A 72,089-nucleotide genomic window follows, 5' to 3' on the forward strand; every position below is an offset into this window, starting at 1 on the left:
CAATATATTATGAAGTCTATGCTCGGATGTTGACTAAAATTTCCTTTCACCTTGCACAAGAAAGGCTTTGTTCTGGTTCTTGCTTAAAAGTCATTTACAGTCGCATTGTCTCACCACTGCATCCCATAACGTTTTGTTTATTTACCCGACGAGTGCACACTTTCTAGTCCTGGCGGCACACTGCTTAGTTACAAATCTGACAGATTTTTCTCAAGATAGGCTCACCAAAACTCAACATCAAAATGCTGAGAAGCACTTATCTGAAACCAAATGAAAGCTGTAAGTGCTTTGTTGTGTTTTCTACATTGAATAAGGGATTTACCAGAACAAATTGGAGGTGTTAGTAACAGTGTGTTGCAAGTGTTCACTCAGACACACACACACACATAATGTACATGCTGAGGTCAGCTGATGACAAGTGTGAAAGGCTTCAGTCTACTCTGAGACTGCTCCGCTCCCAGCATCATTCACACGAGCTCAAGGGTGTTGCTACCCCTTTGTTCATGAAAGGGGAAAACTACAGTAGTCTCAGAAATAACTGGCATTATATCAGGGGTTTCAAACTGCGCTGGAGTCTGGGTTAGCATGGGCCGTATCACATATTCCACAAAAAAGTAGTTTAGTCAGTAATAATATTTTTTTAAATGTAAAAGTAATCAAGTCTTCTCAAAGTCTATGAATAACGGCTGAGAACATAAATGGTTCTTCAGAACATGAAGATTAAGCGACTGCCGCTAATGCAATTGGCTACCAAACCACTGAAAACCATTAATAGCCTAAGCTATGCTAGCTTGTTCTATAAGTGATAAAAAAAATTTTAAAAACAGGCGATACAAACACTCAATATAAAACATAACAAAAGATTTTTGACTGACTCCCCTCTCTAACCTTTTGAAAAAAATGTTTAAAACTATCATTAGCTTTAGCCATGCTAGGTTTTACTGTAAGTGATTTAAAGGGATACATGGATAGAAAGACTTGTACTTCTCAAACGATAAACGTTATTATGAGTTAAAATAATTTGATATTGAAACCCCACTTGATGTTTTTGTTTTATACAATTTGTAAAATAAGTTTCACTAGTAGGTCGCAAATTGTTGTTGACGTCGCAGGTCGGTGACATCACATGGTTACACTGCCAGACTTCCAGAGTATGACTCTAGCAACATAAACATGTCACCTGTTCAACCCTTTCAATTTGAACCCGAGAGGATCCTTAATGAGCATGACAGCACTGTCGATATTTTACAAAACGAGCAGAAAAAGCTAAATGAACAGGAAAAACGGGATGAGACGAGATGAGAGGGAAAAAAACTGATTTTCTGCTAAAATGTGCTACATACCCCAATCGTCCATTGCAGGGATAAAAACATGGTGCCCTTCATAGGTCAAAACATGTACTAAGTATGATAGATTTTTAAATCAATGGCAATATTTTATGTGCTTCTAATAACATATTTTAGTAAAAGAGAACAATTGTGCTGAGGGTCCCTTTAAAAAAAAAACAAAAAAACAACAACAACAACCTAGGGTAATGACACACCGGTCGCGCCAAAATTAGCAAGTTTGAGACCTCTAAATTTTCATCTCTTCACCCTTCTGCATTAAATTAAATGATTTTAACACTAGTTTATCAGTGGTAGACATCCAATCTAGTTGAACTGGGAAGGTGGCAGCGAAAGAACAAATCTTCATTGAGAATGCTACCCTCCTACTTCAAGTGGATTAGACGTCTAGCGCCGCCAATGGCGGCCAATGAGTTAAAAAGTAACGTGTTGAAAAGTAGAAAAATGTTGCAATGAGTTTATCCCTCATAGACGTTCAATCCACTTGGACTGGGAGGGTGGCAGCGAATGAACGATTCATTCCCTGCCAACCCTCCCACTTCAAGTGAATTGGACGTCTACTGCCGTCAATGGCAGAAAATAAGCGTTTCTTTAAATTAACTAATGAAAATCAAGCTAGTTTTATAATTTTCATATCAACAGTTTTCACACGTTTAATCGCTTCCTTCATATTTCACATTACTTTGCTGTTAACACTGTGCTATCAATAAACAAAGGAACACTAGTAGACAACACTATAGTGTTGCAATTTTCAAGACCACATTTTGAAGGTCTTGGTCTCATCTGTAGGGTTGGGCATCGTTTGAATTTGAACAATTTTAGTTCCGATTCCACGTTTCGATTCCGGTTCCAGACGATTCTCGATTCTTTTAATAGGCAGGTCAAAAAAACTGAGTAGTTCATTTTAATTTCTTAACTTCTCGATTATTGTTTTTATGAACAAATGAAATATGAACTTTCAGTTAACTATGAATTTCTCACAGGGCTATTTTTAACTTGTGTATAAATATCAGTCTTTTAACTTGAATATGATGAAGTTTCTTTCCACAGGAGTGCACTTTCACAAAGATGTTTATTTTTCAAAAGTTCATGGAGAAAACATTTACACATATTCTTTTGCCTATGTTTTATAGTGTCTTATGCTGCAGGAATTTTTACATGTTATTGAGCTCCCACTAATGGGCTAACCTGGTGCAGAATATCAAACAAAAAAAACAAAAAAACAATTTGTAAAACCCAGTCCAGATTAGCAGCAGGTCAGTATAAAATCAGAAACAGATTTTGTTGAGGAAAATGACCATACCTGCCTTCTCAGGCAGAAAGCGTGAGCGTTCTGGACAGATGGTGTCTCCTGCAGTGGAGAACAAATATTCACTGGGTGTAGATGAAGCTTGAACGCATAAATATGACAAAGCGAGAAAAAGTCGCAAATATTACGAAGCGGTAAGGTAGCTGTGAGCCGCTTCGCACTTTACATACAGCTGCCTTAGGTGGGACCTACGACGAAGCATTAGTATAAATTATTCTTTTGATTATAATTTGATGTAGATAAGGCAAAATAATAAGAATTTCCTTACTTGTAAAATCGATACTAAAACAAAAGATTCTTTTCATACTCTTGATTTTAACGGAGGTGGCAATGCGTTACGTAAAGTACATAGCTGCTTATATAGCTACATTAGCCCGATATAATAATATGACTTATTCTCGTACTATTCCATCTATCCATCCATCATCTACCGCTTTATCTGGGGTCGGGTCACGGGGGTAGCAGAAGACTGACATAATTTATTGTTTTATTTACCTGGTTCTGACTGGTTAGAGAACCGGCGCGTCGTGTCAAATACAGGTCACTCAGCTAAACACGGCTCGGCACTTGTATTCCATGAAGCCGGAGGTGTATAATCATATTGGTCGTGCAGCCACCTTTGCATGATATAGCTGTGTTGCAAATGTTGCACTGAGCTGAATGGTCATTTTTGTTTGTGAAGTTGAGCTAAACTTTTGAGCGTCGTCACACGCTATCCATGGTTGAAATCAAGTTGCAATGCACAAACACACACTTATTGTGGCTTCTTCTTCGTGGTGTTTGGCGGCTACTTTTTTTTTGATCGGTGGTCAGGGCACCGAAACATGGAATCGAATTTTTTAAATTCGAACGGCTCCGGCAGCATCGGAGTGTTAGTCCCGAATCCAATCGGTGCTCGATGCCCAATCCTTCTCATCTGGGTCTTCCAAAAATTTTGGTCCTGTATCAGCATAGGCTAGTTTCTGTAACAGCAAGACCTGTATCAAAACACAACAAATCCAGCAAGGTTATGCTGGATTTTCTTGAGTACACTACCGCACACTACTCCAACAAATGTTACACATGACACGTGCTTAACCCAAGGAGAGAAAGTGAATAAGCTCTTTTCCAAGGTGTGATAACAGGACTTAACTCTGAGTAAAAGCAGAGCAGATGGGTTTAGCAAAGCCTGTACTCTTAGTTTAATGTAGGAAGTCTTTGTTTTGTTTTTTTAAATGTGTCTTTTTACTTTCAGATTCACGTGTGAACCAACACAACAGAGGTATTGTCAGATTTTCCGAATGATGCATCAAGTTGATGTCAACTGGTGGTGATGTAGGGAGCGAGAAAAGACGAAGTAAGAGAGGGGGGCAAAAAGGAGAGAGGGAGGCTGCAAATGGCAGCTTCTGTGACACTGTGAGAGGGAGTGAGGGAGGGGGAAGAGAAAGGAGAGTGTGATAGAAAGAGAGAGAGAAGGGCGCTCCAACCAGATCAGATTGCAAAGATTGATAGAGAGAGGTGTTCACTTCATAAGCACTGAGGAACTCTTGGACAATTTTATGGGAAGTGGGAGAGATTGTCTTCACATCACAGAAGATGAGTGGATCGGACTGAAACGTGGATTTAAAAGTCAGTTTCCGAGTTGATTCGGAATTTCTAACCCGGCGAGGATGAAGAAATGTAAAGGCTACCCGTGCCTTCTGATGTTGAGGATGACGGTGTGCTTTATCTGGGAATCAGACTAAAACAAGAGGCAGAAGTGTTTGGTTCAGAGATGCCTCAGTTCGGCTGATGCGGACGGACGAGGGAAGAGAAGACAGCAAATTTCAGTCCTGGGAGAAGACAGGTATAAATCAAGGTAAGGACTGACCGAACTTTACGGTAAACCTGCTCTCACTGACTATAAAGTTAGATGTAAAAGATCCCAGTAAGAGATACAGTAAATGTCAGCCAAAACAAACAGTTGCTTGCAGTCGAAATCAGTCAGTATTGCTATAATGACTGTCGATAGGCCTCACCTTGGTATGTTCAACTAAACGTAGTGAAATAACATTATTTCTCAGACAATCAGTCAGTATTAAGCATTGTTAGCATTGCAATCGAAGAATAGTAGAGATCTTGTGTTAGATCTCAGACTGTAAGTTTGCAACCAACAGATGAACAACAACATATCTTCCAAGTTTGATAACAGAGACAAAAACAGACAGACATACGGAACTGAATATATAACCTTCGCCTACTGGCGGACGTAACAATAAATCCGCAGGTACTCATCGAACTGCGATGACTATTTCAAGTGATTAAGAAGAATTGAATGTGCATGCTCTCCTATCCCTGCATAAACAAAGCCTCGAGAGACTGGACGAAGCAGACGAACACATTAGCGCAGCCCGGCATGACAGCTCCATGACCTCATCCTGCGCTTTGTTCGCACCACTCATTTTTAGTGGCCACTTTTCGTGGGTTTAGAGCCCGCAGAGAGGTCGTTTTAATGGGTGATTCATTCGTTGGTCGTGAAAGATCTCGACCACTGAGTTCGCATCAGGAGTCGAATTTGCAGAACAGCTACAGGTGCTGCAACATGAGGTGATTTGGTTAAAAACTCCAGCGCAGGGGAGGAAGAGTCCTGCTCTTAAAATGGATTCACAGGCAGAAAAAAATGTCGGCTTTACATAAGGCCCGAACATGCAGATGTTGGTGTTGGTGTCCATAGGAAAATACCTGCTGGTCACTTGAGACCAAACAAGTTACACATGGTGAGCTATAGGAAAATCAAGCGACACCTGAGCCCAGGTTCTTCCTTCAACAATGGCCCTGGGAGGTGGGCAGCCGTCGTGGCGGCTCAGCTCAGTTTCCCGTGTGTTCGTCTTCGCGTCGAGTGCCCTCTCCCGCACCACTTCATTATCCTCCTGATAGCCGCCATTGTTGTGCGCATTCAATTATATATTCTGCTGGGCCTAATCAACGCTCTCAAACTCGCCTTCCGGACAGCCTTCACGAGGTCTCTTGAGAACAAACTCGCATGTACTGGCCATGCCGCTTGAAAGATTTGACAAGGCCTCCCTAATAAATCAGTAGGGCCACTGTCGTAGGTGCAAACGTGTGATGGTGTGAAGACAAACTTGCTTAAACGTTTTCTTACTAGATTGTGTCTTCAATGAAGTCAAATAAGACACCAAAATGTACAATTAATCTGTGTATACACCAATATGTCACGGCATCCTGTCAGTATCAGCTCTTTGTCCAATTAAACAGGTCTAGAATTCACATGGTATTGCCGAAATAAAATCTGTAAACACTGTTGTATTCTGTATTCAGATATAATATACCACAGATAAATTACCTGCTGCCTTCAGACATAACGTGACACGGTAAAGCACTGTACTTGTGACTAGGTCGCGCGCCAGTAAAGTTTCGGCTAATGTTCGGGTTAGCTTACAGTTCACACATGAGCGCGTACTGGATAAATATTGAAATTTTACCGGACTTCAGAGCATGTCTGCAACAGTACAAGTTGGCTCTGTACATCGGTAGTGATGAGAGGAGTACTTCGTACTGATGATTCCGATGTCTCTGGCAGGGTTTTTACTTTCATTGAACCAACGTACTTGACACCCGACACTTCACGACTATGATGGACTGCTCGCAAAGTGGAGGGCTGCTCGGGCCACATGTTAAGATGTCTCTGCTCGCATTGTCACCACATCCATTTTTGCCGCAATACCTGAAACCAGAATAAGTACGGTCCTCTTGAATGGGGTAATATGGCTCCATATTCGGGCAACCTCAGCCCTAGTGGGATTTAGGAATGCACATGAGTGATCTGTCAAGTCTTCAGAGCCCAAATCAGGCAGACAGGCACAGAGCGGCTGCGGCCAGGCGATAAAAGCTGTCTGTGCCCAAGGGGGGCTACAGTCCGGTGCCTCATGGGTAGAAGCCCTTGACCTGAGGCTCAAAATTCGGCATGATGTCCAGGTTATCATTCCAACACATAATGGAAGATGTTTTCTACCTGGTATGACTCTTAATAACTAAAGTTCCAGTATTTAATTACAACAAGTGTGCCATTCAGTTCGTAGAACAAAGCACCGCGGCAGGGTGATGTATATGTAACGCAGCCTCCCAAAAATGATTAATACAGTAAGTTGTACACAATGGGGTCAAACAAAACCCACTCCCTTCATCCCCGCATGCAGCATCTGGTACTGCGCGTCCACGGAATAAATGGCACACATAGAGGCCCACTGGGAGTTAGCGTAAGCAAGCACAGACACACAGCATCCCGACTCCCTGACAAAAGTACTCTGCCGAAAAGGACAATAGACAATTTGGGCCACAAAAGAGCAGAGGGAGGTTTGGCACATAGCTGATATGCTATAAATACATCTGAGACAAAGTGGAAACTAACAAATTGTAGAGTTGGCATTTACTTTTGATTAAGAAATGACAGCCTGTCATATTTTGTGACGCCGAACCAGACACTAGAGCTGGTAGTCAATTTTGTTGTTGATTTGATGTCCTTGGATTTTGAGCATTTAAGGGGAACCAGGGTGAGGATTGTACCGTTTAGGTAGCAGTTTAGTGACAAAATTGACATTGTTGTCTGTTTCGTTGGATTTCCTGGTTTGCCACTTTTTTCAGATCACAGCAGCTTGGACTTCTAGAAATGCTTGCTTGTCTATTCCGTTATGCATGTTAACTCCACTGACAATCCAGTCTTTCTCTTCCTTCTAGGTAGGATTCCAGCACAAGGATCCCTCGTAACCTCTGGGCTATGGCTGACTAAAATGCAACTTTCCAAGTGGTCAATCGCACGCTGGAACTCCGTGGTCAGCCTTTTCGCTATGATCCAGCAGGCGGAGGTGTCGGGACCATGAGCGTGGGGAGAATCAACCGCTACAGCATCGTGTCATCCGAGGAAGAGGGCCTCCGCCTGACGACCATGCATGGCATGAACGGTTTTGGCAATGGCAAGATCCACACGCGCCGCAAGTGCCGCAGCCGCTTCGTCAAAAAGAACGGCCAGTGCAACGTGCAGTTTGCCAACATGGATGACAAGTCCCAGCGCTACATGGCTGACATATTCACCACCTGTGTGGATATCCGCTGGCGGTGGATGCTGGTGGTCTTCACCCTGGTGTTCGTGGTTTCTTGGCTAGCTTTCGGTTTGGCCTTCTGGGTCATCGCCTTGCTACACGGGGATTTGGATAACCCAGCGGGTGATGACAACTTCACTCCATGCGTCCTGCAAGTCAACGGATTTGTGGCTGCCTTCCTATTCTCCATTGAAACGCAGTCCACTATTGGCTACGGCTACCGTTGTGTCACTGAGGAGTGCCCAGTCGCGGTTTTCATGGTGGTTTTCCAGTCTATCGTGGGTTGCATCATTGACTGCTTCATGATCGGCGCCATCATGGCCAAGATGGCGAGGCCTAAGAAACGAGCGCAAACGCTGCTGTTTAGCCACAATGCTGTCATTGCTATGCGGGACGGGAAACTATGTCTCATGTGGCGGGTGGGAAACCTTCGCAAGAGCCATATTGTCGAGGCCCACGTCAGGGCGCAGCTCATTAAGCCTCGGATCACCGACGAAGGGGAGTATATTCCTCTGGACCAAATAGACATCAACGTGGGTTTTGACAAAGGTCTGGACAGGATTTTCTTGGTTTCGCCTATAACGATTCTCCATGAAATAGACGAGGAGAGCCCCCTTTTTGGGATAGGCAAGCAGGACCTGGAGTCCTCTGATTTTGAGATCGTGGTCATCTTGGAAGGCATGGTGGAAGCAACAGCCATGACCACCCAGGCTCGCAGTTCGTACTTATCCTCTGAGATCCTTTGGGGGCACAGGTTCGAGCCTGTCCTGTTTGAGGAGAAGAACCTCTACAAGGTGGATTACGCCCACTTTCACAAAACCTACGAGGTGCCGTCCACCCCCCGCTGCAGTGCCAAGGACATGTTGGAGAACAAGTTCCTGGTTCCCACTTCTAACTCCTTCTGCTACGAAAACGAGCTGGCTTTCCTCAACCGCGACGAAGAGGAGGACGACGGAGGCGGAGGGAGTCGAGCGCTGGCAAACCTCAGTCCTGACCGGAATAGTCGACATGAGTTTGAACGCTTGCAGGCCACCAGAACTCTGGATCAAAGGTCTTATCGGAGAGAGTCGGAAATATGACCACAACCTTAGAGTCTGAGACAAAGTGCCATAGGAATATTTGACTCCTGGAAAAGGGTCTAACCTGGATTTTCAGCTTCCAAAATCATGGTTAACTCATTGGCTGCCATTGACCTTAACATACTTCCAATCCATTTGAAGTGGTTGGATTAGCAGCGAAATAACAAATGTTTTTTCAGTGCCAACCTTCCCAGCTCAAACTGACTGGACGTCTACTAGTGACAAACTAAATTCACAGCAGAAGGGTGAAAAGAGCTATATAATTGCACATCTATTAATCACTACAGATCTAGCTAGCATAGATCAGGCTAATGTCAGATTTTAGCAATGTTTGCCAATCTCGTAGCCAAAGTGAATTGTTAAGACAAAGTCGAATTGTATCGAGACTTAAAAATTGTCCAAATCCTCATTTTCGAGCCTATAAATATTTTCCTATTAGACCGCCGGGAGGGACGTCTCAAATTCTCGCTTACTTTGTTGTTCTTCTTCTTGGGGAGGACACCAACTAAAGTTGCTAATTCCTGGTTTGTCGCTAGTAGACGTCAAATTCACTGGAAGGGCTGGCAGCAAATGAGCCCTCCCAGCACAAATGGATTGTCATCTATTATTGCCGATGGCAGTCAATGAGTTAATTTAAAAAAACAAAACAAAAACACACATACATAGTATCAAGTGATCAACAGCAAAATACTGGCTGGAAATTGGAGACCCCTGGTATAGAGGAAGACCTTCCTTCATGGAAACTTGAATCTTTTTCACATGGTCACTTTGAGTGTTTTAACAATACTGCAGAGCTACGACAGATAGACATTGTATTTCAGATGTAAATACATTTTTTTTTTTGTTACGGTATAGTTTGTGTGCTGTCTCTTCTGAAAGTAGAAAGCTACGTCTACTTGTTCGTGAGCACAGTATTGTTTGCTAAATTTGCTGGACATGGAGTTCAGTGGCACAAAAAATTTAAATGCAATGAGCCATAATGAAACACCTCTTTCCCATCAAAATAAGCACCTTAACTTAAACAAATAATGTATATAATATTAGCCATTATATATATTTTTTCATTTGAAGTTTCACAACAACTAAAAGTACAGCTTTGTCGCTCCTCAACTATTACAGGGTTTCCCCCAGAAAAATTGCAAAGTCCAGAGAAGCCCACAACAGCCTACCATGTTTTTGGAAAAAGCAATCAATAAATAAAATAAATGGATTTTAAAAATCATGCCTATTATGCATCATTATAAGCCATTAATTAACAATACTTTGACAGAGTCTTAAAAATACCAGTCTTGAAAGAGATTTTTTAAAAAAAAAAGGTTTGTTCACATGACCATGAGATGTCGCCATTTAGCTTTCAACCGTATTAACAGACGTGGTTAAATGCGGTTAAATATGTATTGCTTACTATACTTTCTTTTGTAGCACCGTTTTAGCCCGGTGGCCCACTAGGCTTATAAAGCACTGGGGGAAGCCCTGAATTAATCTATGCATATTTTTCCACTTGGTCAGGCATTAGATACAATTACATTAAAAAAAAAAAAAAAAAAACAACAAAAAAAATTCTTTCGTAGTACAGTGATCCCTCGTTTTTCGCGGTTGATGGGGACCAGAATCCGCTGCGATAAGTGAAAAACCCGCGAAGTAGCGCATTTTGTGTGTTCACTGCATTTATTTAGATTTAGCATTGGAAAGAGATATAAATATGACATTTTTTCCCCTTTTCCCTAAAGTATATAAAGAAAAAAAAACTTTTATGTGTGTGTATATATATATATATATATATATACAGTGTTGTGCATGAACGCGTTCAATGAACGATCGTTCATGAACACGTTCATATTTTGGGCGAACGTGAATTGAACGCAACATATTTCTGTCTTATGAACGTTACTGTGAACGCGCTCATTCTAGCGGTTGTGAGCGGTGCTCATAACTTCGTTCATGAGTTCAACACATTTAGAGCCTTACCGACAAAACTGCATATAAAGCCATAGGCTAAAAACACACAATAATTTTTTTTACCTTAATAGCGGAACATTATCCAACCTGGCAACCCAAGCTGCCTGTCACGGCCGTATTGTTTAAGCAAATACGTCATCATAACAACAGCAGCATGGACACAGAAGCCGGCAGCTCTCGAAACCCGGCCCGCTCAGAGCAACTTTCTACACAGTACCAGCATTTAAAAGAGTTTTATGAAAAAGTCAGTACCGACCCGGATGGCAAAAATATAACGTTTACTTGTAAACTTTGTCCAACACCGTCCGTACGTCGGTAACGTCTTTAGCCAACCTTAAACGGCACATCGAAATAAAGCATGCGACAAGCCTTGCTAGGTATCTGCGACTGCGAGCATGTGCGATTAAATAAAGAGAAGGCAACGGTTGGCCAGAGCAGTACCTCTGCCACCCAAATACCGCTAACAGCATACCAGAGTGGCCCCGTTTTCTGTCTCTCCCAGCCGCAGCTAGACAATACATATAAATATACATATATATGGTGGAAAACACTCAGGTGACTTAAAGTTCCGCTCTGATACCCCCAATTTGGCCAAATTTCAAAATTGCCCTTTACGCATGTGTGATACATCACTGGAAAGCTTAAAATCTCAATTTTCTGGGGGAAGAAAATTTTTGAACAGGAGGGCATTTAAGAAAAAAAAAAAAAAAATTAAACCCCTAAACCCTAACTCGAGGTGAGAGCATGAGAGCATAATTAAAGACACCATGATTTCAAGTAGTTATTATTGCGTACTTACCTTATTTCGATCCAAAAACTCTATGTTGCACGTATCACCGATTGTCATAACACAGCTGTGAATGGCCACAGCCGGACTTTTTGGGGATTTTATGGGTGAAACACGGTAATATAACAAGGGTAGTGATATAGAAATTGCAAACACCAAGGAGTGGTCGAGATATTCTTTTTCAAATATTTACCCTTTTAAATGTTTTTTTTTTTTTCCAATTTTTCTTTGGTTCGATTATCTAAAATATCACGGAAAATGCAACATTTAAAAAAAAATAAAAAATACAATTAAGCGATAGTTATGAGGTAGATATCCGTGGCCTATTTACAGACACTTTTTTTTTTTCATTGTGACGTAATTTGTTTAAAAGTTTAAATATGCGAGTGAATAATTGTTTTAAGTCTTTTTTTAAAACTAAATATTAGACATCAATTAATGATTCTAAGCTAAAAATGACAGGCATTTCAAATAATATATATAATTACTTACCTTCTTTTTATGGCTGGATTGAAACAAAAGCGGTTGGGCGGTGTCTGTAAACGGGGGTCTCCAGGGTAAAGCAGACAGATTTAAAATAGTTCGGGGGTTTTATGCGCCATGAAACTGCTATGGCAGCATATAGACATATTACTCTATCAAACACAACAGTTCTTTTGGCTTTAAATACAGCAATTTATTTTAAAGAAGGGTGCAAGAGCAGAAACTGCTTTTTCAGCCTTGTCTGTGTTTATACATTTTCAATAACTTTATACATTTTAATAAATTATTTTTAAGCACTTCAAATGTAATAATTATGATACGTTTTAAACATGTTACTGTCCCACTAAATTATTTTTAAACAAGAATAAAGCAGAAAAATGCTTGGCTTTATTAAATGCTTCATTGAGTGAGTCCACTCAAATCCGCTCAAGCTGGTCACTTACACACAATGAGTTGCCACAGCAACTGTTTAACAAGTTAAAGATGATTGACGCATGTGGCGCTTTGAAGCTCTGCTCTGGCTACATCAAACATCAATGTCTGTCATCGTTGTTAACTTTAATAGGCAACTCCGGGGCACTCACTGCCTGACCAACAAAGAGCAGGAAAGGGAGGGAGAGTGAGACAATGCGATCGGCTCGGGACAGCTCATCTGTGTTTTGTTTTTTTTTTAATCGGAAAAAAAAAAATTGGCAATGGACTGAGGGCACGAAGTAACGAGGGATCACTGTAGAGTATTTCAAAAAACAACCAAATGGATTCTTTGGGGGGGAGGAGTCAGAGAGTAATTATACTACAAAATATTGTCTTTTATCATGACGCTAACATAATAAAAAATCTATGGAGTGGAAGCAGTAACCATACTTAAGTTTGTTTCCTCATAATGAATTAGTTTGGATGACATCTCACGTACTGTATTTCTAAATGAATTAATCACGGTTTAGCTACGGTTTACAATGAAGTATTCAATACAAATAACAACTTTAGTAGTTCGGCAACTACAAGCATAGTTTGGGAGTTTTTTCCCCTCATCCACACTAATATTTTCCCTTTTCCATCTTTATGTGTGTTGGGCAGGTTGCAACTAAAAAGTGGAATTTTCCCATTAAGGGACAAATAAAGTATACATTTCCATTATATTTTTTCATAATGCAAAAGGGAAAAAAATACTGTTATTGCAAAATTTAACTAGCATTTGACAGTAACTATTTTGTTCATTTGTTGGCTTATATTTGCGTGTACGGCAATAAGGTGAAAAATCTTTCCTAAGAATATATTTGATATGAGTTTGGAAGGAAATGACAATGATAGCTCAGGAAAGGACCATGAAAAGCTTGTAACGTTGGTCAGAATGTCCGCATTTTGATTTATTGTCATTTTTAAAATCTTCATCGACATGTGATGTTTATAGATTTTTTTTTTTTTTTCTGATTTCTAAGCATGAACTATGATCGAACGAGCAATTTTTGCCTTCTGGGAAGGATTTAAATGCTAATGCTTAATGTTATTTTTTTGGTTATATGTTGTCCACCTGTGGTCTTACAGTAAAGTTAAATGATTTGACAACTTTAACGACAATAATAGCTTAGAGAGATTACAAAACTGGCTTAAAAAAGAAATAAAGCATCTTATTTTTTTATACAAAATTCTTTTTCAATAGAATACAACGATCCATATTTATCTGTTTTTATGAGAATTCGACACTGAATCACTATTGAAACGTGTTCACTCTTTATCTTTTGATAGTATAAGATCATTTTAGCACATTTTCAAGTAATATTTCTCTTAAAGGGATGATTGGAAAAAAAAAAACTTTGACCTCTGTAGAAGTCTTCCTACACCCAGTAAATTATCTACTGGGAATCTGATTTTAAATCACAAGAATAATTCAAATAAAACAAAGTGAAAAAAATGATAAACTTTGTGTGTTTCTTTTGTTAACGGCGAGACCTAGGCCTAATGATTAATCAATTGGTCCAAGTGGTTGCTAAGGTAATACATCACCATGAAGGGTGCTTTAAGATGAGACCAAGATTCATGTCACCACAGCCAAATGACTGCATGGGCTCGAGCCAATTATTCAAGACGGTTCATCAATTAATCACGATGACACACAAGCGACAAGCGGGGGCGACGTCCTGTTGGCTGAAGCTGAATTCAACAAGAGCATGAACGGCAATAGACGGCCAGTCCAATTACTAGATATTTTTTATTGTTACGCAGTGTTATTTTCGTAAATGATGACGAAACAAAATTATTTCGTCAACAAACACTTTGTTGACGAGAACGAGCTAAAAACTTGTTTTGGGAGACTAAAACCATAAGCGGATTTTAAGGGGTTGACAGGGGGGGCCAGGCCCCCCCCGGTGGCCGAAAAGTGTCATTGCATGTAATGAGTTTCCTATATATATAAAAGTTGTAAAGCAATAAAACTGCAACAAAAATGAATGAAATGAACAAAAATATATATTTTTACCATGGGTCAAAAATATTTTTCGAACAGATCATGTGACTAGCACCTTAGACAGTCATTTGCTTTGCATATAATTTTCAAAAAATATATGTATATATTAGGGGAGGGGCCATTATATTTTTCAAATTATTTTTTTCTTTGATTGAAAATAGTTTTTTTTTTTGATTGAAGCAACTATTTTGGGGATTGAATGATTTAGACACAAATGTACTACCCCATAATATGGCCCAAACACAAAAAGGATTGCTTCAATCAAAGAAAACGTTTTTAATGAAAAAATAAGTGTTGAAATGCAAATTTTTCAATCTCACATACGTTTTCGCATTCAAAAACCTTTTCTATGATTAAAATTTTTCTTTTTTGATTGAAGTGATTTTTCTTTTTGAAAAAAAAATAATTTTTTTGGGAAGTATTTTATTTTTTGATTGAATAATAAAGACAAAAAGGATCTAGCCAAAATGTGGCCCAAACACAAATCAGCATAACTTCAATCAAAAAAGTTCCTTCAATCAATCAAAAAAAAAAAAAAAAAACAATCAAAGAAATATAGCTTTCACATGCATTTTTAGAGTTTTTTGAGCGTTTCAAATTTATTTTTGCATTCAAACACATTTTTTTTTCGATTAAGGCGACTTTTTTCTTTTTTTTTGGATTGAATATTAAAGACGCAAATCTACCTCCAAATGGCTCCGCCCAGGGGATACAATTTTTGACTGGGGTAACTACATTGGCACGACACCGGCGGGCGTACCATATTCAATGGATGACAATTTTGGCGAAAGTATTGCCTAAGCAGCCTGATTTAGAATTTCCCTAAAGAATGATGGGAAACAAAAAAACGCTCATCGTCAACGTATTATTAATAATATTATTGTAAGTTAATCTTATTGCTGACACTGTGTTTTGGGGTCATCAATATGTTGTGCCCCCGCCCCAAAAGTCAAACTCCGCCTATAACTAAAACATAACTAGACGAATGCCAGTTTTTGTCTGACGAGAACGAGATAAAAACGCGCATTAGTTTCGTCACGTTCACAGTGTTTGACATTTCATGTGTAGTTAGCCTGCATGTAGCAGTGTCTGGTTGCGTCACTCGTGACGTGCTGCGCCCCCCACCTTTCCGACTCCCCAGTGTGTCGTCCCCAGTCGCTATGCAGGCTTGCACACACGGTTAGATTTGTTTTCTTGGCCAGAGTGAATATGCAATGTTGCTTTAGCCTTTACAGGTCTGTGCTGAGTGATCCTCACACACCAAATGTGTGTGAGGATCACGTTAGGCTAATGCTAACGGCGAGTGTCCTCTTATAACTCTCGAACAACTTTTTTTACTTACAGTTCATGGCGTCCAGGTGTGTATAATTAATTGAAAATAATACTACTCGTTCGTAAACCGGAGACTACCTGTATCGGTTTTGGGTTAAGATGCACGTTGCTTTCAAAGTGAATGTACAACCCCTAGAAAAACGTATGGAATCACCTGTCTCGTAAGAGCACTCACTCAGACATTTTATCATGTAGAACAACATTGTCATCTTGGAAAATGACAAACATATTTTCAATTGAAGGGATATGAAAGCTCTCTAAAATTTAACTGTAAACTTGTGCATTTATTGAAGATTAAACCACAGCCATCTCCCCAGTGCCTTTGCCTGACATGCAGCCCCATATAATCAAGGACTGAGGGAATTTTGATGTCTTCTTCAGGCAGTCATCTTTGTAAATCTCACTGGAACAGCACCAAACAAAAGTTCCAGCATCATCACCTTGTCCAATGCAGATTGTTGACTCTTGACACCTTGTCCAATGCAGATTCTTGACCTTGACAAGGTGATGCTGCTAGATGACAATGCATCATGCCACAGAGCTAAAACTGTTAAAGCATTCCTTGGAGAAAGACTCATCCAGTCAATGTCATGGCCTGCAAATAGCCCAGATCTCAACCCTATTGATAACCTATGGTGGAAATTGAGAAAAAACGGTCCACAGCAAGGCTCCGACCTGCAAGGATGATCGGGCAACTGCAATCAAAGAGAGTTGGCATCAAATTGATGAAGAATACTCATCAAGTCCATGCCTCAGAGACTGCAAGCTGTCATAAAAGCCAGAGATGGTGCTACTAAATACTAGAGGTGTTTTGATAGTTATTTCTTTTGTTTGTTTATCATGATTCCATATTTTTTTCCTCAGAGTGGAGTGATTCCATATATATTTCCCTGCAGTTGCTCTATAAAATTAACATTTACTGACCACCACAATGTGTTTTATTCATTTCTTTTAGTGTTTCTGAATGCTAAAGAGTTGCACTTTTGAACTAATTCATTGTTTTTTCAAGCTTTGTATCTGTGTTTGCGCTACATGATAAAATGTCTGAATAAGTACTCGTCCAAGACTGGCGGTTCGATACTTTTTGCTAGGGGTTTTAGAAGCCGTCTTTCTGCCTTTGTTGAAAGGCTGCTCATAGTTTACCACAGCAGTTATGCTTATTGACCATTAGATATCTCCAAACTAAGATGCGTGGGATTTGTTACGTTGATTATATCGATTCTTGGAGCGAGCATACCAATAACCTTTTGTGCTTCAAAGTATCGCGACAGATTACCTTTTGGATATATTGTCTGTTTGTATGTTTTTGTTCAAGATAACCCAAGAACGAATCAAGGGATCTTTATCAAACTTGCTGGATACTGTATGTTTGTAATATGAAACGGAGGAGCTGAGCTGGCAGCGAATGAGTTAAGAGTCTCAAAAAATAGGATTTGGCTTTCGGATTGCCAGAGAGTGAAGCTACTTTCAGGATTAATGGAGTTAATGAGCACAAACTCCACAAAGCGTAGCAAGATCTTTAGATGGCTGTTCAGGAAAATTCAGCTTTGAAAATTGGGTGTACTTTTAATAGCCGCGGTTTGATGCGATAGCGCATCGCCGTAGGATTAGACAGAGAGAGGTTCCGGACAATCAAGGGCACGTTGATCCTGAAACTGAGATCCAAATGGATAATACAGAATGTTTCATCATGTGTTTTACCAGGGGAGTTCATAGATAGGATGAAAAGTATGACATATTCCATCCATTAATGAATTACAGTAACTCGTGAAAAAATGTACATGGCTAAGAAAAACAAAGAAGCCTAACATTCATGTTTATTTTGTTTGTTCAATAAAATGATTAAAAGTGCGCTAGTGGCTATGTCTACCTATGACCACTCGAGTATTGAATACAATACTGAATGTTTTAAGTAGCTGTATTAGGCTATATTAATTACTTCACAATGTCCTTTAGTACGCTGTCACGTTCCTAACATGCTATGGTTACCCGATAAGCGAACTGTTAGCCTAGCCTAGCTTCTATTTCTTCTTATACTGCACCTCATTTTAGCATAATTGCTCAACTTCCAAGCGCAAGACACATCGTCTTTTGATTTTAATTATGCAATAACAACGTTTGGAACCAGAATCTCACGGGAACGTCCCTTCTGTAGCTGCCGGAGAACGGCCAGCTGGGGCTATCACACACAGACGAGCACACACCTTTCCAGAAACAGTGATAACAAGTTCAGATAAGGGCTACAGCTATCGATTATTTTAGTAGTCGATTAATGTATCAACTAGCTAGTTCAAATACCGTAATCAAGTCATCGGATTAGGAACATTTAATGTGTTGCAGAATAAACTTTAGGAAATGTAAAAAAAAAACGATTGCTAAGGTTGCACTTTCAAAGAGCATTGCATGCGAATATAGAAATAAAATTCCCGGGTGTTTCTTCAAACTATGCAGAATTGCACTTTCATTTAAAAATAAATTAAAATGCCTGAGCTTAGCTGCATATTGTATATATATATAAAAAAAAAAAAATTAATGGGGATATAAGTAGAAAAGAAGAGAACAATCCCCCCCATTTTTTTTAATTTGGAAGAATTTTAGTGGACAGATGAATCAAAAAAATATATCCTGGAAAATTATTATTATTACCGTAATTTTCGCACTGTAAGGCGCACTTGACTATAAGCCGCCACCCATCAAATGTGACACGAAAATGGCATTTGTTCATCGATAAGCCGCACTGGACAATAAGCCGCAGCTGTCCTCACTGTATTATGGGATATTTACGCCAAAAGATATTAACTAGTAACGCTTTATTTGACAGGGGCATCATACGACTCTCATGATACCAAATGAACCACCATGAAGCTTTGAACCAATTGGCTGCAAAGCTTTATTGTTTCAAGAAACTTCATTTGGCCATCACTGTTCCCTTGGGGGAGACAGTCAATCTCTTCTGCAACCTGCTGTCGACACAGTTGTTGTCCAACCTGCCTCCTAGCATGCATTGCAGCGCTACAGATGTAAATAACAATCAAAATTCATGTTCTGTGCTAATTATTTGTTCAGTTACTGTTCCAGTTGTTTCATTAATTGCTAGTTATGTTATTTGGTAACCCTTTATTTGACAGTGGTGCCATAAGTCTGTCATTGGACAACCATAACAATGACATGTCACTCATGAACATTAATAAATGCTTATAACAGATCATTTAGTGTTATCTGGCAAATTATCTCACTTTTGAATGGATGTGAAAGATCCAGACCTTACATACAGTAAATGGAGTTAGTAACATAATTTGCCGGATGACACTTAATGACATCTGTCATAAGCATTTGGTAGTGTCCATGATAGTGTCATATCATAAATATGACTGTCTTCTGACAGTCTCATGATGCCACTGTCGTATAAAGTGTTACCAAATACCATAACAAGCTATTTATAAAACAACTGGAACAGTAACTGAATAAATAATTAGCACAGAACATGAATTTTGATTGTTATTTACATCTGTAGCACTGCAATGCATGCTAGGAGACATGTGTTGCTTATTAATCCAAATAAATCAACAAATAAGCCACACTGGACTATAAGCCGCAGGATTCAAAATGAAGGAAAAAAGTAGCGACTTATAGTCCGAAAATTACGGTATTAATTGCATTTTAATACAAAACACTAGAAAAATTATTTCCCCGGGTAGAAACCTAAAATATTTAAATTTAAAGTTCTATTTTAGGATTTTTTAATTATTTCTTTTGTAACAGTCTAAATTTTAATAGCCCAAAGAATGACAAAAAAGTAGTAAAACACCAAGTAGCCTTAATTTTGTACTTTAAATGATAGTTTCGTGGGTGAATTATGGAAAGTTTAGCACATCATATTCATTTCTATGAACCCATGTTTTTAAATTAAGATATCTTTTATCGATTCAATGTGCTAATTTAATCAGATTTCCCTATTTCAGTAGCCATTAGTGGCGCTAATAAGTGTGTCATTTTAATCGCTGTAACGGAAAATTTTGCATTGACAAAAGTTCTGTCATGGGAACACGACATGCGATTAAAATGAGTTAATTTTTTTAACCTGTCAAATCTTTTGTTGTGAATTAATTGGAATTAACATGTTAAAGTCCCACCCTTAGTATATATAGACAAGTTTCCGAGGTACTTCCACTTTACTTACGCATTTCTGCTCGCGACTTCCGTTTTCCACGTTCTCTTAAAAAAAAAAACAACAGTGGAGCTGGAGTGGCATGACTCATCAAAATCTTTCAAAAAAGACAATTTGGAAATACGGCATCCATCTGCTATCATTATGACATGGGAGGAAAACATGCTCATGAAGGCAGATGTGGAACCAAGCCTGTGTCACCACAAGAACACCGGGTGTTTATGTAGCCATGTTGCCGCTGTGTTATGGAAGGTATGTTCTTCCTATCCCTGCATTTTCATGTGTCAAGTGCTCCAAAAATACTGAAGCTAAAATCTTGCGCATGAAGCAACTTGTTCTCTTTGATATTGTTATGATGATGATTATGATTGTAATGTAATTGTAATGTACAGCTGTGGCTGCAACACATCTGCTGCTAGCCTGTTGCTACGTGTAGAATGGCACAATTATGTTCAATTTGACTGCAATTCTGTTTTACATCAAAGCTAATACAGTACATCATTAGCTTTGCTAAATCTAGTTATACAACGATAAAGAAATGGCAAACAAACACTCAACTACTACAAGTCATACATGGACTTTTTACCCTAAATGCATAAATGCAAGTGTTACAAGTTTTTGTTTGCTTGTTTTCAGGTGGAAAACAGGCAAGGGAGGACAACTTGATGTGCCTCATAACAACACTTACTGTACGTTGATGGATATATATCGAGAATACGTACGTGCATTCTACTTTGATGATGGAAGGCTCGACTTATGCTCCACCTTCGTTAATATTTTTCTGATAATTTTATAAATTGTTATTTATTGACCTGTTTTGCACATGAAACAATTGTTTTGAATAAAACAACAAATGGAAACATGTTGTCCAAAAGTTTGATTGCGATCAACATCTGCGGTAAAAAAGAATGACATATTTTTTTGTTTATAAGTACATGTGTGATGAGCTCATAATACTATAACTATAATCCAATCAGAAGAAACATACCTTGCTGTATTTCCTAGTAACAACAAAATCCGTGTCAGTCCTTCTGCATCCGGCAACAGTAATATTATTTGTAATTTTGCCTCATTTTGGTCACTCAACCGGCCGGCGTATACGCCTCATCCTCATGTTAACACACACTGCACAGATTGTTGGAATTTTGTCCACGAACGCTCAATGAAGTGATAAGAACAAATGCACAACAAAGGAAGTCCCGGAGCATCATCTACGTCATTCTGAATCCATTTTGGGAGATTCCGTGGGCTTCTTTGGTTTGATTTGGCAGTTTAAAACTTGGTCTACTTGTAACGCAATTTATGGTGTTGTATCTAAACTGGAAGTCCGTAGCAGAAAATTTCAAAGATCGCGCCACTCATGTTTCGCTTAGGAAACTTGTCTGTAATCTTTATGTATTTAAGATGTGCAAATGTAGATTTTTTTTTTGAATTTTTTTGCGTCAATCACAGTCATGACGGCCAGTGAGTTAATCACACTTATTAGGAAGTTTTTTGTCCAACACTGTCCATGTTGATTCATGAAAGGAAAGCCCATTCCTATTTCCAGATTACTAACCATAGATAATTACATTGCCCAATGGCCTCAGGTTGATGTGATACACCTATAAATATAAATAGATATAAATGGTCTAGCAGTGAAATGTAATGTAAGAATCCCAAAACGGCTTTAGTGGAAAATAAATACAAATCAAGAAAAGTCATGAGCTCCTGTTTAGATTTGGTTCCATAAAGACTACCCTCACAGGGGCTAAATATACAGATTGATGCACACTATTGAGTCTCTCCTTATGAGTTTCTACATTTGATTGCATCTTATACTGTAGGGCTCAGAACAGCAGTAAAATAAACCCCGCTGAAAATGTGAACTCTTTTACAGTATGAGGTTTTCCATGTGAAATGGTCATAAAAATGGGATCTTTCAAGGCTCTTGATGTTGTTGGTTTTGTGCTGACGTAAGCTTCAATCAACAAAAGTGCATCTATTCAAAGCGTGAGAATGGACACAACAGGTTCTGCTGTCCGCACCCTTCTCAAATTCATCTCCCAGTGGAAGGAAAAGAGATAAGGAGCCCATCAGCTCAACGTGGCCTACCTGCGAGCACCGTGCCAGGACACGGGGGTCATCTCCTGCCAGCAGGGCGTCTCCAGTGTCAGGTAGAATGGATGTCTTTGTTGCCTTCATGGGACCTCCACTGCCTCCAGCAGTGTTTCCTTTTTGAATAGGGACAATGCATCTTTATGAACAATGATGCAAAAGCTGAGAGCAAAAGGAGACAGTGAACTTTTATTCCAAAACAAAAAATTGAACTTTGTTTACATTTCTGACAAAGAAAGGAGGTTAGTGTTTGAAACACAGACATTTATTCATAAATAATTTTGTATCTATTCAACTACTCCAACCGAATTATAAAGGGCGATTTTGTTTGTATCATTGTAAGCTAGCAAACTCATAGCACTTACTTTTTGAAGTAACCCCTATTTAAAGTAAAAAATAAAATAAAAATAAAAATAACTTTTCAAACATGTTATGCTCTTCGCTGGTTATAGTGTTATGTTTAGAATTATCATTTTAATACATTAGTTTTAATTTACGTTTCGCCAACATAGTAAAAATGTCAGTAAATAGCGGCACCATGTGGTCGTGTACTTGCGTGTTTTAGCATACTCGACAATTCAGCCAATCCGCGAAGAGAATACTGGGACGCCTACAGCTAATCCAATGAGCGCTGGCGCCACTACGAGCAAAATGGCACCGCTTTCGTGCCGATGCTGAAAATATTGACGCCGAGAGTGTAAAACACATATAAAATACATCGTTTGGACACTTTTAACGTAAGGTAAGGAACAAACCAGTTATTTATCATCTAGGACGGTGATTTTTCTCATTCCGTTTCTACCAAAGGGTCTTATTTTCGGTAACGAATCTATGAATGAATACAAAGCGAAAGGCTAGCGTCTGCTCAAACACAAATACAATAGAATGAACGGCATCAATGACCGTGGTATTTTTCCTCAAACTTACGTTTCACGTCCTTCCTTAGAATGAAGGTTGTCAATCTGAAGATAGCCATTCTGCAAGCTTGGAAAGAGCGCTGGAGTGACTACCAGTGGGCTGTAAATATCAAGAAAAACTTTCCAAAGGGAGCAACGTGGGACTATCTTAACCTTGCAGGTTAAAAGAGCAACAGTGTTATTAATATACATTTGAAAATCAAAATCATGTAGTAACATAGCTTTTTCCCCGTTTGTGTGTCTTGCAGAGGCGTTAATGGAACAGGCGTTGATCGGCCCATCTCCTAACCCACTTATTTTGTCTTATCTTAAATATGCCATAAGTTCACAGGTGGGAGATGAACCCAAAAATGTGTTGCTAAACTGATCATTTATCATCTTTGAGGAATGTTTTATCTCTATGTCTACAGATGGTGTCTTATTCCAGTGTGCTCATAGCCATTAGCAAGGTAAAATCATAGCATATATCACAATACAGTCAACCTAATAATGTAATAAATATGTGTACTTGTAGTTTGATGACTTTTCACGAGATCTTTGCATCAAGTCGCTTCTGGAGATCATGGACATGTTTTGCCATCGCCTCACGTAAGTTGTTTCTGTATTTGTAATTTGCGATACTTAATACTGTAGTGGTGATTTGTTTTTACACCAACTGAAAAATAACTGTAATGAGCAACAAATAAATAGGAAAGTTTGAATTGCTAAAATTGTATTATTAAAAGTAAAAACAAGATGTAAGTTTCCAACATTCATTCATTCATTCATTTTCCATGCCGCTTTAAAGCTCAGTAATCATAAAATGATGACAAAAATGGAAGTGAAACATGATCACTCATTGATGTCTATCATTGACAATGGCAGTGAAAGAGCTAAAAAAACAAGAAATTTTGCCAATATTTGGAAAATTTCTACTTAAGTAACAATTGCGTCTGTGCCTGTGAAGCTGCCACGGGAAAACCGAGGAATGCATCGGCCTGTGTCGGGCCTTGCTGGGGGTGGTGGTGTGGCTCCTCAACGGCTGCTCCTTCTACTGCGAAAGACTGAGTGAACCGGGTTTGCTGAGCGCAGCTGAGGCCTGCCTGGAAGAGTGCCGCAACAGGCTGCACAAACTGATGAGCAGCACCAAGAACCGAGCTCTGGTGCACATCGCACGGCTTGAAGATCAAGGTTCCTGGAGTAACGTGGAGCAAGCCATTCTTAAAGTCAGCGAGGGGCTCAACTGTGTATCCAACCCGACATTTACAAGTCAGCTAGAGGATAGCTTAGAGCTGGTCAAAGGGTACGCCTTCTTTCATTCATTTCATGTCTTAATATTGTATAGTTACATAGAGAGATGTTACGTGTAACTACTTGATTGTTCAAAAAATATCCAAATTAGGGCTGTCTCAAACGACTATTTTTTCCCAATTAGTCAGCAGACTTTTTTAACGATTAGTTGACTATTCTAATAATTTTTTCCTTTTGTGAACTACCAATTACATTTTTGTTGGCACCTAATAATTCACAAAAAATTTTTGGAACACTTAAATTCTTTATGAAAGTACAAATAAACACATAAATAACAATAATCACAAATAAACAATGAGGTCAAATTCTGTTAGAATTAACTAGTGCAAAAGAATGGAATATTAACAGATTCAGAACACTGACTTCACCTTTCCAACATGATTTGAAACAATTCTTTAAAAAAAACTAGCATTAATATTATAGTATAATACTATATGTACAGTATATGGCGGAAAGCACAGACAAGACTGAAAAAGCCATTTCTGCTCTTGCACTCCTCTTTAAAAGAAACTGCTGTATTCTAAGCCAAAACAACTGCTGCGTTTGATAGAACAATATGTCTATATGCTGCCATAGCAGATTCATGGTGCATTAAGCCCCCGAACTATTTTTAATTTGTCCGTTTTACCCTGAATACTCCCGTTTACAGACATCACACAACCGCTTTTGTTTCAACCCAGCCATAAAACGAAGGTAATGAATTAAATTTATTTATCAAAATGTCTGTCGTTTTTAGCTTAGAATCATTAGTTGATGTCTCATATTTCGTTTAAAGAAAAATGATTCACTCACATATTTTAAACTTTTAAACAAATTATGTCACAATGAAAAAAATGACGTCTGTAAAAAAGTCAGATATCTACCTCATAACTATCGCTTAATTGTATTTTTTTGTTACTGTCGCATTTTCTCCTATATGTTAGATGATAAATAACTGATCCAAACAAAGAAAAATTGGAGAAAAAAAAATGTTTATAAGGGCAAATATATGAAAAAGAAAATCTCAACCAATCCTTGAAGTCTGCGATTTCTGCATCGCCGCCCTTGTTATATTAACATGTTTCACCCATAAAATCCCCCCAAAATCCAGCAGTGGCCATTCACAGCTGTGTCTTGACACTCAGTGATATATGCTACATGGAGTTTTTGGATCGAAACAATGTAAGTACGCGATAATATCTCGTTAAAGTCATGGCGTCTGTAATTTTGCTCTCGCGTGCTCTCACCTCCAGATAGGGTTTTGCTGTTTAAAAATTTTCTTCCCCCAGAAAATTGAGATTTTAAGCTTTCCAATGATGTATCACACATGCATATCGGACAATTTTGAAAGGTGGCAAAATTGGGTGTCTCAGAGCGGAACTTCAAGTCACCTGTGCGTTTTCCGCCATATACATTGTAATACGTAATAATATAAAGTAAGTAAGATTAGTGCAGTCATGGATTATAATAAGAAGGCCAGTGTTTCCGTTTTAATGTTTTTCCCCAAGTGGGAGAATCCATCATTCTAACAAATACATCTGCACGCTGTGCACAGACTACAGAGATTGTGAGACCTACAGCTTTCGGGAGCAGCAGCAGAGTAGCTAAATAAATGTGACGTGTCCCTCGAGTGAAGTACGTGAAATTAATGATGCACATTGATGCAACGCACATAAAGGCAACTTCAATAAAAATGTTGTTTGTTAGTTACGTATATGGACTTACGATCTGCCTGCTTGTTGTCTCCTGTCGTCTTCCAAAATTACAACTGGGTGGCGGTGAAGGTGTTCATTCACGGCCAACATACTGCTGTGGTATGCAAGCTTAGAATTGGAGAGACTGCACACAACAGTGTACCCTCCTTTGTTTCGTTGAAATAAGTCCATGCTTTGACCACTCTGGTGCGCTTTTTTGGCTTTGTGCCGCTTTCCCTGCTTGCATCTCAAGCGTCCGCCATTCTAAACTTTCCACGAATATATAGTTTTTTAACCATTCATTAACCGTTGACGGGATGGTGTGCTCGTTGACGCATTTACGTCATCGATGACGTCGAGTACATCGACTAATCGGGACAGCTCTAATCCCAATTAATCAAATAATGGCGTATGTACCCTATAATGGTATATAATACGGTAATAACTTCCTGTTTTTTTTTTTTTTTCAGCATCCCGCAAATGCTGTCCGTGCAGTTCGACTCGCCGCTGCATGCTTCCTTCCCGTCAATCCACGCTTTCATTATGCTGGAAGGGACCATGAATTTGACAGGGGAAACGCAGCCAATGGTTGAGCAGCTTATGATGATCAAGAGAATGCAGGTAGGAGAGATTAAAGCATTTAAGTTGCTTTAAAGGGATCCACAGATAAAAAGACTTGTAGTTCTTAAAAGATAAATTCTTTTAACTCATAATAACGTTTAACATGAAAACCCCTCTTGAGGTTTTTGCTTTTATACAATTTGTAAAATTAGTTTAACTGTTAGGCCGCCATTGTTGTTGACGTCGCTGGGTGGTGACGTCACATGATTACACGGCCGGGCTTCCAGAGTATGACTAGCAACATAAACATGTCATCTGTCCAACCCTTTCAATTTGAACCCGAGAGGAACATAAATGAACATGACAGCACTGTCGATATTTCACAAAACGAGCAGCAAAAGCAAAATGAACAGTAAAGACGGGATGGGAGACAAGAGTAGGAATAAAAACGGTGGTCTGCCAAAATGTGCTACACCAGCGAAATATGCTACAAGAGGCGAATTTGACACCCAAAGTACTACCTTGCGCTTTCAGTTTGTTTTTTTTAGATGCACACAGACAGAACATACTAAAGATGCCTTAGGAAAATACTTAAACGTAGTAATATCAAATGAGGGTGGTTTCAATACGCTACTTGACTGATGTGGTCAACGGATCAACAATCTGCTTTTAAGCTACCACAAGAGAAAATAATGCTTAAAAGAATGAGAGGGAAACACATGCAAAAAGTATTTTGAGGCAATGAAAAGGTAATAAGACTCAATAAAAACACAAATAGTTAGTACTCGCAGCTTTTAACCGATCTGTGCACATGTTGGACGTCTCGCCGCGTAGAAGGAATTGCAGAAGACCTGTCGTGTTTGTCTAGTGAATAAACTACGTCATCACCCCGAGCTTCCATTGCGCGCTTAAAACATGGCCCCCTCCTTAGGTCAAAACATGTACTAAATATTATAGATTTTTAAATCAATGGCAATATTTTAGTTGTTTCTAATACCATGTTCTAGTAAAAGAGAAAAATTGTGGCTTATTAGAGCCTGCAAGTCTTTAAGTCCAAGGTTCCTCTATGTCAGTGCTTCTCAAATAGTGGGGCGCCCCCCCACCCCGGGGGGCGCAGAGCGATGCCAGGGGTGGCGCGTGTGACCTCGGGGAACATGCTTTTTTTTTTTTTTTGGGCCGTACTAGAATAAAGTGTACTTGCACATCCACTCAGTTGGTGGCAGTGGCGCTCTCATTTTCAAAGTGCGCGCAGTATTTTTGAAGTAAGCAAGAGCACACGGAAGAGACTCGTGAAGAGCTGGGGAGCTGTGCGCCGTTTTCGAAAGCCGTTTTCCGGCCGGAGTCACGCTGCGACCCACTGTCTTCTCCGGTTCTCACGTGTCCGCCAGAGAAGTGCCATTTTCGGCTTGGGATCGTCACGATGACCGCCCTCACCTACGGTTCTCCCTCGGCCGCCGAGAATGCGCTTTTTTCGGGCCGTTTGCCTTTTGGCTTTGACATTTAATACAGTGGTAGACGAGGAAAGACCACTGTTTACTGTGTCTAAAAATGATTATAGCGGACAGCCGGAAGCCAAATCAATTAAGACGCCACTTAAAGACATTAGACCCCAATCTCATTGATAAGCCGCTTGGTTGTTTTTCAGCGAAAACGTGCCGAATATTGCCAACAACCGTCCCGCTTTGTCAGTGTTATATCAGTAAACCAGTGAGCACTGTTAGCATGCTCAGTGCTATATAACCCTCACATCGTTGCAAACTGGAGGTGACACTGGGAGCAGCGAGCAGCGAAAATAAAAACTGTTCTTCTGTCCAGACAATTTTTTTTCCTTCTTCTTCTATTCAGTTTTATTTTTTCGGTCAAATTTTTTGCCATATTGTCCTCATGAGTTAATGTTTCTAATCAATTTGAATTTGTTATTATTTACTGATTTTATTTTTCAGTATCAAATGGTCAAAAATGTACCTTGAGTGTATTTTTACAGTTTGGATGTGCTTTTTTTCTTTTTTTAATTCAGGCAAATTGATGCGCGTTGTCTTTTCTGTTACAAACAAAACAATGTTAATAAAGTTATACTTTATAAGTTGATCTGTTATTTTCTCTAATAGAAAAAAAAGGATACAATTTGAGCCAGAGGCATACTTATAATAGTAATATTATAGACAAATGATACTATTTACAGTGACGGCAGAGTTTTGGGGGGGGGGCGAAACATTTACGTCTTCCTTGGGGGGGCGTAACAGAAAATAACTGAGAAGTACTGCTCTATGTGGTGCTAACTGAGCTAAACAGTAGCGGGCCACGACTTATCATTTGAAGTTCATTTTATTTAGCCCACGAACTTCATCCTGCAAGTTAAAAATCAACTCGTATCATGAAGTTCACAGTATTAAATTGGAAAAAAATGACTTGGGTGCACTTAAAATAACTTACTCATTGACGGCGTTAGATGTCTAATCCATTTGACATGGGAGGGTGGAAGCGAATGAACACTGGTTAACATCGTCAATGTGACTGAAAGAGGTTCATTTCATATGTACTCATAGATCATTGACACGGCACTGTTTTGTTTTTACTGAAAAAATGCATACATATGCCACAACAGATATTATGGTAGTTGCACAATTTTTCTAATTACCGTATTGGCCCGAATATAAGACGGCCCTGATTATAAGACGACCCCCTCTTTTTCAAGACTCAAGTTTGAAAAAAGACTTTCTGAACACCAAATAAATTTTTACACAGAAAATAATTACAGTACATCCAAAACAAACAATTATAGCAATATATTTGAGAGAAAAAGCATGTTATTTTGCCTCATTCAAATCTTAATATCTGAACATTTAAATATGTAAACTAAAGTGCAGTCACATTCGTAAATGAAAGACTTCTGGTTTTTTAAATGTAAATAAACCAATCTATTGTGATAAAACAACAAAATTGCAATAACTGCATTAACAATCAAAGTTAAGTCTAACTGTAACTTGTCTTGAAACAAATATGATTAAGGAAAAACATTGCAATAAAAAATTGCAAACTGGTTAAACTTGAGAGAAGCTGAGATCTGTCATGACAGAACATCGCTTCAATGATATCTGGCACCATCTAGCGTCGTCAATGGGGAGAGTAGCTGAGATTTGTCATGACAGAACATCGCCTCAATGATATCTGGTGCCATCTAGCGTCGTGAATGGGTATAATGTCTAGACCGCGAATATAAGACAACCCCCTCTTTTTCACTCTTATTTCAATGCAAAAAACGCAGTCTTATATTCAGGCCAATACGGGTAAATGGAAGGTAATATTTGGCTTCTTCTCATGTGTATTTGTTTAAATCTGCCATCCAGAGAATCCCTACTCCATTTTTTGTGTTGGAAATCTGGAAAGCCTGTTTCACTGGCCTTATTGAGTCACCAGAGGGCACCGAAGAGCTCAAATGGACTGCCTTCACTTTCCTCAAGGTGAATGTTTGCTTGCTTGCATTTTTTTGGTACTTTTTCAATCACAATATCTCATTACAAACTTAAGGACATCACACATCCTCATTCTCATAAAGCTTCTTGCTTTTCTGTCTTTCTCTAGATTCCACAAGTTCTTCTCCGACTCAAGAAGTATCCTCAGGGTGACAAAGGGCAGGTAAATGCCAATGATGAGTGAGTCTTATTTTTTAGAGACTGTGACCTATAACACTTTTTTTCCCCTTCAGGAATTCACGGACGACGTGAATGTCGCATTTCAGTACCTGCTCAAGCTGACGCCGCTGCTGGACAAAGCCGATCAAAGATGCAAGTGAGTGTTAAGAAAGTTTGTGAAAGTGCTACCCAATAAAGCAGTGTTTAGTAAATAATCGTTTTTATCCAGTTGCGACTGCCTTGGCATGCTGCTACAGGAGTGCAACAAGCTCGGCTTGCTTTCCGACTCCAACACGGAGGTGCTCACATCCGAACGGTACGTGGTCCTTTTCCATTCTTTTCAAAATAACCAGTGATAATTAAATTTCAATGTATTCATGCAGTATCCCCCAACTTCATCCCACCTACTCCTCCCTGCCCCCCCCCCCCCATCCAATTCCCAAACCTTTCCTCCTTTACCCTTCCCTCCCCCTCTCTCTGCACCTTTGATTTAGGACGGAGGACAGGAAGTTCTCCCCGAAGCTCAAAACCGCAGAAAATGCAAATATTCAACCCAACCCGGGCCTAATCCTACGTGCTGAACCCACCGTCACTAACATTCTCAAGGTAGAAAGAAAAAGCTTTTAAGGGAAAATGCGACAGCTTGTATAAATGAGCTTCATATGACAGACGATTACTTAAAGCATTTCTTCCACTTCTGATTATGGAGAAAATGACATAAAGGACAGCACTTATGAGTGCAGGCATTTTGTGACATCACCTTAACACGGACACACATTGAGAGACTAGAACACGGGCACACGTGATAAGTGAATATTAATTACATTATATGGAAAGGGAGGCAATCTAGGATACTCACATTTGATTTGCTAAAATAGCACCAGATTTGATAAGAGCTGCAACCACATACAAAGGCCACATCCTGGAAATTTGGAGTGGGAACCTCTTGGTACCTCACGATACGATACAAAGCTCACAATAGCAATGATCTCACGATACGACAATTATTAATACATTGGTCAGGAAATCATTCTAGGATATTCTACAAAACAACATTCGTTCATTCACTGCCACCCTCCCAGTTCAAATGGATTGGACGTCTACTCGTGATAAACTCATTCCAATTCACAGCAGAAGCTTGTTTTTCTGTTTATTAGTTCTTTGTAGAATATCTTATAATGATTTCCTGACCAATGTATCGATAATCGTTGTATCGCCGTATCGACAGATCATCGTTATCATGAGCTTTGTATCGCAAATCGTATCGTATAGTGAGGTAACAAGAGGTTCCCACTCCTAGTACAATTGTTTTTCTTTTTTTCAACATTTAAACTTTTGTTTTACTTCATAAACGCAGCAAGAGTGCAGATCCTGGATTAAACTGAGTTATATAAATTAGGGCCGATGGCGCCATTTTTCAGAGCATTGGAATCGGGTGAAAAGGGTCGGGTTTTTATTTAAAAACAACATACATTCATGTTTTTTTGCTTCATGCTCGTACAGCACCACAGCGTCTCACTCTCTCTCCTGCAAAGCAGAACTGTCCAAAACGTTTCTCTTGGTCAACAGTGCAGCTATCCCAAACAAAGCTATTCAAGTTATTTGGTGAAAAATTTTCTAGCTTTAATGTCGCCAACTCCACAAAAATGGCAATAATTGTTTTTTCCAATATTTTTCAGGCCTTCTATCAGCATTTGACCTAATTGTTTATGTGTGATTTATTTTTACTTGAATAAAGAATTCCAAAATGGTTTTGTTAATTAATAACCGTCAACAAAAATTTCAGTGCTAAATTAGTTTAAAAAAATATATATATATATGTTAGTCGACTAATTGTAAAAATAGTCGGGTGACTAATCGGGAGAAAATTAGTTGTTTTGGACAGCCCTACCAGAACATATTTCCTCCAAACCCTTCTCACCTTTTTAACCCCTGACCCATTTTCATGCCTGACTGTTACTTCCAGTCCAAATTGATTTGACATCTGTCATAGTTAATGGCAGTAAAACGTGATCATGCAGTGTCAAACATCCCAGTTGACATGGATTTGATTTCTATCGCTGTCAATGGCAGTGATTGGGTTAACATAAAGAGTTACTTCATTCCCATAACTAAAGCCAGCAAAACATAATTTCTCAAGCTGTGGAGGTAGACAGCTATCAATGTAAAATAAAAAAACATATAAATCGCACACCCAGCCAAATGAAAACATTTAAAAATACATGCGACTTATTGCAGTTGCTTTTTGGGATGGGTTCTAATGTTACGCAAGATCAATACAGATGAGTTATTTTTCAATCACCATGTTACTAATGAAGTAGGAATAGATCTGTGGGTGTATTTGTGGACAAAATTAGCACACTATCAATTTGTTTATTCTGATGTATTACTCATTTTGGGTTTGTTTTTCCCCCGTGGGATGTTCTTCCACGTGAGCAACATTTATGTTAGCTTTTTTCCTGTTTGACTCATTGTTACTGTAATAATCTAATGAATTTATAAACTCCTGTTTGATGCATTTAGACGGTAGATGCCGACCACTCCAAATCCCCGGAGGGACTCCTAGGCGTCCTCGGTCACATGTTGTCCGGGAAAAGTTTGGATCTGCTGCTTGCAGCCGCCGCCGCCACGGGCAAACTTAAGTCGTTTGCTCGCAAGTTCATCAAGTTAGTACAAGTCACAGAAACTTACAGTTCCATTAAAAAAACGTCTGCACAGGTTACACTGTAAACAAACAAATTTTAGGTAAACTTGATTTCAGTTTGAGTAAATATATAATAAATTGCTCTTAAATTTAAAATGGGATTAAACCCCGGCCACATTGGCAGCAGAGCACGAAGACAACTGAGCTACACAATAGCGCGCACACAACTTATCTTAAAGCAACACTAGTTAACTTTTCACTTTTTATAAAATATTTTCATAATATTTGTGATGATACTTCGACTGACAACTAGTTGAAGGACAACTGTTTTATATCTTGAGGTGGTCTGTATCGCTTTCACCAGTACTAATTAACTTTGAGGAGGGTGGCAGGAACCCTGCCACATAAAAAAAACTACAAATGTGCTGACTGCTTTACGGCATATGTCAAAGATGGGATCGGGGCTTGACCACTCTAAGCCACACGGTTGATAGCCGTCATATGCTATTGTTTAGTCACAACTGGATTCTTTACCTTATTACTAGTCATCCTTCACACAGCCTCTGAAAACAGAAATGTTGTTTAACCCATCTGCAGGCAACCGGGAGATTATGATTTTACGACACTGTGTGGGTGTGCACTGGTCCTCATGGTAAACGCAGTCTTACTTAAGGCAAAACACTACCGCTTTTGTCTACCGGCGTAGCCAAAATTGACCAAAACTGAAGAGTTACCTAGTGTTGCATTAAGTTCTGTCGAATCCGAAACCTGATCTTGCAAGTAAAGATTAAATTCATTTAATTCTCATTTCAAAAAGGGTTCAGTCGCTGCTAGACGTTCCAGTTCAAATTTATTGGATGTTTACGAGTGACAAACTCAATTAAATTCGCAGCAGAAGACTGAAAAGAGCCACACACAGCGAGAAAGAATAATTTGAAGTACTATATTTGGCTATTCAAAATCTTAATTTAGTTTGACGAATATTCTTTACGGTGTACTAACATTGTTTGTTTCTGCAGGCTAAATGAGTTTCCCAAGCACATAAGTGGGGAAGGATGTACGTACAATTATAATATTCTATTTTTTCCTCATTGTAGCCTGCAAAATCATTTTTTTCTCCTTCCGCAGCAAAGTCTGCATCAGTTCGTGCGCTTCTCTTCGACATCTCCTTTCTTATGCTTTGCCACGTGGTACAGACGTATGGTTCTGAGGTATGAAGTCACCATAGTGTTTCCAGTTTGCCACCACAAGATGGCCTCATTTTCTAGTTTTGTTTGGCCCATGTCTCACCCTCAATAGGTGGTCCTGTCTGACCCCAGCCCATCCGGGGAGACACCCTTTTTTGAGACATGGCTGCAAACTTGTATGCCAGAAGAGGGGAAAATTCTGAACCCGGACCACCCCTGCTTCAGGCCCGAGCCTGGAAAAGTTGAAAGTTTGGTGACTCTGCTGAATAATTCCTCAGAGATGAAGCTAGTGTGAGTTGTGAACTAATCTCACGCTACACATTAGTGCTGTACGATATGACAATATATATCGCTAAAACAAAATAAAACTTCCAACATTTTACATGTCAAGCATCATTATCGCTATTTATAGACCTGTTCCTTTAGTGCACATTTTAGCCAGAAAGACGCCTAATTTGTGCTGATTAGCTACATTGATTCCATTTGTCATAGTAGTAAGACCAATCGGCCTCAAGATGTCCTTATAGTTATCCAGTTGGCTCCTCCTGCCAACTATATGTTAGTAGTGCATATAAGTCAATTGAAAATGGCAACATACAACACAATGTTTCCATTTTTTCAATATTATTACGTTCTTAATGATATTATGCTAACTTAATACAGAACAGTCTTAAAAATCAAAACCACTCATAAGTATTAGATGATTAGCTACCTTAACATTTGAGCAAAAGACATTTCTGCTGTGCTGCTTTTATTTACATCAGATAGTTTTAGGCTGCAGCACTACTAAGTATTTAACATTTGTGGCAGGTCATTGTAAAGTAAATTAGAAAATAATGTGGAAACAAGCTGTCATAATTGTTGTAAAACTTTTCACCAAATACCGTAGTTTTCCTACTATAAGGCGCACCTGACTATAAGCCGCCACCCACCAAATTTGACACGCAAACGACATTTGTTCATCGATAAGCCGCACTGGACTATAAGTAGCAGCTGTCCTCACTGTATAATTGGATTTTTACACCAAAAGATATTAACCGGTAACAATTTATTTGACAGCGGCAACATAAGACTGTCAGAAGACCAAATGAACCACCATAAAGCTTTGAACCAATTAGCTGCAAAGCTTCATTGCTTCAAGGAGCTTGATTTGGCCATCACTGCTCCCTTGGGGGAGACGCTCAACCTCTGCTGCCACCTGCTGTTAACACTGTTGTCATCCAACATGCCTCCTAGCATGCATTGCGGCGCTACAGATGTAAATAACAATCAAAATCAATGTTCTGTGCTAATTATTTCTTCAGTTACTGTTCCAGTTGTTTCATTAATTGCTGGTATTTGGTGACACTTAATTTGACAGTGGTGTCATAAGACTTTCATAAGCCCATCATAATTACGACATGACACAACACTATCATGGTCATTACTGAATGCTTACGACGTATGTGATTTAGTGTCATCTGACAAATTATCTCACTTTTAAATGGATGTAAAAGATCCCTGCTGGACATAAGTTAGTGACATAATTTGCCAGATGTAACTTAATGACATCTGTCATAAGCATTCATTAATGACCATGATAATGTTGTGTCATGTCATAATTATGATGGTCGTATGACAGTCTTATGATGCCACTGTCAAATAAAGCGTTACCTATTAACCCAAACAAATCAATAAATAAGCTGCAATGAACTATAAACCGAAGGATTCAAAATGAGGGGAAAAACGTTGCGGCTTATAGTCCAAAAATTATGGTAATTTAAAATGTATTATATCTTGACAAATTGATATCGTGACATAAAGTGGCCCATATTGGGATATTTTTTTCATGTCGCACAGCACTATTACAAATAGGTGGGTTATTACTTTTTCTACTCTTTACCAGTGTTTGATATCCTTATAATCGGTCATTTTTCTACTTTGGCAGTCAAGTGAAATGGCACGAAATTTGCCTCAGCACCCCAGCAGCAATTTTAGAAGTTCTGAACGCATGGGAGAACGGCGTACTGTCCGTGGAGGCCGTGCAGGTTCGCGGCGTCGTCTTTCAATTTTGTTATTTGACTGGTGACACAATAAAGTGTTATGACATGTTCTGTGGAAAGTGAGGAGAGAACATGTAGTAACTGTGATGTCAATTTAATTGGTCTCCTTTTCCTTCTTCCATTGAAGTTTTGTTATGACTCAACACAGTGTCTCTCCATTCACAATTCTCTTCTTCCTCTTTTTGTCTCATGTCACTCTTTCTCTTTGAGTACAGAAGATTACTGACAACATCAAGGGCAAAGTGTGCAGTATGGCGATCTGCGCCGTAGCATGGCTGGTGGCTCACGTTAGGATGCTGGGGCGGGATGAAAGGGAGAAGCCTCAGACCATGATCCGACAGCTGGTCACCCCGCTTTATGGCGAGAACACGCTGCAGTTTTACAGCGAACGGTAGAAACACCACTCAGCAGCATAAATCTCACTTTACTATTTTAAGTCGCACCACCCAGATTTCGTTAAATGCAGGAAATTTAGTCATTTATATGATATAAGCCACTTCTCACTGAGGTAGCGTCTGTCAGTGCTAACCCCAGTTTAGGGCTGGGCGATATGGCCTTAAATGCGTATCACGGTAAATTGATCAGATTTACCTCGATAGCGATAAATGACAATAAATTCGCCCAAGTGGACTGTTATTTATAATTTGAAAATTTGAATCAATGCATGAAATGCAAATTAACTGTTTCTCGTTATTTACCAGCTTTCAATTGAACATATTTTTACAATTGCACATGCAGTCTAAACATTAAGTATATAAAAATATCTTGTAAACAATAAAAATTGAAGTATGAACATTTATAACTGCTTGTATGACTTGTACAACATTATAAAAAAAAAAATAATAATATGACCGCTCTCCAAACATGTTGTAAAACAAATGACTTACAGCTTGAACAGTACGCTTAAAAGAGACAACTTATTGTTAATGGCTGCTGTGACATAATTACTCAACACAGGTGTTTACTTCAAGGTTTCAGGGTTTTTTTTCCCCCCAGAGCATTTTTTAATCCATGCACGTACTCATGCACCCCCAACACAGACACACACACATTAAGCTATACTGCTCTTATGCCACTGAAACATTTAAGATTTTATGATGGCAGTAATGACACAGAATAAAGCAAGCACATACAGAAAAATAGGTGTGGCCGTTAAACGCCGTCATATTATAGGCTACACAGTTGGATTATACTTTATGCTGAATGCTTTACCATCATAAAAGCTATCAGAGTAACCGCACACACAGAGATACAAAATAACGCGACATACCGATTGCTAGATGCAGTCTATGCGCAATCCACCCATTAAATTCAGCCATTTCGACAAGGTTAGAGCCGCTGTCACAGGTGGTGTTGGCACCACACTATGAGCGTCCATAATCGAAAATTCCTGTGGCCTGGCTACCGGTAGAAAGCACTGAAAGCACCCTCTCCTGAAATCGGGAGGACAGCGGGTTAAAGCCTGTCTGGAGGCCGCCAAGAGTCTCCTTAATGTGGGGTGAAAGTTTGGCGAGGCTCCCTGAAGCCTGACTCCATCACATTGGCTTGTAGCGTTAGCCGCTAGCGTTAGCATACCGGGCTTCTGTTTGTTTGATTTCCAGACAACCACGTTACGTCATCTGTAAGCCCACTGACTGTTTTCTTAAAGTTGGAATGAACATAGCCGAACAACAGAGTGCAAGCGGGATGAAAAGACTTTATTTTTCGTGTCATTAAAATACCGAATTTACCGACATGGTCAAAATTACGTCAGTCATCATGAACCAACTAGGTAACGGTAAATTTTCAGTAAACCACCCAGCTCGGCCCAGCTTAGCAATTTTGTCCTAGCACATTGTGGACATCCTTGCGTTTGAAATGTGTCAAAACACTCATGGATCTATTAGCACTAAGCATGAGACATAGCCTTCTTAGATGCGAAAATCCCCTGAGCCAGCTAACCGCATGCTAGCATAGCAGCTTCATCGTAGCAAACTGAGGACATCCTTTTTTTCCACCATATTAGCCTTAGATTGTTCCACTTTATTGGCATGTATCTGAAAATTTCGCGCCTTCTCAACATAACAGCAAAGCTAAATGTGTGCTGGAAAATGCTAGCAGGTAGAAAAGTAGCAACGTCACCTTGATGCTAAGCAAAATGAATGAATGAAACAAGGTAGCATGATGCTAGTTAGCCGCTTTGTTCAAAGGGAGGTCGAAAAACTAGCAAATTATAGTCTGGTAAAATGCGCTAATCATACAGTAAATGACCTGCTTCCTTTTGGTTTTCCCTATAGCGTGATCATTATGAGCTCCATCATGGAGCACATGTGCGCTGACGTCTTCCAGCAAACGGTGGCAACTCTGCGCCCGCCCATGGAGGGCCAGGAGCCCATACCTTACCGCAACCTGTTACCGGCCAAGGAGCCCATCCGGGCTGCCCTCGCCAAGCAGTTCCAGCTGGTTTTGCGCAAAGGCTGGGTGGACAGCCGGGCGCTGCATCTGTTTCAGAGTCTGCTCAACATGGGAGGCGTCTTCTGGTTCACTAATAATTTGGTCAAGGTGTGTTTCCGACCCGTGAAAGATGATTAAATGTAATGCAAGCAGAGGGTGATTCTATAAATCTATGAAACGGAACCTTTCACCGCGAGTGCACGTATCTTAATGGACATAAATATAGCTACGGATCATATTGAGTGTAATCTAATTTTAGGAGCTGCTCAAGGAAACTCGGCAGGAGTGGGCTCATCGGGTGGTGGAGTTGCTTTACAGCATCTTCTGTTTGGACAGCCAGCAGATTAGCCTGACCTTGCTAGGCACCATCGTGCCCAACCTACTCACCGACTCCGCCCATTGGCACAGCTTGGTAGACCCACCTGGCAAAGCGCTGGCCAAGTATGATGTGAATATTTGGTTGGTTTTGGGCACAGATGATGAACTAATTCTTGACTCCTCCTCAGGTTAGCAGTGTGGTGCGCACTTAGCTCCTATTCGTCCCACAACAAAGGTTCCTTCTCAGCTCATCAACGGAGAAGACAGCGAGAAGATATCGAGGTAAACGTAACATGCTTGCAACAGACGGGCTTTGCGCTTACGTACAATGTTATGCGTGTTAAATGTGTGTTCTTTTGGGTGGCAGGACTACAACAGCCTCTTTCCATTGGACGACACACAACCGTCGAAGCTCATGCGTCTCCTCAGCTCCAATGAGGATGAGCCTGTTGCACTTTCCAGTCCAGGTCAGTCTTAAAATAGGTGATTCCGTACAACATCCACATTACACTAACTGATGAATTAGAATTATGTAGTATGATATTCTAACGGTATGATAACCTGATAAATCGAAATTTCACGCTATTGCAATTACAGCTCTAAAATGTGTTACTTTGAGATATATGGGTTTAAAAAAAAAAGTTTTTTCCTTTGAAGATGATTTTTATTATCCAAAACATGTTAGCAAATAGGAACATAAGTATAATGTTAAGTTAAATAAAAAAAATAAAAATGAAAATATTCTAAATAAAATTAAAATAAATGCAGTCCTTTAGGTGAGCCTAAATTCTCAGCCACAGCTCAACAATATCACCACCAGAGCAAATATAATTGAATTATCTTCCATGAAAACCACATGTGTATGACTCTTATCATGTTTACATTATACACACACTCTTTCTCAACACAGACAGTTGCCAGATAGACAAAAAGACGTTTCACCACCGCTAGACACACTAAACATGCTGGAGTTAAGTCTCGTAGTTGGTGGAAAATGTTCATGACAGTGTTTACTAACCTTTAATTCTGTATAAATGCAAAATCATGTTGGAGGTATTGCCTCCTCGGCAGTTACGTACCCTCCGCAAACATGTTTTACGTGTCTGTTTGCCATCCTCCTCTAAGCCGCGGCCGTCTGTAACTTTTCTGTAGTGGGATTATTCCCATAGCAGCAATTTCGGTTTCTTTGGGGAAAAAGGTCAGGAGTTTCACCTCCTTCAGCCATTGTGTTCCATAGCTGACTTACTGACACTGAGCAACAACTGGTGGGGGAGAGTTGAGCGAGGGATTTCTCCATGCATCTCTGGGACCTAAAAAATTGCTAATACCTTAGGGACGGTATGACGAAAAAAAATTTCCGTTTTGAAACCTTGACGTTTTCATACCACGGTATACCTTGAAACCGCTAATTGGCACGTCTAATTAGAATACAAAGACATAACATTGACAAGGGAAAACAAAGGGTGAGTAAGGAGAGTAAATGCATTTCTATTGATTGCAGAGGAGAAAGTGATCTTTTTACTTATAACCCACCTCGTAAACATCACATGGAAAACGTAAAACCAAAGAGTGGATGAAGGGAAACCTCATTTCTAATTTATTGCAATGAGGAATTTCAGATTTTCAGTTACAGTCCGCCTCGTAAAACTAACTCGGGAAAGTGAAAAAAAGCGCGTGAATAAGGGGAGTAGATGGACTAAATGAGGAATTGAAATATGTCTCATTTGGCTATTTTGGGAATGTCAGTCTTTAGCGGAAGGAAACCTGTTGCTCTTTCACATCCTTTCATGAGAGCTAAATAATATAGTAGTACTTCTAGGCCAATGGTGTCCAAGCTGCGGCCCTCTGCTCAGTTTTACTGACCTGCAGCAAATATCATTCAGGCATGAAAATCTTAGCCTGGAACACCAGACTCACCGCTGTTCCAGCTATAGAGTCTGGCGACCAATGAGCGGATCAAATTTCCAGGGTGGGGCAAGCTACAGCAAACAGACAGTGGAGTGGACCAATCAGCGACGGGCAGACGTAATGTTGATAAAGCGGCAAGAAACTAGCGCGAGCCGAGCGGAGAATGGAGAAGTTTATTCAACATGGCTAGTGCAAGACAAACGGTTGTCAATGACTTGTGTCGATGTGTTTTTGGTCATTTAAAACTGATCTTACCGCGGATTGGAACATATTTTTGGCTCTCCCGTTCGCCATCTGTGTTGTTGTGGAGACGAATTTCGACGCACAAGACTGACGTTGCTCGTTAAGAAGACTTCACGCAAATAATCGAATCTGATTGGACGGGGGATTTCGTTCCGCTTGAGAGTCCATTAAGGAGCTGGGTCCCAGACTATTCTCACAGTGTTTGAAAAATACAGGGGGAACAGTATGGCTGTACCAGGCAATAAAAATCTCTCACCTTTCGGTGAAATTCGTCATTTTAAAGTTAAAAAGGGTGACCTACGTGAATTGTGTAGATCAGAGGAGAACATTTTGAGATGGGGGGGCGATGGGGAGATTTTTTCTTTTACTGTCAGACGCTTAGTATGCAAGCGCGCAAGCAGCACAAAGCCAAAAAAGTGCACCAGAGTGGCCAAAACATTGACTTATTTCAATGAAACAAAAAAAGGATAAACTGTAGTGTCCTTCCTCTTCAATGCCAAGCTTGGCTGCACGTTGGCCATGAATGAACACCTAAAGTGCCGTCACCCAGTTGTAATTTTGGAAGACGACAGGAGCTGGGACATCATAACTCCATCTAACTAACTAACTAATGACATGTTTTATTGAAGTTGCTAAGCCTGTCGCCATATGCAATGAGCCCATTTATCGCACGATAAATAAAAATGAGGGTGGTAATTTTCACGGCTGTGATTCATCGCCACACGCGCGCATACATGTGTGCGTGCGTGCTGATGGCACATGAGACTCAGTTCAGAGGTCCAAACCTGATAATATAATGAAATCAATTCAGTAAACTGTTTACTAAATTTTTTGTAAAGGTATGTGTGTTAACTTTTTTTCCATCTTGGACAAGAGGAATTTTTGTTTCAAAGTTGTAAATTTGTAATTATGAAAACATTTTAAATTATAAAGACTATACAAATTTGGAATACAATCATTTTATGTTTTTCGTTCAGGAGACCGATCAATGAGCAGCTCCCTTTCTGCCTCCCAACTCCACACGGTCAACATGAGAGACCCGCTCAATCGTGTTCTGGGTGAGCTATCAGCATTTGCCAGATGCTGCCTCCTTTTCCTTGAAAGAGGAACATGCGTGTACTTCCTGCTACTCTTTTTCTCATTACTCCTTTATGAGTCCAACTGTCGCCATCCGGTGTCCTCACTCAATTACTCAGCAGGAGGTGTCCCCGAATGTTTCTAATCGCGTGTTAATGCCCTCTTAATGTGTGTTTTGTCGCGACACACACAAGATGATACACAGGAAATGATGCAAAATTATTTGAAAGCAGAAATGCTGACTTTGCATCCCACTTTTGTATTGTTGATTTGGAAATGTTATTCTGGATGTATTGCAGATGAATCATTTAATGGTAATAGTGTTTTTGGTCAAAAAGTGAAAGGTGTTAATTTTGTTATTTATATGTTGAAGTATTAATGATATTTAAATGTGTCAATAGGTAAATGTGTCAATAGGATCTACTACAAGATTTTGTAAAAAAAAAAAAAAAAAAACACAACAAAAATATTGACCGCCAATGAAGATTTTTTTTTTGTGGTGTGTTCAATGGGAATTTTTTTGTGGGTCTAAGAACATTGACTATGGAATCAAAAAAGTTTTGTGGAATTTTCCCAATATTTTTCAAGTACCTCGAACTGAACACTTGAAAGTAATAATGATTGAAATTGACCAAAGGTTTAGTGGGGTAAATGGGGATTATTTTTTCGGGGGTCAGCCAATGGAGATGTTTTTCTTAAATTTATTTTTGTGAGTCCAGGGTGAAAGTTAATACAGTACAAGCGAATGTATCAAATTTTATTGGTGTTCAATGGTGACAAATTGATTTGAAGGAGCATTTTTTGGTCAAATTTTGGCAAACTACAATCTCTGTACATCTGAATTTGATGAATCTTTTATCTCTTTAAGTGCCATTGACGATGATAGACGTCTACCGTATATCATTTTTTTGTTTTCATCCTAAAATTGTGAATTTAAAAGTTTTTTACAAGTATAGTGAGATGAAAGAGTATTTGAATCTTTTGGAATTTCTCACATTTCTGCATAAAATCACTATCAAATGGGATCTCATCTCAAAATCACACAGATGTAAAAACAGTGTATGCGTTAACTAAAACCACCCAAACGTTTACAGGTTTTCATACTTTAATGAGGCTAGTGTGCAAACAATGACGGAAGGCGGAGAAATAAGTAAGTGAACCATCACATTTAATTTTTTGGCCCCACTTTGGCAGCAATAACTTCAACCTGACGCTTCCTGTGGCTGCAGGTCAGTCTCTACAAAACTGCTGTAATTCAGTCAGATTCCTGTGATGTCTGGCATGAATCGCTGTCTTCAGGTCATGCCACAGCATCTCATTGGGGTTCAAGTCTGGACTTTGACTTGGCCACTCCAGAACGTGTATTTTGTTCTTCTGAAACCATTCTTAAGTTGATTTACTTGATCACTGTTCTGTTGCAGCATCTATCCTATTTTTAGCTTCAACTGTCGGACAGACACCCTCAGATTTTCCTGCAAAACATCCTGATAAATGTTTGAATTGATGATTGCAATTTGTCCAGGCCCCAAGGTAGCAAAACAGCCCCAAATCATGATGTTCCCTCCACCATGCTTCACCGTGGGGATGAGGTGTTGATGTTGGTGAGCTGTTTCATTTTTCCTCCACACATGAGGTTGTGTGTTACCCCCAAACAATCCAACTTTGGTTTCATCAGTCCACAAAATATTTTGGCAAAACTTCTGTGTAGTGTCCAAGTGCCTTTTTGCGAACATTAAACAAGCAACAAAGTTTTTTTGGTGTGTGTTTTTTTAGACAACAGTAACTTCCTCTTTGGAGTCCTTCCATGAACACAATTCTTGGCCATAGTTTTATGTATAGTTGATGGTTAGGGTAGAGGTATTGGACTGAGCCAGTGATTTCTTTGTCTTTAGCAGACACTCTAGGATTCTTTACTACCTCTCTGTAGATTCTGCGCTGAACTATTGGCGTCATATTTGTCGGGCGGCCACTCCTTGGGAGAGAAGCAACAGTGCCAAACTCTCTCCATTTGTAGACAACTTCTCTGACTGTCGATTGATAAACATCCAGACTTTTAGAGATGGTTTTGTATCCTTTCCCAGCTTTATACAAATCAACAATCCTTGATCGCATGTCTTCAGACAGCTCTTTTGACAGAGCCATGATGGACATCAAACAATGCTTCTTATCAAGATATTTCTTACCAGGTGTGGTTTATAGTGGGCGGGGCAGCTTTAAACCACTCAACAGTGATTAGACACACACTTGACTTAAAATGTTTGGTAAAAATGGGTTTCAATTGCTCGTTAAGTCTCCTTAGGCAGAGGCTTCACTTATTTTCCCCCTTTTGTCATTGTTTGGATCCTATCCTCATTAAAATATGAAAACCTATAAATGTTTGGGTGGTTTTAAATGAAACAGACGCTGTTTTTTCATCTGTGAGATTTTGATCAGATCACATTTGATGGTGATTTCATGCAGTAATGTGAGAAATTCCAGAAGGTTCGGATACATTTTTATACCACTGTAGATCAAAGTTGAAAGGTTTCCTGCATTGCTTTTATTTTTGAAGTCCAAAAAGTTGGACTAAGTTGGGCTTCGTGGCATGCCAAAAAATTAACAGAATAAGATAAGATGTTTGGGGAAAAAATGAAAAAGGAATTTTTCATAATTTATTATGCTGTTGACTGTCAAGAGAATTATGTAACTTGAACTCTGGCGATTTATGGGATTCATTTCCTCTTCCCCAGCCAACCTTTTCCTGCTCATTTCCTCCATCCTGGGCTCCAAGATGGCAGGGCCTCACACGCAGTTTGTACATAGCTTCATGGAGGAGTGTGTGGAATGCCTGGAGCAAGGAAATCGCGGAAGCATCCTGCAGTTCATGCCTTTCACTATGGTGAGTCAGCAGTTGAGGCCAGACAGGACAGGTGGCGCAGGGGAGGGAGGGCGGAGTCTCTTTCTGTCAAACCTTCCCGGAAAATGCTTAAATTGAATACTTAACCTTGTAAAAAAAAAATATGTTGATTTGACAGAGCAGATGTTTGTAATTTTGCTTTTCTTGATCGATTATCAGGTTTTTTGTAGAAGTTGGAGCACTATGTCTGAGAGAATACTTTTAGAATAGTGAGATAACACGTACTTCATGTAAGTTTGAAATTATATTGTTTATTACATATATATACAGTAGTTTCTTTCATATGTTGACAATGCGTGACATTTTCATATTGTACGTGGAGTCCTTCAGCTTGCATCGTAGCAGTGTTTGGGTCGTGTCCCTCCTGTGACATGTGTTGCGCCTCTCCCTCACTCTCCTCACTAGAGTTTAGGATGTGTTTCAAGCTAGGCTGCACCCCATCTTGCTTGTTTTAAAACAAACTGTTTGTTTTCTTGGCAAAAGAGAATATGCTGTGTTGTTTAAGCCTTTAAAGGCATGTGGTGAGTGATCGTCACACACTAAATGTAACTCGTCACGTTACCATAGCATTTGCGTTAGCATTAGCATCTATGAGCATCTTCTTAAACGCTCAGACAACCTTTTTTTTTTTACATAGAGTTCGTGGCCTTTAGGTGGGTTTAATTGAAAACAATGTACTGCTTTTCCTGCTGGGTCTGTATTATCATCACAAAGTTGGCGTCGTCCTTGTCGACGCTACAATATGTGCTCGTCTGTCTGATGTTCATTCGAAATTGTTTGAAACTGTTATTTATTTTTGGGAGTAAAACTTTAATTTTACAGACCAATCATTTTGAGTAAATGTCGACTAAAATTAGACGAAATTTGTATGAGATTTCATCGACTAAAACTAGACGAAGATGAAAACATTTTGAAATGACTTGAATATCCGCATTTATTGATGTTGCATGAACTGTTTAATCCTTTACATTGTATTTAATTGTCATTACTGCATTTCTAAAACAACTTTTAACTATATGAAGTGCTATTGTTTCTTAACCTTTTATAGCGCAAATTACTATTTTTGGTCATTTAAAAAAACACTTGACTATTTTAACCATTATTATTATTATTATTGTATTTTATTTTAATTGTTATATATTTTTATAAATGAATGCATTATTAAATTAAAACGATTTTAACACAACAAAATTAATACTATTAAAATGAATCAAAACAGAAATACACTATGGTTATGGACCTCAATAACAGTCTAAAGTTTATTGTTTCAAAGAAGCAAAGGTCTAGACGTCCAATCTTTTTTGACTGGGAGAGTTTGGCAGCAAATGAGTCAAATGAGTGCCCTATAAAGCTTTTAACTCATATGCTGCCATTAATAGCAAATGTATTGTAATCTTCGGACTATAAGCCGCTACTTTTTTCCCCTCATTTGGAATTCTGCGGCTTATTTGTTGATTTATTTGGGTTAAAACGTAATGCTTTATTTGACAGTGGCGTCATAAGACTCTCATAAGATGGTCATAATTATGACATGACACTATCATGGGGATTACTGAATGCTTCTGACAGAGGTCATGAAGTGTCATCCGGCAAATTATGTCACTAACTCCATTTATGTCCAGATCTTTTACATCCATTCAAAAGTGAGAATTTGCTGGATGACACTAAGTGACATCTGTTATAAGGATTCATTAATGCTCATGACTGTGTCATCTCATAATTATGATTGTCTTATGGCGCCACTGTCAAATAAACTGTTATTAAATACCATAACTAGCAGTTAATGAAACAACTGGACCAGTCGCTGAAAAAATGATTAGCACAGAACATGAATTTTGATTGTTATTTGCGTCTGTAGCACTGGAATGCATGCTAGGAGGTATGTTGGACAACAACAGTGTTGACAGCAGGTGGCAGCAAAGGTTGACTGTCTCCTCTTAAGGAGCAGTGGTGGCCAAATGAAGCTTCTTGAAGCAATGAAGCTTCATTTGGTCTTATGACAGTCTTATGATGCCGCTGTCAAGTAAAGTGTAACTGGTTAATATCTTTTGGTGTAAATATCCCATAATACAGTGAGGATAGCTGCGGCTTATAGCCCAGTGGGGCTTATCTATGAACAAATTTCGTTTTCGTGTCAAATATGTTGGGAGCCGCCTCATAGTCAGGTGCGTTATAGTCCGAAAATTACGGTATTATCAATTTTTTTAATGCAAGAAAAATAATAGATTACAAATACATTAAAAGTCAAACAATACATAAATATTATGAAAAATAATGAAATATAAAAAATGCATATATGAAAAAAAATACAAATTAAAGAATATAAATACACATAATACAAAAAAATGTAAGTAGAAATAAGTAACAAAAAAAGTCCTGTCAAAATGGATTGGAATTGCTGATTGAACTTTATTCACCATCAATGGCAGAAAATGAAGAAAAAAAAAGGGAAGGGGGAAAACCCTGTGAATCTAAAGTTTTGTTTTTAGTAGTTATGCCCGTTCATGTCCTGAAAACGAATCCACGAGCCGATCGGTATCTTCCTCAAATTTAATATGAATCAGTGTTTTTGGACTGTTGCGAAACCAATTGCGTGCGTTCATTCATATATTTTTTTTGTCCTTCCTGTACATCAAGGTCTCCGAGCTGGTGAAGTTGCCCGCTCTTGCCAAACCCAAAGTGGTTCTGGCCGTCACCGATTTGAGTCTGCCCTTGGGGAGGAGAGTTGCGGCGAAAGCCATCGCTGCCTTGTAACGCATGAGGTTCATATGTAAATAAAGTTTGGATAAAATTTCAGGGTGAATCTAAAATGCACAAAAGATTTACTTGACAATATTTTGACAGAATTTATCTGGGACTTTGTTTTTATGTAATGTCTTCAGAAAATGTATTCAAATTTTTGTAAAGCCCCATTCACATGGAATTAATATTACTTAAAGTTTGTATTACTTTGGTCATTGGTAAAATATTAGATACGATGCTTGAGCTCTTAGTCCCATGCGAATGTGGCATGTCTGTAATTTGTAAAGTAAAAATTTAAGCGCAAACTACCGACTTGGACGAACACAGACGTCCAGAATTTGAGTCACTTTCCTTAAAAGAGGTCAAATATCTTAAAAACTGCTATTTTGTAAACACTGTTTTCCCGTGCTTGAATTTATTTGTAATACAGCTGTTACCCTTTTAGGCCTGAATTTACATTTAACAAATAACAAAAGGCATTGGAGTACTATCTTCTAAGTGCATAAAAGTAGTATTATAAAAAATAAAACACTGAAAATTAAAATGAAAAATACAGATAAAAATTATAGCATCAAAAAGTAAATATAGAAAAGGATTTTAAAAAATATATATTTAAATATAAATGTCATAGATAATTCATGAATTTATCTTTTAATTATTTTCTAAAACTTTTTTTTTGTTTTTTTGTAGTTGTATTCAAAATGTTAATTTCATATATATTTGATTACTAATAATCATGTATTTATAAGCACGTACACACATACAATCGATATATATCTGTATGCATAATATTTACGATACATAATAAATTAATGTATTTCCTCAATGCTTTTTGATGTATATTTGTTCGATGTAAATTCAGGCTTCAAGGGGTTAAATGCCTTTTTAAATTCATCCTGAATTTTTATGATCAGTGTATATTGCCATTGACTGTGATAGAATATCTGTCACTTTCAAAATATCCATGTTTTTGTGTTTGTATGGTACTTTTTGATACCCTGTCAAGACATTAAAAACTAAACAAAAAAAACTGATTTTTTCTGTTTCCTTTTGCGGTTCTTCACTCAACGTTTACATCATCTCCGAGTCAGGTGCAGGGTCACATGTTTAGAGACGTCATCACATGACTGAGGGAGCCTTTTCATCACCCCGAGTGACGCCCGCGGTCATCAGGGTGCTTACAACACTTCCTCTCGGAAAGCTGTAAGAGTTCGACGGCACCAAAAGTTCCATCAGGTCAATTTTTCCATAAAGCGTCTTCCGGAATTTGTTGATTTTCCATTCTTCCTTGTTAATTTAAATGTGTTTTATCATTTGTAGACATCCAATCCATTTGAACTGGGAGGGTGGCAGTGAATGAACCCCCCAAACTTCAAATGGATTGGACGTCTATCGCTGTCAATGGCAGTCAATGAGTTAAAAATGATGTCAAGTGAGTCTGAAATTAAGAAAAAGTCTTTATTGAAAGACACATAAATACTATTGGCACTAACAGTCATACAAAAATATTCCATAAATAATAAACATCCTCAATTTGACAAGTTTTTGTGATGTCTAATAAGAATCCATTGATAGCTTTGAGTAAGTATTCGCTTTGTATGAGGTTAGTATTTGGTGCAATATTATGAGTGTTAACCCTTTGGTGCCTGAATTTACATTTAGCAAATGTACATAAAAAAGCATTGAGGAATACACAAGTTCGTGAAAATAATAATATTGTAATTAGTATAATAAATTCTGTTGGAAAAATGGAACAGAAAAATTGGAAAAACTACTTTTACATTTTTATTTTTCATAAACTACAAAAAGATTTTAAAAGAAACAACAACTAGGAAATATGGAAAATTATAAATAAAAATGTAAAAAAATAATAAATACAAAAAATATAGAGAATTCAAAACATTTTATTTTTTTAATTCATGAGTAGAAGAAAGTACGGGTAAGAAAGTTTTTTTTTTTTTTTTAAATAAAACAATTTCAGGGAAAATAAAAACTTTTGGTTCCTCTTTTTATTATTTTTCATTCAATATATTTTGAATAATTTTCTGTATTTCCTGTTTTGTTTTTTAATTTCGGATTGTATCATTTTCGCTGTATTTTTAATTCTGTATATTTAGTTTTTTTTAAATTTTTTTTATCAATACTTTTTTTTTATGTATTCCTCCAATGCTTTATGCATATTTGTTAACTCTTTGACTGCCATTGACTGCATCCATCCCATCCGTTTGAAGTGGGAGAGTGGCAGTGAACAAAGTGATAAACTCATTCAAGTAGTTTTAGTCCAATTTTTAAGAGCCATATGATTGGACGTCTATCATCGTCAATAAAGAGTTCAATGGAAATTCAGGCGTTAATGGGCTAATTAAACAGGCAAGTGGTGGCGGTTATTAGACACAAGTCATCTTAGCGTTTTAATCAAATATAAATAAATACTTCAAATAAATATGCAAATAGAAAAATAAATCCGTAAATCAATAAATACTTCTGGTGTGTATACTGGATATAAAAATACAACAATGCTAGTGTTATTTCAGTTACGCTAGCAAATGGCTATCCGGTTCCGAGTCCAGATTCCGGAGGAAGTGGCGGATGTCCTGTCCAAGTGATCGGAGTTGCAACAGTGTCAGGTGGGTGGCCACCTGGACCTCAAAGTCACCGCTTAGGAGTAAATTGACCGGGCTCGGGGTCATCTGGACTACATAATCTGTCGGCAGCGCTCGTAGCATCTGTGGTAAAAGGAAAATCTCATTCAATCAATCTGACGTCGTATAAAGTGTGATGTCATCCAGGACAAATTAGGTGTAATTGCCCCTCCTCTTTGATTTCAGAGAAATTTTTGAGATAATGCTGGATAATGTTGTTGTTAGAGAAAGCTAGAGCGAATTGCATTCATTTCAATGGAGACAGATCACTCAAGAGACAAGTTTATCAGTTACGAGCATGGTATAGAAAACAATGGCTGCCATGATAACTGATTCAGACAACTAAAAATTGATCAAATGAATTAACTACTATTTTGGTACTTGATCTTTTAAACATTGATGACCAAAAAAAAAAAGTAGGCAACACTAGGTAACTTTTTAATCTTTATAAAATATTTTCATAACATTTTACAACTAGTTAAATGACACCTCTTTTATATGAGGTCTGTATTGCTTTCACCGGCACTACTTAACTTTAAGGAGGGCGGCATGAACCCTGCCACACAAAAAAACTACAATTCTGCTGACTGCTTTACGGCATACGTCAATGCGAACGCTTTTGCGAAAATTCTTCAAAGATGGCAGACGAACAAAAGAGATAAAAAGTTTGGTCTTAGGAGGAAAAAAATGGAGGCTACCAGGATACTTAAGTACAAACCACACAGTTGCTAGCCGACATATGCTATTGTTTAGCCTAAAATGGATTCATTACCTTATTACTATTCATCCTTCACACAGCCGCTGGAAAAACAGATATCGTTTAATCTATCTGCAGGCAACAAGGAGATCATGATTTTATGACACTGCGGATGTGCGCTGATCCTCATGAGAAACGCAGTTATCCGTAAGGCAAAACACTACCGCTTTTGTCCACTGGCGTCGCTAAAATCGACCAAAATGGAAAAGTTACCTAGAGTTGCTTTAATTCACAGTATATTTTCTCTCTTTTATTTGTTTGTTTTTAATTAATTTTTTAAAAAGTTGCAAAAAACATTTATTACTAAAAAAAAAAAAACTTCAAAAGGAAAAACAAATTAACATATTTTATAAATTTAAATAAACAGAAAAAAGTACATTCTCCTATAGTTTCATGAATTTTGGAGTTTTTAAAAAAAATACATTTAAAAAAATGAACTAAACATCATTTTTTAATTTTATTTTTAAATGCCCCCCCCCCAAATAAGCAAAAACATTTTTATTTACAACTTTTAATGACAAAGGAAAAAAGGTATTTACCCTTTTTCTTGTTACATTTTTAATTGTAATATTTTTTTCTGCAAAATATATATTTTTTAAAATAAACTAATCATATATTTGTATAAGTTTTAATTTAGATTTTGTTTCCAGTTAAAATATAAAGCTCAGCGTAATATAACGGTTAATAATGTCCTCTACTGTCGACATACGTATATGCGGGGTTGAGTTGACTCATCACAAAAATAACCAACGATTGATCAACGATCAAAATTATCCTTTGTGGCAGCCGTAGTTTCAACACAACCTAAACTGTTCTAAAGTGTGTAATTTTTTTTTCTTTTTTGCAAGGTTGTACTCGATGATGAAATGACAAAAGCTGGGAAAGTACAGAACACATGACGTCGTTTGTCACCTTGCTGATTTGAAAGGAAAGATCCCGCACGTTGTTTGTGAGGTCAGCCACTCCATGAGTGTTTTCCAGCCGGGTTAAGACAGCGTTCAGCAAGGCCTGGTCCAGCTGAAGACGCTCGTACGTGTGAATCAGACTGCTCTCCTGATGGGCAACCGACAAGTGTGAGGAAAACCCGGAAAGTGTTACTACAAGTACTTCTAGTGCAAAGTTTGACAACCACTACATTACCAATCACTTACTCACCAAAGAAGCTCTTTCCCAATTAAGCTCAGGAACGGCAGGGAAGTTTATCATGGACGCCATTGTGCCAAGTTGGGCGTTTTCGCTAGAATCCAGCTTCAGCATCTGAGGTGAGGAGATAAGAAAATAATGGATGTGTTTATGGCTGCATCTATCGATTATTTTTAGTAGTCGATTATTCTATCAACTATTTAGTTCGAGTAATCGGATTAGGAACATATAATGTGTTGCAGAATAAATTTTGGGAGATGTAAAACAAAGGCTTGCTAAAAGTTCACTTTTAAAAAGAGCATTAAACGCGAATACAAAATAAAATTCACTAGTGTTTCTTTAAAATATGCAAAATTGCACTTTCATTTAAAAAATAAATTAAAATACTTGAGTTTATCCTCAAACAGTGTAAAGAAAATAATTGAGGATCTAAGTACAACAAAAACATATACAGTAATGTGTTGCAGAATAAATTTTGGGAGATGTAAAACAAAGGCTTGCTAAAATTTCACATTTAAAAAGAGCATTAAACGCAAATACAAAATAACATTCACTAGTGTTTCTTTAAAATATGCAAAATTGCACTTTCATTTAAAAATAAATTAAAATACCTGAGCCTCGCCTCAAACAAATGAGCCTCAAATAAATGAGGATTTAAGTACAACAAGAAAATAATTGGCTAACTTCCATCGCAAAAGTCCGCTATCTTAAATGCTATAAAATGCTAACTTTTTTTTTTTTAACAATGCTTTTAACAAATCATTCAAACACATATTCCCACACAAAACGGCTAAATATACCTAGAAACTAAATTATGAATGCATAAAAAACATCAGCCCAAACAAAAACTTAACCTTATGTAGGACTTAACAGGGAGCAGCTGGATTCAGCCATTTTAAATTTAAGTTTGTAATATTCAGTATTGCCACTAGAGGGCAGTGTATCCACCCAAATACATATAACTAAATGCAAACACTTTCAAAACAAACCATTACAACCCCACTCTAATTTAACTCTCGAAGCAGCAAAATTTCATTCGCAGCTTTTTTTTCTAATAGTATTACACGAGTTAATCGATTAATCGTTGCAGCAATAGACGTGTTTTCAATCAAGAATGAAAATTGGGAAATACAAAAAGGAATTGGGAAATACAAAAAGGAACTGATGGATGGCCATCAAAGTCAATGGCAACCAATGTTCCTTTCCAATATTCCCATCTATTAGCGCTTTGACAATCCTTTCATCTGGATTGATACATTGATTGGTTAACCCTTTATAGGGCAATCTGAGCCATTTGAAACTTGCAAAGATGGTCCAACACAGTTTCTAATTTCAAAATATTTTGGGTTCTGGGTTTAGTGTCATTCGGGTTTAAGAATAAAAATTAAAAAAGCCATTGCGTGACCGTCATTGCCAAAGATGTCTATGCGCATCAATGCTACCTCTATAATCGACAATGCTAAACACATCTATAAACGTCAATGCCAATGATTATGGAACCCCACAAGCGTCACAATTAGATGAATAAAAAACACATTTTGAATTAAATACCATTTTGATAAATAATAAACGAATTGTAAAATATGGCCCTCAAATTTTGAAATGAGGTAATATTATGAAAAAGATTTAACAAGATGAAAAGAGTTTTTCAAAAAGTTTTTTTTTTTTTTTTCATTATGCCTTTTTCCACAATATTGTCAATCAAATACATAAGACGGAGTCAATTAAGTGATTGCAGCCAGTTAAAAAGGATTAAAGTTGACTCAACCTCAGTCCTGTGTCCTTGTGTGTACCACTTTGAGCATGGAGAAAAGAAAGAAGACCCAAAGAACTGTCTGAGGACTTGAGAAGCAAAATTGTGAGGAGGCATGGGCAATCTCAAGGCTACAAGTCCATTTCCAAAGACCTGAATGTTCCTGTGTCTACCGTGCGCAGTGTCATCAATAAGTGTAAAGCCCATGGCACTGTCGCTAATTTCCCTAGATGTGGACGGAAAAGAAAAATTGACGAGAGATTTCAATGAAAGATTGTGCGGCTGGTGGATAAAGAACCTCGACTAACATCCAAACATGTTTAAGCTGTCCTGCAGTCCGAGGGTACAACGATGTCAACCCATACTATCTGTCGGCGTCTGAATGGAAAGGGACTCTATGCGAGGATACCTAGGAAAACCCCATTTCTGACCCAGAGGCATTAAAAAAGCCAGGCTGCAGTTTGCCAACACTTACCCGAGAAAGCCAAAAACGTTTTGCAAGAATGTTCTCTAGTCAAATGAGACAAAAGTAGAGTTTTTTGGGGGGAAAGGCATCAACATAGAGTTTACAGGAAACAAATCGAGGCCTTCAAAGAAAAGAACACGGTCCCCACAGTCAAACTCGGCAGAGGTTCCCTGATGTTTTGGGGTTGCTTTGCTGCCTGTGGCACTGGACTGTATGCATGGCATTATGAAGTCTGAGGACAACCAACAAATTTTGCAGTATAATGTCGGGCCCAGTGTGAGAAATCTGGGTCTCCCTCACAGGTCATGGGTCTTCGAGCAGGACAATGACCCAAAACACACTTCAAAAAGCACTAGAAAGTTGTTTTAAAGAAAGCACTGGAGACTTCTAAAGTGGCCAGCAATGAGTCCAGACCTGAATCCCATAGATCACCTGTGGAGAGATCTGAAAATGGCAGTTTGGAGAAGGCACCCTTCAAATCTCAGAGACCTGGAGCAGTTGGCCAAAGAAGAATGGTCTAAAATTCTAGCAGAGCATTGTAAGAAACTCATTGATGGATACCGGAAGCGGTTGTTCGCAGTTATTTTGTCGAGAGGTGCTACCAAGCATTAGGCTGAGGGTGCCAATACTTTTGTCTGGCCCATTTTGGGAGTTTTGTGTAAAATGATAATGATATATATATAAAAAATAATAATAATTCTCTTTTGTGTTTTTTCATTGCAAGCAAAATAAATGAAGTTATGACTACCAAAGCATTTGTAATTGCAATTATTTTCTGGGAGAAAATGAGCATCATCTGACAGAAAAATACAGGGTTGCCAATAATTTTGCCCAGCACTTTAACTGACTCCGCCTTATGGGTACGATTGACAGCACACGCTTGGTTGTGCTTAAAAAAAAAAAAAGCGACATTTTGAAATAAAAATGCCATTGTGGAAAAAAACAATATGAAAAAAATAACTGTGAAAAAACGCTTTTTATCTAGTAAAATCTCATTGTGCTGAAAATCGACATTGTGAAATAAAAAGGCTATTATGAAAAAAAGGTATTATGAAATAAAAAAATACATTTTGAGAAATGCTTTTTATCGTGTAAAATCTATTTCATAATATTACCTTATTCTACAATTTAAGGGCCATATTACACAATTTGGTATTTATTTCAAAATGTTGTTTTTATTTATTTAATTTTGACCCTTATGGGGATCCATAAATCATAGCTATGTCCGTCAATGTCAAAAGATGTATATATGTAAGTAAAACATATATACATTACAATAATTGGTGTTATTTATCTGATTTTAGATATGGATACAAATACCAAAAATTGTTACACTCTCAAGGCTAAGCAACACTTCAATCAAATGGAAGTGGTAATATGCCAAAGCTATGGTGTCACCAATGTAAAAACAGTTCATTTATTAAGTCTATCACTGTCAGTGGCAGTTAATGAGTTAATATGTTTGAAGAACTGAGTTTTTATTATTATGAGTTTCTTTTATTATTATTATTATACAACCACACAAACATTACAACATAATTGGCATGGTACATTGTTAAAAACTTTATAAACATACCAGACAAGCCTAAGGAATAATCATGAATCAAACATCAGAAATAACAATGACAAATAACTAAGTAAAAAATGAATAAGTAAAAGGGGGGGAAACTAATAAATAATAATGATAAATAAATATAAAATAATAAAAAGAATTTTAGGGTCTATCAACCAATTCAAGCTTCTCAACAATCGTACACAGTTTCAAAGCATTTTCCCCTTCATATATTTCAAAGAAGAAAAATAATGACATAATTCTTTATGAAAAACATTGAAATTTGGAATAGATTTGAAATATTTGTTCTGATTTAAAGAAGTGAATGTAAACATTTCCTTTTGATTCAACCCGTTCACGTTCATTCAAGTGGCAGAACGATTAGATCGTGCTCGATTACTAATGCCTCGTCGCCGTCCAGCCACTGCCGTGTGTCAATCCAATTAAACCGCATCACAACCTGCTAGTTTCCCTACTAACATTTAAATATAATAAACTTCCTTACCTCGGCGTAGACGCTCGTCTTGTGCGCGTCGGGGATCGCGATTAGAATCTTTTCAGTTAAACTGCGGCTCCTCCGCACCAAGGTTTGGAATTGTGCCCCTCCAACAAGTGCGCACATGTCGGCGCAAAGCTCCGGGAGAGGCGCAGCGCTCACGATTTTGGCCATGTGGACGAGAAGCAGGGAAAAAACTACGGGCAGACAATAAAATCGTGGCGATTAACAACGTGGATTCCACCCCAAAAACAAAAAAGCATGCTAGGCAACTCTTGTGCCAGGCTCTTCCTTCTCCACTGCGTTGCTTCCTTCAGGCTAGAGCAGTTGCCAATTTCTGAGTCATGTGAGGGATAGCTCCACTACTAAATACTTAAAATGTGCTTGTTAAATAAAAAAAAAAATCTTTAAAAATAATTCATAAAATACACGAAAAAAACAAAACAAAAAAACCACAGTCTAAAATAACATCCTCAACACTTTTGTTTTCAGCTTGTCTGAACTGAAGAGAGCAGCGTTTCAATATGATGACGTCACTACTCACCAATCAGGATGCTCATGTCCCGTCTTTGGAGTTGCTGACCTCAAGTGCAAAAAGTTGATTGATGGAGCTCACCGAATGTCAACCGTACGTAAACATTTATATAGCAGTGACCGGCAGTGGAGATATCGTGGGCTTTCCCAATACTTGCCCTGGGGTGAGCGTGTCATTGAATTCCTTTTAATTTCACCTCATTTTTCACTGAGAGAAGACTCATTTGAGAAAAGGGATGATCCAGCAGATTTGGACTTTCTCATTGAGGAGCTGAATCACACCAAAAAATAGAACATACCTTAACCCTATTAAAAGGCTGGAAGTAGCAACGTTCACATATTACTATGTTTTTCAAGCAACTTATCCATGTTCTCACTATATCTTTAAATCAAATCAGGTTACATTCATTTTAACAAGTCTTTACTCTTTGGCTACCATCTATGGCAGCTTAAATATTACTCCGTTAATCAGTAACATGTACTTGCACTCTTAAAAAAAAAAAAAAAAAAAAAAAAAAGGTAAAGTCCATGGTCCATGATGGAGTGTTATATTACCGTAATTTTCGAACTATACGCCGCTGCTTTTCCCTCATATTTTCAGTCCTGGGGTTTATAGTCCAGTGCGGCTTATTTGTTGATTTATTGGGTTAAAAGGTAACACTTTATTTGACAGCGGTGTCATAAGACTGCCTTACATCCGTCATAATTATGAACAGACACAATAATGGGCATTGATGAATGCATATGACATGTCATCCGGTAAATTATGTCACATTTATGTCTAGGACGGACCCTTTACAATTACATCCATTCAAAAGTGAGATATTTGCTGGATGACACAAAATAATAACTGTCATAAGCATTCACTAGTGCTCATGGCAGTGTCATGTTATTTTATGATTTTCTTATGACAGTCTTATGGCCCCACTGTCAAATAAAGTGTTACCAAATACCATAACTAGCAATTAATGAAATGACTCGAACAGTGACTGCAGAAATCATTAGCACTGAACATGAATTTTGATTGTTATTTACATCTGTAGCGCTGTGATGCATGCTAGGAGGCATGTTGGACAACAACAGTGTTAATACCAGGTGGCAGCAGAGGTTGACTGTCTCCCTCAAGGCAGCTGTGATGGCCAAATGAAGCTTCTTGAAGGTTTGCAGCCAATTGGTTCAAAGCTTCATTGTGGTCTTATGACAGTCTTATTATGCCGCTGTCAAATAAAGTGTTACCAGTTAATATCTTTTGGTGTAAATATCCCTTAATGCAGTAGGGACAGCTGCGGTTTATAGGCCAGTGTGGTTTATCTGTGAACAAATGCCGTTTATCTGTGTCAAATTTGGTGGGTGGCGGCTTATAGTCAGGTGCGCCCTATAGTCTGAAAATTACGGTAATCTTTTTAAAAATAAATAAAATGTGAATAAACATTTTAAGAATTATGAAAAATAATATTATGAATTAAATAATATTCTTTAAGAATTTTCTATTAACTTTTTCATTGCCATTGACAGTAATAGACGTCCATTCCATTTAGTCTCCTCCCAGTAGCCATTCCAGTACTCATGCCTATCCCAGGATATCATCATTATTATTTTTTAAATTATTAGATAATTTCATAATGACAACAATAATTTGAATTAAAATTACAGTAATTAGAATTTTAACTCATTTACTGCGATTGACATCAAATTTACTTAAACTGGGCTGGCTGGCGTAGAATGAGCATGTTTCGAAGCTACAGACAGCGATAGATGTCCAATCCATTTGGACTGGGTTCCAATAATCACTTCCTGCCCCAAATGGTTTGGCAATGAGATAATTTATGAAGGCCAATGGGTTAATTCATTAAAAAAACGTTAAAAGCCGATTGAATATTAGGGACATACACGGAGAATAGGGGGGGCTGATGGGGCATCAGCCCCACCCCACACCACCCCCGGTGGCCGAAAATGTCATTGCATGTAATTGACTTTCCTATATATGAATTTAAAATTGAGAATTTGCCGGTAAAATGTTGTCTGTAAAAGTTGTAAAGCAATAAAACAAACAACAAAAATGAATGAAATGAACACATTTAAAAAAAAAAAATTTATAATGGGTCAAAATTATTTTTCGAACAAACTATATGACTAGCACCTTAGAGACAGTCATTTGCTTTGCTTAGCCAAAACAACCTGAGGACAGAAGATGCAAGATGGATATACGTAATTTTTTCAAACCTAAGCTTTCAAGTGACAAAAACTACTGAGCGAGAACCAAGGATTGAAGATGGGGACCATGAAATGCTGGAGAGGCCCGCCAAAATGGTGAGCAGAGTTTCAGTTTGCCCCACTAAAGACGTTAATTGTAAAGCAGAGCCACCACCGGGCGCCCCATATTCAATGGATGCTATCCTCAGCAGCCTGATTTAGTATTCCCCTCAAAAATGATGCGAAACACACACACACACACACACACACACACACACACACACACACACACAAAAAACGCTCATTTTTAAAGTATTATTATAAAATTCAGGGCTGGAATATTCAGTCAAAAAGAATGCGGCGCCTACTTCTCCACTAGTTAAGACAGAAAAGCATGCGCGCTTGCACACGATTGCTTACACCCCCACAGCTGGGATGCCTGTATGTATGAGCATGGGCTAAACTACTATCCGAGCATATACAGTGCTGCTCGAAAGTTTGTGAACCCCACAGCGATGGTCAGATTTTTTGTAAAAAAAACTAAAATAACCTTATTAAATGTTAAGTTATACCCAAATCCACAATACTGACATTCCAAATAATGGACTGAAACAAAAGAAATAGTTATATTGTCATTCTTTATTTAACAAAAGTGGTTGATTTAAGAAAAACTCAGATATCATGTGTGCAAAAGTATGTGAACCCCTTCAGTTAATAGGATATTGCGCCTCCTTTTGCAGAGATTACCTCAACCAAACGGTTTCTGTAGTGACTAATCAGCCTCTCACATCTACTTTGGGGGATTTTTGCCCATTCTTCCTTGCAGAACGCAGTCAGTTGAGAGAGGTTTGATGGGCGTCTGGCATGAACTGCTCGCTTCAGGTCCCGCCACAGCATTTCAATGGGATTTAGGTCAGGACTTTGACTGGGCCAGTCCAGAACACGAATCTTCTTCTTTTTCAGCCATTCCTTGGTTGTATTGCTGGAATGCTTTGGATCATTATCATGTTGCATGATCCACCTTCTGCCAAGCTTTAACTTCAAAACAGATGGCGTCAGGTTATGTTCTAGGATTTGACAATATTCCTCAGAATTCATGATTCCCTGGACTATGTGGAGTTGTCCAGGTCCTGAGGATGAAAAGCAAGCCCAGATCTTGACATTCCCACCTCCATGCTTCACTGTTGGGAGAAGGTTCTTTTGGTGGTATGCAGTGTTGACTTTTCGCCAGACATGGCGGTTTTGGTTGTGACCAAACAGTTCAATTTTGCACCTACATCAGTTGATGAAAACTCTTTTTAATTTAGTCTCGACAACACAACTGTTAAAAAAACAAAAAAAAAACTACTGAATTGATTGATTAGGAAATCAGGTTGAAATAATAGAAAATTCCAAAATGTTGAGGGGGTTCACAAACTTTTGAGCAGCACTGTATCTTGTACAGGGTGGAGGGATTCTCTTCAAATTGGTCCAGTGAAAAATCATGAAAACCGGACATTTTCACGAATTTATAAAACCCAGCTGGACGACTAGGACACGACATAAAAAGTGGACATGTCCGGGCAAAAGAGGACGTTTGGTCACCCAAATCCTGTAACTTCATTTTATTGCTGACACTGCTTTTCACGGTCACGGCTTTTCACATGTTTTGCCCCCCCCCCCCTCTGCTACAAAAGTCAAACCCCGCCTATGATTAGGAAGCTTGTTGATGTGTTTCTTTAATTTCAGTGTTGTACAGCTGTAATTAGACAAATAGCTATACTGTGCTGTCAAAGTAAAAACAGCTCATTTTTAAAGTAAATCTGGTTCGTCTATCACCGTCAACATGTGAAGCCCTTTGGGATTTTTTTGATGATTTAGGACGATATTAGTAAACCTGAACTTTGTCTCACTACTATTCAGATATGTATAGTGGATCGGTCTTAGCCTGAGCTATGCAAGAGTGCCATCTAGTGGCCGACATTGCGCTGTAGTTCTAATGGAAGAGTGTTTCATGTTACACTGTTTCTCTGGCATACATGAAAGAAAAAGACACACCACTTGTGGTCAGTAATACGTGAAATTTGATCGGTTACCCACACAGTACACAATGCTCCACTGTATACTAGTAGACACCAACGCGCGAATTAATCCTCAATTTCACCCGCAACTCGATATTGTGCGACCCAACGTTTGACATGTCATCTTATCCGCCACTTCCATTAGCCTGCAGGTGTGATGCTCACACCAGCGCACCGTGTCTAAGGTAGCCAACCCAGTGACGTTTATATATATAAAATATTCCATTACCACTATTATATCCAATAACTCATTGATGGTGATGAACATCCAATCTATTTTTTTTAGTGTATTTTCCAAATTCATGAACAAACTCTCACCTCAGAAACTTTCACATCAAGATTTTATTGTTTGGGGTTTTATACCTCATTTTGTAGTGATGGGTTTATCTGTGACCTGTAGCAAGGTCCTACAAATATGGTCTCGAGACCACAATTTAAATTTTGGTGGTTTCGGGATGTTTTGTCAATACCAAATGTGATTTTAAGATAAAACATGCAGTAAAAAAGACAAATACATTACATTTTTGTGACTCTCATTTTTGTGATTTCAGTGAGTTCTGGTCTATGGCAAGTCCTAGTCTCCAACCATCCAATCGGAAGACAGGAAAACTGTAACATCATACATTTTAAATTCTAAAAATCAATTCTCTGTATAAATCACTCTTTATAAAGTAATTGACTTGATTCATGTAGGCCACAGTACGTTTTTTATTTTTAACTCACATACTGCCATTGACAATGATAGACATCTAATTCCTTTAAACTAGGAGGACTGGCTATGAGTAGAGATGTCTGATAATGTCGGGTACCCGATAAAAGCATTTTAAATGGATATCGGATAATATCGACATCGGTTTTGGCCCCATATGCATGTTGCCTTCAAAATGAATGTAGAAGCCTTGTGCCTTTGTACGAGGGCTGGTCACAGCTTAGCACAGCAGTTATGCTTATTGACCATTAGAGGTCTCCAAACTAAGATGCTTGTGATTTTTTATGTGATCATTATCATTATTAAAGCATCTAGTGGGGCATCACAATACAATTACCATAATATGTTAAGTCCATGACTGCATATATCGGTCTCAGTTTGATGTCGGTATCGGAATTTTGGAAGTGGACAGTATCGGGATATCGGTTATTGCTTAAAAAGCCTTTATCGGACACTTCTAGTTGTGAGTTTGTCTTTCAATGCCATAGTGGAGTCAGTTGCATTCATTATGACTGCGCCCATCCCTTACATGGAGTGACATCGATTCCAAAACACTGATTACATTGACCCGGCAACAAATCCAAACTGGAATCTGATTGGACAAAATTTCCCCCGACGAAGAAACTGGGTCAACAGCACACAAGTGCATCCTCAGTCTTTCAAGTGATCTTTTCTGGTTGTCATAAATGATGTATAAGCCTCGTTTTCCTCCACAGGCAGTTTTGTGTGTAGAACACAGGAATACCCTTGTTGACAAACCATTTCCCGCATCACCAACAAGGAATTTCATTATTCAGCAGCAGGCTATTCCTATCGCTCGCTCTCTGTTTAAACACACACACACATATAAAACAAATACACGGTACCAGTAAATCCCTTTGATTAAAAATGCTAAATTATAAAACTATTGTTTTTTTTTTTTTTTTTTTTGTATAAAAAAAAGAAAAAAACTGAAAATATTATCTTTTTATCCAAATATTATTTTTAATTTCATGTATGTTGAAAAAATAAAAGTGAAAAAAAAAAAAAAAAATACAGTAAATATTCGACCGGTATTTAAAATATTATTTACAAATGATACTTCTGTAGTACTCAGAGTTCAATTTTTGTCAGTGCACAATTTCTACTTTCAATGAACATTTCCAGCTAAAATATAAACCCCGGACTAATAGAGCAATAACTAATTGATATATGAGGCGATTAGTCGACTCACTGCAAAAATAATCAGTGATTCATCAACAGTGACAGCCAATGTATGCATGCGCCTGGTACAAACCTTAAATAAAGCACTCCAGTCTGTGTGAGCCTAACAAGGTAAAATGAAGAATTGTAGTTCAACCTGCTTCATAATTCCCCCTTTCTGCACAAACACAGTTAAGGCCCGACTCTCAACATTAGCATTTTTATTGTTATGGAAAACAGGAACAGTGTTTTCCTACTACTTAATATGCATCTGTACAGTGTATTGATGTTCATGCACTCCAAATACTGCCAAGAAAACAAACATTTTCAAAGTCAAACAGCTTTTTAATGACAATATGACGGAAGAAGATTGTAAATATTGTTTTGTTTCATGAAAATCGAATCAATTAGAAAGTGCTTTCATAACCCGAGTCGACCCAAAACCTGATAAAGCATGGAGCCGCATACCACTAAAAGTGCTAATGGTCCATTGAGAGATGAATAAATAATTCATCTAATGCATCAGCTTGATTTTTCATGCAAAGGAACGTATTTGCAACAATTAGCTCAGTTAGCACGGCTTTTGGAAAATTTGGATTTGTTTGCAGGCAGCGATAACCCTTTCAAAATTGAGTTTTTGGTAGTAAATCGTTCATAAACCAGAATATACAGAATGTATTGTGTTTTAAACACCTCTTTGTAGGTTAACAAATATGTGGCCATGTAAACCTGCTATCGTGTTAGCAGTGTTCAGCAGATGCTACACTCGCAACGAACCCTGTCTTTTTTTTTTTTTTTTTTTTGAGTACTGGAGAAGTACTTGTTGCTACATCATAAGTAGTGAAAAAACAACATAAAACACTTTTCAAATGCAGAAAGAAGCTCATGACTAGGCATGTGCCGCATGAGATTCCGACGGTATGATAACCTTAAGCCGAAATATCAGTTTCATGGTATTGCAATTACAGCTCTAAAATGTGTTACCTTGAGATATCTGGCTTAAAAAAAAAAAAAAAAAAAAAATACTTTTCCGTTGAACAGGATATTTATTTTTCAAAACATACTAACAAAGTGGAACATAAGTATAATGTTAAGTTAAAATACATTTAAAAAAAATAAAACAAAAAATTTAAATGAATGCAGACCTTTATGTGAGCCTAAACCCACAGCTACAGCTCAACATTATTAGCATCAGAAAAAAAAAACTATAAAATAATTAAATATTAAGAAAAAAAAAATCCATAAAAAGCATGTGCGTATGACTCGTATCATGTCTACATGTTACACCCTCTTTCTCAACACAGACAGTTGTCAGAGAAAAAAACACAAGTTTTACCACCGCTAGACACACTAAACACGCTGGAGTTAACTCTAGTAACTGGTGGGAAACATTCATGACCATGTTTACTAACCTTTAATTTTGCATAAATGTGAAATCATATTGGAGGTATTGCCTCCTTGGCAGCCAACTTCCGCAAACATGTTTTACATGTCGGTTGGCCCTCCCCCTAAGCCGCGGCCGTCTGTAACTTTTCTGTAGCCGAAGTATTCCCATACTAATGATTTCGTTTTCTTTGATGGGGGAAAAAGTTCAGGAGTATCACCTCCTCCAGCCATCGTGTAGCACAGATGAGTCACTGTCACTGAGCAACAACCGGTGGGCGAGGTTTGAGACTTGCAGCTGCAAGAGAGGGATTTCTCTGCATTTTTGGGACCTAAAATATTACTAATACCATAGAGATGGTATGACGAAAAATCTTTGCTGTTTTGAAACCTTGACGTTTTCATACCACGGTATACATTGAAACCAGTAATTGGCACATGTCCACTAATGACTACAGTATAGAAAGACTTAATCATTAAGTCTTTTATTGGCTAGCGAGTTTTAGCAAAAAGTTATGACTGAAGTTTGGCAGAATGCCAAACTGATGCAATTTGTGTGATTTACAACTCCATATGCTCGTGCATGTGAAGGAAGAATTTCGAATGTCGAAAAACAATAGACATTAACCACAACCGGAATATTGCGAATATGTATATCACAAAATGGAACACGATCGAATGTTTGCATGGCCACATATTAACCAGGAGATAGAGTTTTAGGGTTTTGAAAAACAGAATATACAGTGCTGCTCGAAAGTTTGTGAACCCCACAGCGATGGTCAGATTTTTTGTAAAAAAAACTAAAATAACCTTATTAAATGTTAAGTTATACCCAAATCCACAATACTGACATTCCAAATAATGGACTGAAACAAAAGAAATAGTTATATTGTCATTCTTTATTTAACAAAAGTGGTTGATTTAAGAAAAACTCAGATGTGTGCAAAAGTATGTGAACCCCTTCAGTTAATAGGATATTGCGCCTCCTTTTGCAGAGATTACCTCAACCAAACGGTTTCTGTAGTGACTAATCAGCCTCTCACATCTACTTTGGGGGATTTTTGCCCATTCTTCCTTGCAGAACGCAGTCAGTTGAGAGAGGTTTGATGGGCGTCTGGCATGAACTGCTCGCTTCAGGTCCCGCCACAGCATTTCAATGGGATTTAGGTCAGGACTTTGACTGGGCCAGTCCAGAACACAAATCTTCTTCTTTTTCAGCCATTCCTTGGTTGTATTGCTGGAATGCTTTGGATCATTATCATGTTGCATGATCCACCTTCTGCCAAGCTTTAACTTCAAAACAGATGGCGTCAGGTTATGTTCTAGGATTTGACAATATTCCTCAGAATTCATGATTCCCTGGACTATGTGGAGTTGTCCAGGTCCTGAGGATGAAAAGCAAGCCCAGATCTTGACATTCCCACCTCCATGCTTCACTGTTGGGAGAAGGTTCTTTTGGTGGTATGCAGTGTTGACTTTTCGCCAGACATGGCGGTTTTGGTTGTGACCAAACAGTTCAATTTTGCACCTACATCAGTTGATGAAAACTCTTTTTAATTTAGTCTCGACAACACAACTGTTAAAAAAACCAAAAAAAACTACTGAATTGATTGATTAGGAAATCAGGTTGAAATAATAGAAAATTCCAAAATGTTGAGGGGGTTCACAAACTTTTGAGCAGCACTGTATTCTGTAATATTCAGGTTTTGGAACGTGTTTAGAGCACACAACTTCATCACGCAAATTGCGTCATTTCCACATTCTGCCAAACTTTGCAAAGTCATAACTAGGGTTGTTCCGATCATGTTTTTTGCTCCCGATCCGATCCTGATCGTTTTAGTTTGAGTATCTGCCGATCCCGATATTTCCCGATCCGATTACTTTTTTTTTGCTCCCGATTTAATTTCAATCATTCCCGATATTTTTTCCCGATCATATACATTTTGGCAATGCATTAAGAAAAAAAATGAATAAAACTCTGACGAATATATACATTCAACATACAGTACATAAGTACTGTATTTGTTTATTATGACAATAAATCCTCAAGATGGCATTTACATTAACATTCTTTCTGTGGGAGGGATCCACGAATAGAAAGACTTGTGACTTTGTATATTGTGACTAAATATTGCCATCTAGTATATTTGTTGAGCTTTCAGTAAATTATACTGTAGCCATGGCCAAATGCATGATGGGAAGTGGAACCATGACTGTGCGTAGTGTTACCAATTCATATATCTTCTCTGCGTTGGCAAATAACAAGGTGATAAGAAAAAGATCAAGTGCTACCTTGCTTCCCCACATTGCTTCCCATGATATTTCTAATTGTAGGGAGAGGGATTGTAAGGCTTTAGCCAATTAAAAAAAGGCTCCAAAGGCAGCCAAATTTCATTCTACTCATTTTACGCTGCCTTTTATCTCTCTATATAGGTAGAACGGCGCCATTACAGATTGAACGTGACAATGCGTGAGTGGGTCGTGCAGCGCATGCATTAATTGCGTTAAATATTTTAACGTGATACATTTTTTAAAAAATTAATTACTGCCATTATCGGGATAAATTTGATAACCCTACCTGGAGCCTAAACTAAAGACTCTGGGTGAGTGTAACATATTATGTCTGTAACGTTAAATACAATTAGAAAACGATTTAATAAAAAAAAAATATATATATATATATACAGTGGGGAGAACAAGTATTTGATACACTGTTAACCCCATTGGCAGTGAATCAAATACTTGTTCTCCCCACTGTAAATTAAAAAAAGGCATGGCCAATATTTTTTTGACGATTCCGATACTTTGAAAATGACGTGATCGGACCCAATCGATCAGACATCTCTAGTCATAACCTTTCATCACATCTTACTAGGGGTGTGACAAAATATCGAAATGGCGATATATCGTGATACTTTCTATCCCAAAAGGTTGTCGATATGCTGCTGTCAAGAATCGAAATATCGTTTGAAAAAGGTGTCAATGTTTAAAAAAAAAAAAAAAAAAAGGAACCATTAAGTTGCTACCAAAATCTTCCACTATAATAGTGTCTCAGTTAACTCTAACGCTGCCATTGACGGTGCTCGACGCCCAATCCATTTAGACTGAGAACGTTCGTTCATTCAAAACCAGAGCATTCAGTTATTCGGTCCGATTTTTGGGGCATTTACAGGTCACTTGTTCATTATATGGCATTTACAGGTCATTTCCCATTGAGTTTGAGTCACTGCCTATTCATTCGTGTGATTCCCAGGTCACTTCCTGTTCTGTAACTCAAAATAAACAGGAAGTGACCCATAAAATACCCCACAATCAACAGGAAGTAACTGAAAATCAACAGGTAAATGACCTTAAATGGCCCAAAATTACCTCAATGCCGCATTGGCTGCCACTACCGGCCATAGACGTTCAATCCGTTTGAATTGGGAGGGATGGCAGCGCAGCCACCCTCCCATTTCAAATGGATTGGACGTCTACTACTGATAAACTCATTCCATCTACTAGTGATAAACTCATTCAAATTCACAGCAGACACTTGTTTTTCTGTTTATTAGTTGTTTATAGAAATCCTAGACCAATGTACCAATGTATCGATTGTCATTGTATCGCTATTTCGTCAGATCGTTATCGTGAGCTTTGTATCGCAAATTTATCGTATCGTGAGGTACCAAGAGGTTCCCACTCCTACATCTTACTATCCTGGTACTCCCTTTCGCCAAAAAGTTGGTTTCGCCATATACAGGTACGGTACTCAAAAGACCAGCATTCCTCTTAAACGGAGCATGCGCTAAATGCTAACAAGATAGCCGATTTACATGGCCACACATTCGCGAACCAAGAGACGGTGATCAGATTTTTAAACCCTTTGTAGGGTGACTTTTTTTCTAACCTTACAAAGAGCTGCATGTTTTGGCTAGTGAAATTTAGTGAAAAGTTCTGTAGTTCGGTGGAATGCGGAAATTACGCAATTTGCGTGATTTGCAAATGTAAGCTCACGTGTGTGAACGGATAATTCCGAATGCCTAGAACAGTGGTTCCCAAACCGGTCCTCAAGGACCCCTGTGGGTCCTGGTTTTTGTTCCTACCGATCGAGTACAGACCGTTTAACCAATGAGGTTTCTGCTAAAACAAGCAGCACCTGACTACAATCAACTGATTACACTTGTAAAACACCAAATTGGTCCACATGTGTCGTCCTGTTTTGTTGGAAAGAAATCCAGCATCCACATGGCCAGAGGTGGAATAGTTTGGGAACCCCTGGCCTAGAAAAACCCGAATGTTAACCTGATTATCGGCTGCATGTAAATGTATTGCGTGATTCACCGTTTTTTCGTATGAAACCTCGCATCGCTGTTAGCATAGAGCAGTGATTCCGAGCTACTGTGACGGGAAACGTTGAGTCTGAACATAGGTTGGAGAAGACTGTCGTCGAGGCTAAACAACAGTACTGATGGTGGAAGACTCCTCCGACTTAGCTTGCCTGCTGGGCAAGGATTTGAGATACTCCAAATGTCTACGGGCGTCCTCCTGGTTGGCCCTTACGTAGTAGACAAGATAAGAGATGACCATGGTGAACCAGCCAAACATGACCACCAGCATGGCCACGTCTGTAGTCCTTTTCATGACCACGCACAAGTCCACGTCCGGCTCCAAGAGGAAGGCCAGTCCCCGTACAGCTGTTTCTTCCGGTTCGGAAGTCTGACAAACAATGCCGGTCAGCGACACGGGCTCCAGGTCCACACGTGGCATGGCCATCTGCAGGTTGCAGTCACAATGCCAGGGATTGTCGGTCAAGTTGGCGCGAGCCCGGAGGCCCTCGAAGGAGTCGGCGTTGAAGTGGACAAGCTTGTTAGCGGAAAGATCCAGGAACCGCAGCGAGGAACTCAAGCCTCGGAACGCACCCGGCTGTAGCTGGCTAATGTCGTTATGCGAGAGGTCCAGTTCCACTAGGTGCGACAGACCAGCAAAGGCGTCGGCTGGGACAGAAGTTAGGAGATTGAAGTCCAGGTAGACCCTGCGGGTGTCGTTGGGGATGTCCCGCGGGATCTCGGTCAGGCGCTGGTTGCTGCAGCGTAGTGTCTTGCCGCCGCTGTCGCTCTCGGAGCAGTAGCAATGTTTGGAGCAGGCGCTGGCAGAGTGCTGGAGGCACAAGGTCAGGAGCGCCAGGCTGTGCAGCAGCAGACACATCAACACGTAGTCCACTGCCACGGACATCTCGGTGGACACGACGCATCAATCACTCGTGCAACCGGTGAGCCTGCGACATTCAAAACATTAGGAGTGGTAACTTCTTCACTATTCAGGAAAATAGTCTGAGGAAATAAATGTGTTATGTTAGGTCACCTTACATTGCAGGTATCAAATCAGAGGCCAGATTCGGCCTGCCACGCCATTTTGTGTGACCAGCGAAAATAAATCATGTGCATCGACTTCTTGTTTTTTCAGCAAAATAAAATTTCAATAGCTTCTGTAGTAGGAAAAAAATGTTTTATTTTTGTTTCTTATTAGCTCATTGGCTGCCATTGACATTGATAGACATCCAATCATATGGCTCTTTTCCTTCTTCCTTTTTTGATCAAGAGCAAATACTTTTCCAAAACTTAGAAAAGGGTATACAGTGATCCCTCGCTTACTTTGCGCTTCAAACATTGCACCCTCAGTCCATCGCGGATTGTTTTTTTCTTTTCAATTAATAAATAAATAAACACAGATCAGTCGTCCCGAGCCGATCACGTAGTGTCACTCTTCATCTTGCTGCTCTTTGTTGGTCAGGCAGTCCACTGGAGTTGCTTATTAAAGTTAACGATGAGTGACAGATGTTAAGGTTTGATGTTGCCCCAGATGCTGGGAAGCCAAAGCCTCAATCATCTTTTAACTTGTTAAACATTTGCTGTGGCAACTCATTCGTGTGTAAGTGAGCAGCTTGAGCAGATGTGAGTGGACTCACTCAATTAAGCATTTAGTAAAGACATGCATTTTCCTACTTTATTCTTGTTTAAAAATAATTCGGTGGGACAGTAACATGTTTAAAACTTATTATAATTACATTATTACATTTGAAGTGGTTAACTCATTCACTCCCAGCCATTTTCACCGGAGAAAGGCCCTTCGCTCCCGGCCGTTTTACTGGATTTTGACTGATTTTGCAATGTCCACAGAAAATTCTGTTCTATTGCTATATAAACATAGAACCCACCAAAGAAAGATTAGACTCTCTTCTTTCGGCAGAAAAAAGTAAGTTTATATCTTTTTCCATTCTTTAGAAATAAGCATTAGAAAATAGCTTAGTTTGACCAAGTTTCCAATTTCTGATGAAAAAAATGGAGAAATTGAGCTTTTTGTGAAAGCATACATTTCAAACATAATTGAGTTTAACACAGCTATTTTTTTGCTTTAGTTACATCCCAAACATCTGAATAATGTTTTCCTTTTACAAAATAACAGCAACAACAAGACAAATTGAGCTTTTGATAGCAAAGTAACAATTTATTTACACATAACTAACTGAAAGATGATTGTGGCCGTGACAGCCAGTTAAACTTTTCCCTCATCTTTGCCTGTCTCAAAAAGATGAATTTTTTTTGAGTCTCTGCGGGCTCTGCTCTTTATCAGCATGGACTCAACAGCATCTAGTGGTCCTGGTCGTTCTGCTCGGTCGTTCAGCGCCTGGCATCTCGGGCGTCCTACCGGTTGTTCTGCTTGGTCGTCCGCCGCCTGGCATCCATTCGGTCGTCTTCCGCCGGCACCCCGGCTTTGCGGCTTGGCCGTTCGTTGCCGTTGAATAGGGTGGCAGGTCTTACCAAACGCGCTACTGCCCTCCAGTGGCTAATTTTATTGCATTAAAATGGATTTTCAGCTTTGTGCTTTGGAGCTAAATTGAATCACAACCCAGTGATGTCTCTTTTGAATAAAAAAACAAACCAAAAAAATGTAAAAGACTTATGAAACAATTAGAAATAGAACGTATTTATACGTTTTGGGAGCAAATGAGTTAAAAACAATATTTTTAAATATATATACATAAAAGTTTTTATTATACTTTGGAAAAAAAAAATGAAATATGTTTCTCTTTCCAATGCTAAATCTGAATAAATACATTGAACAAAAAACAAAAACATTTTGTTTTTTTCAGGCTACTTCGCGGTTCTTCACTTATCGTGGCGGGTTCTGGTCCCCATTGACCGCATTAAAAATGAGGGATCACTGTATAATACTTTCTATTCCAAAAGGTTATCGATATGCTCAACCAAGAATCGATACATCGTTTTAAAAGGGTGTCAACGTTTACAAAAAAAGGAACCAACAGGTTGCTAGCGAAATTTCCCGCAAGAATCGTGTTAATAGTATTAACCCTTTGCATTCGTTCATTCGCCCGTCCCAGTCAACATGGAATGGATGTCTAGCACCGTCAATGGCACTGATACCAGAGCATTCAAGCCAGTCTTCCCGGTTGTGGGGGCATTTAATGGTCAACTCCTGTTCATTTTAGGACATTTCTGTATACCTACTGTTCAGTAAACCAAAAATCAACAGGAAATGGCCTGTAAATGCCACAAA

At 38.6% G+C, this 72,089-nt stretch overlaps 4 protein-coding genes across 5 annotated transcripts in view; 2 read left to right on the forward strand and 2 right to left on the reverse strand.

The window, feature by feature from the left end:
* The first annotated feature begins 4,147 nt into the window (after nucleotides 1–4,147).
* kcnj12a (potassium inwardly rectifying channel subfamily J member 12a) lies at nucleotides 4,148–10,483 on the forward strand. Its single transcript, XM_057825191.1, has 2 exons — nucleotides 4,148–4,492; nucleotides 7,369–10,483. The coding sequence occupies exon 2, from the start codon at nucleotides 7,508–7,510 to the stop codon at nucleotides 8,807–8,809; it is 1,302 nt and encodes a 433-aa protein (XP_057681174.1). The 5' UTR covers nucleotides 4,148–4,492; nucleotides 7,369–7,507; the 3' UTR covers nucleotides 8,810–10,483.
* Nucleotides 10,484–22,700: 12,217 nt separating this feature from the next.
* med24 (mediator complex subunit 24) lies at nucleotides 22,701–49,549 on the forward strand. 2 transcript variants are annotated; one of them, XM_057826734.1, is made up of 25 exons: nucleotides 22,701–22,841; nucleotides 23,046–23,176; nucleotides 23,265–23,347; nucleotides 23,427–23,465; nucleotides 23,531–23,604; nucleotides 23,963–24,298; nucleotides 26,450–26,600; nucleotides 29,888–30,001; nucleotides 30,123–30,176; nucleotides 30,247–30,329; nucleotides 30,402–30,488; nucleotides 30,667–30,778; nucleotides 32,696–32,838; nucleotides 33,836–33,873; nucleotides 33,945–34,027; nucleotides 34,116–34,294; nucleotides 35,931–36,030; nucleotides 36,261–36,436; nucleotides 38,322–38,586; nucleotides 38,738–38,919; nucleotides 38,985–39,078; nucleotides 39,164–39,263; nucleotides 41,925–42,005; nucleotides 44,754–44,902; nucleotides 47,558–49,549. In XM_057826734.1, exons 2-25 carry the CDS (start codon nucleotides 23,047–23,049, stop codon nucleotides 47,672–47,674), a joined length of 2,970 nt encoding a protein of 989 aa, XP_057682717.1. In that variant the 5' UTR covers nucleotides 22,701–22,841; nucleotide 23,046; the 3' UTR covers nucleotides 47,675–49,549. The 2 variants fall into 2 exon arrangements, with proteins under 2 accessions (XP_057682717.1, XP_057682718.1); XM_057826735.1 differs by having other exon boundaries at nucleotides 30,679–30,778; nucleotides 47,558–49,546.
* LOC130909833 (uncharacterized) lies at nucleotides 48,346–57,079 on the reverse strand. Its single transcript, XM_057826736.1, has 5 exons — nucleotides 57,016–57,079; nucleotides 56,481–56,668; nucleotides 52,217–52,318; nucleotides 51,974–52,114; nucleotides 48,346–50,388 (listed from the first exon to the last, which is right to left on the reverse strand). The coding sequence occupies exons 1-5, from the start codon at nucleotides 57,029–57,031 to the stop codon at nucleotides 50,197–50,199; spliced, it is 639 nt and encodes a 212-aa protein (XP_057682719.1). The 5' UTR covers nucleotides 57,032–57,079; the 3' UTR covers nucleotides 48,346–50,196.
* Nucleotides 57,080–67,313: 10,234 nt separating this feature from the next.
* Nucleotides 67,314–72,089, reverse strand: part of lrrc3ca (leucine rich repeat containing 3Ca) — a 14,048-nt gene continuing 9,272 nt past the window's right edge. Inside the window, exon 2 of the mRNA XM_057826342.1 lies at nucleotides 67,314–69,789. Coding sequence (XP_057682325.1) covers nucleotides 68,967–69,746 — 780 coding nt within the window. The 5' untranslated portion in view covers nucleotides 69,747–69,789 and the 3' untranslated portion in view covers nucleotides 67,314–68,966. The remainder of the gene's footprint in view (nucleotides 69,790–72,089) is intronic.

Source organism: Corythoichthys intestinalis, chromosome 21 (genome assembly GCF_030265065.1).
Source record: "Corythoichthys intestinalis isolate RoL2023-P3 chromosome 21, ASM3026506v1, whole genome shotgun sequence".
NCBI lineage: Eukaryota > Metazoa > Chordata > Actinopteri > Syngnathiformes > Syngnathidae > Corythoichthys > Corythoichthys intestinalis.

Excerpts from the sequence above, each read along its gene's own strand:
- LOC130909833 (XM_057826736.1), bottom strand. Across the intron at positions 52,319-56,480 it reads AGACGAGCGTCTACGCCGAG|ATGCTGAAGCTGGATTCTAG; the intron begins GTAAGGAAGTTT and ends TCCTCACCTCAG. Across the intron at positions 50,389-51,973 it reads TTTCCTTTCAAATCAGCAAG|ATGCTACGAGCGCTGCCGAC; the intron begins GTGACAAACGAC and ends CTTTTACCACAG.
- med24 (XM_057826734.1), top strand. The coding sequence starts at position 23,047 with ATGAAGGTTGTCAATCTGAAGATAGCCATTCTGCAAGCTTGGAAAGAG. Across the intron at positions 30,002-30,122 it reads CTGCCTTCACTTTCCTCAAG|ATTCCACAAGTTCTTCTCCG; the intron begins GTGAATGTTTGC and ends GTCTTTCTCTAG. Across the intron at positions 34,028-34,115 it reads TACAGACGTATGGTTCTGAG|GTGGTCCTGTCTGACCCCAG; the intron begins GTATGAAGTCAC and ends CACCCTCAATAG.
- kcnj12a (XM_057825191.1), top strand. The coding sequence starts at position 7,508 with ATGAGCGTGGGGAGAATCAACCGCTACAGCATCGTGTCATCCGAGGAA.